Below are 60,948 nucleotides of genomic sequence, written 5' to 3'. Positions count from 1 at the left end.
CTGTATGCGGAGACATGACAGGTCAGTGGTGTCCAGTCCTGTTCCTGGAGGTCCACTATCCTGAGTTTAGCTCCAACACACCACATTATATACAAGTTTCTAATATATACACTCACCTAAAGGATTATTAGGAACACCTGTTCAATTTCTCATTAATGGAATTATCTAATCAACCAATCACATGGCAGTTGCTTCAATGCATTTAGGGGTGTGGTCCTGGTCAAGACAATCTCCTGAACTCCAAACTGAATGTCAGAATGGGAAAAAAAGGTGATTTAAGCAATTTTGAGCGTGGCATGGTTGTTGGTGCCAGACGGGCCGGTCTGAGTATTTCACAATCTGCTCAGTTACTGGGATTTTCACGCACAACCATTTCTAGGGTTTACAAAGAATGGTGTGAAAAGGGAAAAACATCCAGTATGCGGCAGTCCTGTGGGCGAAAGTGCCTTGTTGATGCTAGAGGTCAGAGGAGAATGGGCCGACTGATTCAAGCTGATAGAAGAGCAACTTTGACTGAAATAACCACTCGTTACAACCGAGGTATGCAGCAAAGCATTTGTGAAGCCACAACACGCACAACCTTGAGGCGGATGGGCTACAACAGCAGAAGACCCCACCGGGTACCACTCATCTCCACTACAAATAGGAAAAAGAGGCTACAATTTGCACGAGCTCACCAAAATTGGACGGTTGAAGACTGGAAAAATGTTGCCTGGTCTAATGAGTCTCGATTTCTGTTGAGATATTCAGATGGTAGAGTCAGAATTTGGCGTAAACAGAATGAGAACATGGATCCATCATGCCTTGTTACCACTGTGCAGGCTGGTGGTGGTGGTGTAATGGTGTGGGGGATGTTTTCTTGGCTCACTTTAGGCCCCTTAGTGCCAATTGGGCATCGTTTAAATGCCACGGCCTACCTGAGCATTGTTTCTGACCATGTCCATCCCTTTATGACCACCATGTACCCATCCTCTGATGGCTACTTCCAGCAGGATAATGCACCATGTCACAAAGCTCGAATCATTTCAAATTGGTTTCTTGAACATGACAATGAGTTCACTGTACTAAAATGGCCCCCACAGTCACCAGATCTCAACCCAATAGAGCATCTTTGGGATGTGGTGGAACGGGAGCTTCGTGCCCTGGATGTGCATCCCACAAATCTCCATCAACTGCAAGATGCTATCCTATCAATATGGGCCAACATTTCTAAAGAATGCTTTCAGCACCTTGTTGAATCAATGCCACGTAGAATTAAAGCAGTTCTGAAGGCGAAAGGGGGTCAAACACAGTATTAGTATGGTGTTCCTAATAATCCTTTAGGTGAGTGTATACAGTGCCTTGCGAATGTATTCATACCCCTTTATTTTTTTTTCTACATCAGTCTGCACTCGATACACCATACTGACAGAGCAAAAACAGAATTGTCACAACTTCGTAAATTAATTAAAAATAACAAAACTGAAATATGTACATTGCATAAGTATTCATATCCTTAACTAAATATTTAGCTGAAGCACCTTTACAGCCTCAAGTTTTTTAGGTTTGATACGACAAGCTTTGCTCATCAGCATTCGGCAATTATCTGCCATTCGTCTCCTCACCTCTTCACCTCTCAAGCTCTGTCAGGTTGGATGGGGGCAGATGCACATTTTCAGGTTTCTCCAGAAATATTTAACCAGGTTTAATCCCAGGCTGTAGCTGAGCCACTCATTCACAGAGTTGTGTATAAGCCACTCTTGCTGTGTGCTTAGGGTCATTGTCCTGTTGGAAGGGGAACCTTCTGCCCAGTCTGAGGTTCTGAATGCTCTGGACTGGGTTTTCATTAAGGCTATCTCAATATTTTGGTGCATTGAGCTTTTCTTCTACTCTGACGAGTCCCTCAGTCCCTGCCACTGAAAAACAGCCCCACAGCATGAGGCTGCTACCAGCACACTTTACTTTTGGGATGGTACTCTGCAGGTCATGAGCAGAGCTGGTTCCCTTCAAACATGATTTAGAATTGAGGTTCATCAGACCAGAGAGTCTTGTTTCTCAGAGTCTGAGGATCCTTTAGGTGTTTATTTTGTAAATTCCAAGTGTGTTTTCTTTTGTCTTCACTGAGGAGAGGATTGAGTTTGGCCACACCGTCATAAAGCCCAGATCAGTGGAGTGTTGCAGTGATGTTTGTCCTTCTGTAGGTTTCTCCTATCTCCACATATGATCATGGAGCTCAACTAGAGTGACCATCAGGTTCTTGGTCACCAGTCTAGTCAAAGCCCTTCTCCATCAATTGCTCAGTTTGGCCAGGAGGCCAGCTCTAAGAAGAATCCTGGTTGTTTCAGACTTCTTCCATTAAGGATAACAGAGACTAAATGCTTCTGTGAACCTTCAATGAAGCAGAATTTTTATGTGTGTGGCTTGACGCAAACCTGTTTCTGAGCTCTACAGACAGTTCTTTTGACCCCAGGGCTTGGTTTTTTTCTCTAATATGCATTATCAGCTGTTGGACCTTTTATTAAGACGTGTGTGCCTTTCCAAATCATACCCATTCAATTGAATTTGCCACAGGTTACCGTCACTCAAAGCCTAGTAACACCTACAAGCAATATGAATGCTCCTGAGCTAAATTCCAACTGTCCCAGATAAGGGTATGAGTAATTATGCAATTGAAATAATTTACGTTATTTTTTAATAAATTTGCAAAGATGTCAAAAACTTTTTTTTTTTTTTTTGCTTTACCATTATAGTGTATGGAGTGTAGATTGATGTGGAAAAAAGTAATTTAAAGCAGTTTAACATAAGGCAGCAATATAAAACGTGAAAAAAATGAAGGGGTATGAATACTTTCGCAAGGCATTATATATAGTACCCTTGAAAGGTTACAGTGTTTCCTTGGAGCAAGGAAGTATATGTTTATTGGACAGTTTGCTTCTTTTTTTTTTGGTGTGTGTTGCAGATGGGGTGGGCTGAGGCCAAAGTGCTGCCCCAAGACACCACAATTAATATTGTGTCCATCGATGGAGAGGAACATGAACTGTCAGAGTCTTACAGCCAGTTCTATCTCCAGCGTATCTTTCTATGTGCTAAAGAGTTTGGCAGTAACTCGTACACGCTTTGTGAGACAGGATGCATAATAATGTGTTGTTACTTTTCAAGACATTAAACTTTTGATTTTCACCTAGAGGACCCTTTTTGATGTGAATGAAGAAAAATAAGATGTTCCAGGTGACTGTTGTAGCTAGGATGTTCTGATTCAATCAGACGTGGTACTTGGTTTTTAAAAGTTTGAGAACAAACAATGTCAAAGACAATGATGCACTTAATGGATTCAACAGCCAAAATTGGGGGGACTGACTACAGGGGCACAGAGGCATTGGGGGCCCAACGTATTAAACTGTACAGGGGACCAAGAAAACTTAGGGATGTCACTGTTTGGTGGTGTGCATTCTATTGGCAAAAAGGCCTTCCAAGCTTTGTGGTGACGTATATTATGTTGTCTTTTGGGTGTTAAATCCAAAAACGAAAATTCTGTCATCATTTACTCTCACGTCACCTTCATGTCATGACAAAACCGTATGAATTTATTTGATTTATTTTTCTGTGGAACATAAAAGAAGACATTTTGAAGACTTCTTCAAGAGTCTTATGTTGTTTAAACTCCAAAGTTCTTCAAAAGGTCTTTTGTTTCACAAAACAAAGAAAAGGGGGTGAGGCAGTAGTGGCCATGAATTCCTAGCAATCAATAGACGCATTCTTACATTGACATATCTACACACATATGACAAGCGTAAATGTAATAACACTGTTATGTTAGCTGGAAATAAGAAGAATTAAAAAAAAAATTCAAAGTTTTTTATTTGCTTCAAAAGTGAAGTTAAAATCAGCACAAAAGAGTTAGAAGGAAAACACTGATCATGCAAACATTTACCACAGATTTCCAACTTATTACATGATTGTCACATTACATAGCCCTGTATATGCATATATAAATATATAAACCAAGCGTTTTTCCCCCCAATGACCTAGCACTGACTAAAAAAATAAATAATCACTGAAATGACCGTATTAAGTCATTAGATGTGTATTTATGTTTTTCAATTTTATTAGAAACTTGCAGTGCCATCAATTTCAACAGTTGCCAATGGCAATTTTCCAAAATTTAAAAAGGTCCTGGAGGTTTGTGTGAAATAAATAGACAAAAGTGCACAATTGTGATATATTCTCTGTGCTTCTGGATAGCGAAACATAGTGCAGTTTATTTATTATCTCAGGAAAGTACCTCTGAGGAAATTTATAAACAATTTCAGAGGCGGTTTATTCATTCGTCATCCCAAATATGTGGGAACACAGTACAATTTGATTAGTTATTGTGTTTCTTCATAGCTGTAATTCAGAATATAAGTAAATATAACTAGCTTTGATTAAAAAAAAGGTATATTATCTGACAATATACCTTATAATGATACATGAAAAATATATAAAACATACACACACAGACTCATGTGTTTAGTTTCAGTGTCTTTTTCTGAAAGGAGAAGGGATTTGGTCTGAAAAAGGTTCTCAGGCAGGTCAAGACATGTTTCTGTAAACAAATATCAAAAATAAAACAAGCTTCCTGTATAAAGATGTCGTAACAGCGCTCAAATATCAAATTTGTGGATCTTCAACAGTTAATTTATAGTCACTTGTACAACTGAAATTTCACAGATGAATAAAAAAGGTAAAACACGTATTTACATGTGATATGAATTATCACAAAGACTTGAATCGATGCCATTAAATATTTGGTTATGTCTCAAACGTAAGCAGGGTCTGGATGGCTATCGTCTTCAGCCTGGCTTCTTTCTGTGCTCGGAGATAGCGCTCCAGAGTTTACACAGGACTCCACCTCTGGAAACACAAGACAAGAAAAAAACAACAGAATAAACTGTTTTATTGACTGTGCATAGCAGAGAAATGCAATAATCCTGGAGCAAATGTAAATAATGCTAGCTTCACAAAACCACAGCAGCACTACAACATTGAATAGTTCCTTTCAAATTTCCATTTAATTATAAAAATATTTATTAAGAGTGTGCCACTGAGAATATTTCCCGAGAACTTTATCATCATGAAATATAAAAACTACACAATTTATTTACAAAGAAATGGAATCCAATACACAAATGACAGAATATAACACTCTTAGTAGTTTGGGTTCGTTTAGATTTATTCAATAGAAAAGGTTTGTGTGTCTGTCAAATGTATTAAAACAGTTATTGTAACTACTTGTATTTCACAATATTAGTTTTTTTAAATAAATTAGTGCTGTCAAACATCCAAAATAAACGTTTTTGTTTACATAATATATGTGTGTGTTCTGTGTATATTTTTTAAGTATACACTTAAAGTATATAAAGTATAAATATTTACATGTATTTAAGTGTGTGTGTGTGTGTATATATAAATATATATATGTAAACATAAAATGTTTCTTAAATATTTACATACATTTGTGTGTGTATATATATATATAATATACACAGTAAACACACATTTATTATGTAAACAATGGATGCGATTAATCATTTGACAGAACTCAAATAAATGCATCCTAGTTAAATCATATTTTAAAAACAAAGACAATTTTACTCATCCTAACTTTCTGAACAGTAGTGTACTGAATATTAGAAATAGAACCTATAAATGTTCTTGGCAGTTTTTGAGAAGTTGTAGTAAACATAAGCTTAAAAAAAATTATAATGTTCACGCACCTTAATCTCAAATTCTTCAAGTCATCTCTTGTGACATAATGAAGGATGTCATCAAGACTATAATCTTCAGCTATAATCTGTGATACGGACAAAAAATATTCCTTTATACATACAGAACAACTTTTATGTACAATGTTTGGTGACCAAATTGAGTTATTACCCTCTCTATGGAATCTGCACCCGCCCCGTGGTGTTTCAGCCATTCCAGAAGCTCCTGGTCTCCCTCTCGTTCAAATGAACTACTTGTGCTCATAAACTGTGCAGGAACATCTGCCATAAACACAGTGAAACACAGGCTTGGACTGTGGTGTTCATTTTGAAAGTGTAATACTGAAAATACATAGCAAGAGGTGAAATACAAAATACAGAAATGAAAAACAACCCTCTAATTCTAGATATTTTCTCTGCAAATGCAAAGTCACATCACAAAGATGATTGTTATTTATGATGATCATTTACAATGTTTTTTTCTGATTAACTTGAAATTAGTTAAGACAATGGAGGCAGGCAGTCTGTGTTTGTCGAATAATTTCTCACGAAAGCTGCTCATGTATATGATTTCTACAGCACAGTACCACAGAGCAGTATCACATATTTGTGAGCACCACCTAACAGTTTTTTATGTTGATGCTCACAGGTCATTGATATTCAAGACGGTTTGTCTTTTCTCTCTTCGATCTTTTTGGTTGCAGTCTGGAGCTTGAAAAGCATGTGTGTGTGTGTGTGTGCATATTAGACTCACCGGCAGGCCTGGATCGACACTTCAATAGTTTGATCTCTTGTTCTCTCTCCTCCAGCACTTGCTGTAAGATGGCCTGATACTCTCTCTCCTTCTCTATTAATTCATCCAACAGCCTAGAGCACACAAACCAACAGTTATGAGTAAGTCTAAAACTTTAGATCATGACGTAATTTGGCTAGAGTGGTTAAATGTATGACTTAAAGCTAATAAACACACAAGTGTTCTGAGTGCTCTGTGCATACTAATCTATACAGGGGGGCGATGTCGACATAAATGGCTTATATTTGTTTGTATGTTTATATAGCACTCGTTGAGCAATTTCTGCAAATAGTAATTGTTTTGTCAATGTTTTAACCACGGGTGTTGTAACTGACTGCAAACTCAGAATAGCGTTTAGAGTGAACGCAAACCAGAATGCCGGAGAATTCGCTCCAAGGCTCAGGACATTCCCAGAAATGTGTGTTTGAACGCGAGCCAGAGTGACAACATTTGTTTCTGCCACTATTTGACCGATAACATAAACAATGCAGTTGTTTACGAGAGAACAACATAAAAATGAATGAGCAGGGCTACTCAATAAATACATTAGATTTCACATAGTCTTTATGGGAACAATGCCACTTTCATCTTTATGGGATTATTCGGGATCTGTGTGAATGAGCAAAATCCCCAGATTACCAGAACAATTTTCTCAGCACTTTTCCAGAATCTCTGTATGAAAGGGGCGCATGTTCAGAGTGAATTTGTGTACTCCAGAAGAATATTTAACTGCTCTACCATTGCTCGGGGGCCAAAATTAAACCAAATATTTAAAAAAAAAAAAATTGTAGGCTTTTGGTTTTATTCTTAAGAAATAAATCAACAGATTATCTGTGTTTAATATCGTGGAAGCGAGAGCTAGGTTTGAGAGCTACAGTGGAATAAGGACTGGGGTCTGGGTCTGTTCTTCACACATAGCTATCGAATTACTTCAAAATACCCGGAATAACGCAGGAGTTATATGGACAATCTATGTGACACTTTATGGTGTTTTTATGACATTCTTGGGGTGTGACAGACCCATTAACCATTCACTTTAATTATATATTGTGGCGGGAGGAGCATACGACAGACACAGTGGGTGTGGCGTCAGGCCTCGGAGAGGTTTTTATTAAACAATAATAATCAAAATAGTGTCCAAAGCGAAAAAGTGTCCAAAATAAACAGGGGATCTGGTGCCCTCGTCGTGCTGCGGGGTACGTGAAGGAGGGCAGTGTTCAGGAGGGAAGGGTCCAGGGAAGGGGCGGAGTCTGGTGGCCGCACACGCTCCCCTCTCGGGTCCGGGAGCGAGTGGCGGCGGCTTCTCTCGAGCGGCTTCGTCCTACTCCTTGGGGTAGCTTCTGGGGGATTAAACGGCCCGGCATCCTGGCCCGTCAGCCGTAACGGGTGCGGCAGTCTTCCTACTTGACGCGCCCTTCCTGGGCCCACGAGGACACCAGCGTGCATGCACGGGGAAGAGACCGGTCTCCCGAGGAGAGGCGCGCTCGGCATTTAAACGGCGGCGGTGATGAGGCTCTATTCACATCAGGTGCGCCTCATCACACGCCGTCAGCCCTGGCTGTTTCAGCGCCCCTCCTCTCTCACACACCCACTCCCGTCGGGAGCCTGGTGAAGGGCGGCGAATACGGGACGGGGTGGTGATGATGATAAGGGGGGAGGCAGCCGACTCGTCACACTACAAAAAGTAAAACTAACCCCTACACAACATCGCGGTCAGGAGTCTTATTTGCTGACTGACATTATTCATTACAGATCATCAGAGTCTATCACTATCATCCGCATGCGTACAAATACACCCAATACTGTACATAAGAGCTGCAGATAAAACACCACAACACCACTTACCTCTTGGTTTCTAGCTTCATGCGACCCAGCTGCATGCTGATTGATCGCTGAGCGCTCTGAGACTCATGGGAAACTGTTGAACTGAGCGTGCTCACTCCAGATGTGGCCACAGTGTCGTCATGATGAGCGACAGGTGGCACTATATCCTTAAGGGCAGCGTTCCCCTGAGGAACCGTGTCATCATCAATGTCCTCTTGATCAGCGTGGTCGCTCTCAGATGCCAGCGTGAAGTGTGGCCGCAATTCTGAGAGTGAACAAACAAACACATCACATGAACGGTTCCTGGAGCCTCCCCAGGGTTGCACATTTTGGATATGTCATTTACTGAACACAACCAGGTCAGATCATGGAGCACATCACCAGTAAGCCGAAGAGTCAATTCAGTTGTGTTAAATAAGGGGACATCCAAATTGCGCAGCACTGGGGGCCTTCAAATTCCTTGCCATAAATGAACAGCAGCCAAGAAAATGGACTGTTTTAAGTAGAAACTGTTGCTGTTTACCAGGTACTAATATGATGATGGAAGTCTGTACAGCCTTTCGAATGATGTTATCCAGGGCAAACATCCAGTGCGGCTTTATGTTGTGGTTATGCAGGACTTTATTTACCTGGAGAAACACAAAATGTTGGGCCATAACTATTCCTGTTTTCTATAATAAACTTTAGGAGTTTTATTGAAGAGTCACATTTAAATTCGAACTTCAGGGAAAAGCGTCATTATTGAGTTTTTCAAGTCTACATAAAATGGCATTCGCAACACATTTTAATTCCATAATGTGATAATTTCAGATGCAGCAAGCAGTAAAATAAAAACTATGGCAGGATTTTTATCAATTGACCCTTCACAGGGAGCTTGATTGACAGGTGATCTGACCAATCATAACACTGAATCCGCCATTTTTGTCCGACAAACAAACCAGGAGAGAAGATTAACATGGGTGGACTTAAACTTGAGAAATGGTGTGTACTGATATCTTTCCACCGTTTTAATAAAATACCTTCTGAAGTTTATTCATGTTTATTTCATGCTTTCAGTAAATATGAAAAGATGATGGGTTCACGTGCCACTTGAACTGAGCTGCTGAGTTGCTACAACGTTCTCTCACAACACATTAAAGAGCCACAAAACAGTATTTATTGTTTAAATGTCTTACAAAATTATGGGGGGGGGGGGGGTGTCTTAGCGAAGGGTCAATTAAGGTGCGATCACATTTACTGTTCCTCTGTGAAATTTCAAATCTGTGCGATTGGGAGTTTTGCACAAGGGCGAAAATGCTCCCCATGCAGATTTCATTCAGATTTTGTGAATTTGCTGCACTAACCGACAGAAAGCTGCATGGTTTGAAAGTGACGTCTGTGTGAACAGTGCTTTATACATCGCTACACTACTGACGGACTGTTTTTTTGACTATGAAATTTAGGCAATATTTGTGACCGCAATTCAACAGATGGCTTTGGCTAGACACTCACTGCATCCTGGAAGCCGAAGAGCGCCACCTGGAGTTGGCTGATCGCTGTGCTGTCAAAGTCAAGCTCTAGTTTGAGCTGAGAGAGGGTGCTGGCAATTATCTTTCTGTCCGCCATCCTCACAAAATCTCCCAGACTTGTAACTAGTGTGGAGATATGCTGATATTTCAGTCTGGTCTCCTCAGACCCCTGTATTGAGACAGAAAAGGGACACAAAGCACTTAAAAAAAATAACTGCAAAATGGCAAGATTTCGTAGGACTGCACGCTCACAATCGTATTAAAAATAATTATTTATCTGCTGTTACACTAAATAAGTAATTCCAGTTCAAATAATCATTATGTGCAGCAGAGTGACAACATTTACAATGCATCTCATTGCTTTTATACATTTTTTTTACCATATAATGAAAATGTTAAAGAAATTTTCAGCAAAACGTTTTTACAAATTTATTATGACATTTAACCATATAAAGCAGTGGCATAGCCACTTGCTTAAAAAAACAACAACTTTTAAGCCTTTATCATACTTCGCATTCGAAAAGCTGAAGACACAAATAGTAGCGTGGGGCCGGTCACATGTCGCGCCTAAAAACACGAGGAAAACGCTAAGCGCATCGCTTCTCCTTCAGCTCTATAGCTTGCGCTCCAGTGGCGTCTGCCGTTGCTAAGCAACATAGACCCGCGAAAAAGTTGAAATGTTTTATATCGATGAGGGCGGACGCGCCTGGAAAAAATGAGCGCGCCTGCCCATAGACGATAATTAAAAATGATGAGTTTGATCATCTTAATCGAGTTATATTCTCTGTGATTGCGTGCAACGATTGAATGTGATTATACTGTGAACAAGAACGGGAGGTTAATCACAATAAATATACTGAAAAAATAAACAAAATAATATTAAAAATTTAATTAAATCAGTCCGAGTTTTCCTCTGGGCCAGATTTCCCAATAAAGATTGATCTTATACGATGCTTTTGGGAAACAGACCGTAATATTAAGATCAGTCGTAAGATCGTTTTTACGAACTTCTTAGGCTGGAGGATTTTAAGCCCGATTTTAAGGCCGATTTGCACCCCCCGAACGATCAGGGGGTGTGGCCCGATTTGCAGCTTGTCGCAAGCGATTTTTTGTCCAAAAATCTTCTATTGTGTCGTGTCATTACGATTATTTATCTGCTCCCGATCGAGACGGAGTTTGATATTTACGACTCTAGATCGGGCTGCCTCTGACGTGATACCCGTGATAGCCCATGAGAGCGAGCAAGCGTCACTCACCGGATGTTGCGTGCTTCTATAGCTGAAACCTGGCAGCCACAAACATGCCGTGAAAGCAGAGAACATCACCCATATTCTTTTGTATACTTTGTTTTTCACTGTGAAACAGAGAGCCAGCTGACAATATCGATTGTCCTCTATTTGTGTTTCTTCTCTAGTCACGTTTGATCTCGCGAGTCTCTATGAAATCATACCTACAATCTTCAAGTGTGTGGTCTCGCGGTCTGGTCTAATCATCTAGTGTGCGCGTTCAGAGGATTATAAGACTAAAAATCAGTTGAACTGTCTTCATGTCTGTGGTCTCCCATGGTTTTAAAATCGGTTAAGATGTGTGCGGCCAGCTTTAGGCTTACGATGCTTTTGGGAAATGCAGCCCTGGCAGTAACTTGAGCCGCGTGCTCGTGCGGACGCGAGTATAAACCAGGCTTTACTGCCATGCAGTATAAGCGCGCTGATATTCAGCTTCCACACGCCGCACAAACACTTGAAAATGTGTACATTTAATATTGACATTATAGCCTTACTGTAATATAAAGCGGTCCCCCCCAAATTAAAATTCTGGCTACGCCACTGGTATAAAGTGTCAAACTTCTATTAGAACATCCCTGACATGCTAAATAAAGTTAATAGTGCCGTTCAGTGATTTGGAAAATGTGTTTAGAATCATCTTTACTGACTTGAACTGTCCCTGTCACCAGGCTTGTGTTAAAAGAACACTTATGGCTCATTTTGCAGTCATTCACACAAGTGTTGATGTTGTTTTCGGGTTCACCTGTGTAAGCGTTTCTAGCAGGTGAAGCACTATTTTCTCTCTGTCCTCAGTCAGGATTCGGTGTAAAGTCGCTCTCCTTTCACTGTCTTTCCTCAGCATGAAGAAACCAGAGTCCTTCTCTTCTGGGGAAGGTGGTGCGCTGTGGTCTTCAAAGTTCTCCACAGGAATACTGCAGCAATGTGTGGAGGAGTATATTTACAGATTTACTACAAGTAGATGCACTCAATGCTAAACAAATGGTACATAGCAACATAATAGAGCATTATCTACACTAGAATGGATCTTCATACTCTCTGCTGACCTCAGGAAGAGGGAGCGATGACCTTTGACCTCTCTCTCACTATAGCACTTGGTGCTGGGTCTGAAGTTGAAGGGGTTTGTGCAGAGCTCATTGTCAGGTGAGACAGATCCATATTCACTGCTGCTGCTGGTGTCCTCGACCACAACGGGAACGGGAAGAGATATGCTACGCAGATACTCTACGAGACATGACCAGCATAATGTCCCTTCATATCAGTCATTTATGCATTACACACTCTCCTAAAGCATAGTTCTGGGCATAGAAAAGCTCAACTAAATGACCGATGATAATTTTCAGTTAACCTTGCATCTTTTGCACATTGACTAAACTTAAATATAAAAAAAACAGTAAAATTGCTGAACATGACTAAATGTGAATATAAATATTGACTAAATTTACAGGAAATTTATCAAAGACAAAAAAAAAATAGGTATAATATATTAACACTGCTTATATGCAAAACAGACAAGACTCACCAGGTCCTGGTGTAAGAGCTGCAAAAAAGATGAGAGGAAAATTCACAAAATAAGCAGCAGAGAGGAAAAATATATATTTCCTGCACTTTCCATAATAAAACAAGGGGGGCAGCATGGTGATGGAAACAATATTCTTTCTTTCTTTTTCAGCAAAGAACAAAAGTTCAAAACTCTGCTGTGTTTTCAGTTCAACAATAAATATTAAATAGGCTTTTAAAACTAAAATATTAAATTGATCAAATTAAATAAATACAATAAAAATACACCAAAATTGGTAACAGAGTTGAAAGTAACGAAACTAAAGTTAAATTAGTAGCCTAAATGAACTAGCCCCTCATTCTGGCCTATTAAATTGGGACCAGATATTGTGTCATTTACTCAGCCTCAAGTATCTCCAAACCTGTATGAATGTCTTTGTCCTGCTGAACACAAAGGAAGATATTCTGAAGAATGTGGGATTTTCTTTCCTACTATGGAGGTCAATGGTGCCCCAAAACAGCCTGGTGACAAACTTTCTTCAGAATATCTTCCTTTGTGTTCGGCAGAACAAAGACATTCATACAGGTTTGGAGCTACTTGAGGGTGAGTAAATGATGACACGATTTTCACTTTTGGGTGAACTATACCTTTAATGGTTTTACCATAAATAAAATGTAATTTGATCTCAATAAGTTTGGTAATTAATTTTTTTTTTTTTACAAATTCTGTAATTAAATACTAAATTCTGTAATCAAATTAATATTTATTTGTTCCCCCATCATGTTGTCTAAATGATTTTGGGTGTCACTTTTTGGATGTAACAATTTAAAGTAATGTAACATTTTCTAATGGGAGAAAATTAAGCATGTGAAATCTCTGACATGTAAATATGTTTTGCAATTGCTTATTAAATGATCTGAAAATTCAGCCGTTTATGTCAAAATCTGAAACAGTCAAGAGAGATATGTTCAAAATAAAAAAATAAAAGCAGCTGAAAAGTGAGATGGCATTTCTTTTTGCTGAGTTTAATCTAATAGATTCCTTTTTATTCCTTAACTTGATCCCTATCCATGGAATTTACCAACTGAAATTATTGCTTGGTATGAGGAGTAATGCCTATATGACACACACACACACACACACACACCTGTGAAACTGCTGTTCTTTGATCGTTTTTTGCGTGATGTAACAGTGAGGAATTCATGGGTGAGAAGATCGTTGGACGTGGCTCGGCTGTCTGGATCAGGCTCGAAACAGCGCAGGATAAATGCTTTAGCTTCAGTGGACATAGAGTCAGGAATCTCCGGATGGATTTTAAACATCCCAACCTAGACAAAATACACCAGCACAATCCTTAAAATGCATTTTCAAAACTCTGGACCAAACTGAACCCAACACAATTTACTAATGCAGGATAAGTGTATTTTCCGTGTGCCCTGGTGGGTTTAGAAAACATTTAAAATCTACTAAATAACAAATTACATTCAAATGACATTTATGTTTAACAAAGCACAAATTCAGTACACAGTACAAAAACTAAAAGTGCATGGCGAATGAGGCAACGTGTTTTGCACATTTTGTGCAAAAATATTTGTGGTAAATTGACTGCATATTCGGCATACTGAACACAAATGATTACTTCAGGACAGGTGACAAAGTAATCATGACTGACCTTGAACATTGCTGCTTGTGGTTCCCCCAGCTCATAGAAGGGTGGTTTCCCAGTAGCCATTTCTATAATGGTGCAGCCCAGAGACCAGATGTCTGCTGGCTTGCCGTACCCACGGGGCCCTTTATCTATGATTTCAGGGGCCATGTACTGTAACGTACCTGACATACACAAACAGCATGGAAGAAATAAATAACTGCTAATAATAGTAACTACTGAATATTTTTAAGATTCTAAAGATATTAATCAAAATCAATCGACCAAATCTGCAGCACATATGTAACCCTGGAGCACAAAACCAGTCATACAGGTATATTTGTAGCAATAGTAGCAAGGTGATTTTCTCAATATTTTGATGTTTTTGCACCCTCAGATTACAGATTTTTAATAGTTGTATCTTGGCCAAATATTGTCCAATCCCAAACCATACATCAATGAAAATCTTATTTATTCAGCTTTCAGATAAAAAAAGATTGACCCTTATGACTGGTTTTGTGGTCCATGGTCACATCTAATAGTTGTGTCCTTCGGTGTTATAGAAGCAACATCAACTTGCTACTGACAAAAGGACCAGTAAAAATACATGGCAAAACAAATAATACATTCAGTACCAGTGAAGGTTTCAGTGGAGGGGTTTATTCCGGCCAGACGTTTGGATGTACCAAAATCAGAGATTTTCAAAACTCCACTGTAGGTGTTTATCAAGACATTATCCCCCTGTAGGTCATGAAAGTAGCAATTGCATCAATCATATCTGCTAATCAGTCACTCAATTTCAGAATCTCAAAGAAATCTGAAGGAGATCAAAATAATGCAGTAATGTAAAGGCCGAATAATGCTAATGGCATGTGTACAGCCGAGGCTCTCAAAACATTTACGTGTATGCCTCATTTTATGATGAATGGGTTATTACCTTAATGTCTCTGTGAACTATCTGGTTGTCATGCAGGTATTTGAGACCCTCCAGAATCTGTTTGGTGTAGAACCCGATAGTTGGTTCATTGTTTTTTAGAGGTCCCCACTTTGACCTGAGCAATGCTGACAGGCTGCCTGTGATTCACAGAAATATACAAATATTTTTTACATTTTGAATAAAACAGATGAATTTTGGCCTAAAGATGTGTACCTATAAAGGTCTGACGAGTCTGTCTCACCTCCAGGCACCTGCTCCATGAAGATCTTGATGAAGCCGTTTTCGCTGATGGAGCCGAGGTACTGCACGATGTTCTTGTGCTTGAGGTGTTTATGCAGGGCGATTTCTTCATGCAGAGGCTGTGAATATCTATCAACACAGAGCAGTTACATGTGCTGTTAGATTAACTATTGCTGTGCGATTGCATGCATTTTTCCTCTTTCTATTTTCATCTGCTTAATCATATCCTCCTAAGCACACACATGAATATTGTATATTCATTTCTATCATATATAAACTGTATAAACCCTCAGATGAATAGTCTGATGCTTTACCAACTGAGCCATTCGGGCTCTTACGGATAACAGCATAATGGCTAAACAAATTTGGCCGACTACACACACACACACACACACACACACACATACAACTCCAGCATCAACACTAGAAATTATGCTTGACAACAGTAAAATGTAATCAGACTTTTTACATCGGATGTATGCCATAATGAAGATTCTCTGCCCAGTGATTTTGTGCTCCTCTGCTATTTCTTGTGAAATTGACTTTCATTCACTATTATGTCATTCTCATTGTAACATTGTGCATTTATAGAACAAATCGCATTCTGCATTGATTCGACATAGGATACTTACTGTTTTATATATTTTTTGGAATATAGTGGAGTGGCATCCCTGAATGCTTAAAATATTGAGGTTTGCTAATCAAAATACAATTTAAAATAACTTTTTTTAATGTTTTAAATCAACCTAGCGTCCACCCGCACAGCACAGGTATAATAATTATGACATTGTGGCAAGTCTTCATGATAGTTTACCAGGCTATGCAATGAGAAAAGTACCTTTTGTTATAGTATTCAATGAAGGGCAAAATGGTAAGAAATCCCTATCCAAAAGAATTTGATTTCAAAGTGAAATTAAATTTAATTTAAGAAAAATGGAATAAAGGAAAAGTTGCTCACCTACTGTCCCGTTCAGGAATCTCTTTGATGGCTAAGCGCACTTGGTTACTGAGGTCACGACCGGCATAGACTACCCCAAATGTACCCTTACCCAGAACCACCCTCTCTCCATGCTCATCGTATTCATAATCATACTGCAAGCACACAAGAACACACAAATCACTCACTGTCTTACCTCCCTGTTGCTCAGTACTATATATAACAAATGTATGCAACAATCATTATTTTACCTCTAAAGCCTCGGATTCACACTCATTCTCTTCTGAGCCTTTCCAGGCCTCCTCAGTGAGAGCGTTTACCAGATCACAGAACCTATGCAATGAGATCATCATCAGACACGTGACACATACACTGACATGATCACGATTTACAACAAATAAAGTCTAATTAATTAAATGACGGTGCTCATGCTTTAAACACACTAAGATGCACACTGTGATTAACTTTTAGACCTCATTATAGTATTCCCTGCACATAGTATAAGATATTTGTTTTTTTCATTGCATGAGTTTGTAACTGTCTCTTTCTCTTGCCCACTCATGACTGAAAGGAAATAATTCACTAATAATTCATAATTTGCTAATGTCTAATGCTTTTAGTAGCAGACAGGATTATTCTGCATTACTAGTTTTTAGAATAAGTCTGGCAGACAATCAAATCTGCAATTTCTGTCCTTAAAGGGTCTATGGCACTGTGAGCAAGAATAAATGAAATGTGGGGAAAAAGGCATTTGCAAAAACACACATATGACATACCTTTTGCAGTGCATCTCTGTGCAAAAATAGATTTGGAAGTCTTCTGAGTTGTTCACCACATACAGAAAACAGCTGCGCTCATCAAATTTGGAGATGCTGAATGCCAAAAAAAAAGAAGCTTAAAAAATGCTTTTCTAAATGAAAATTTCTACTATATACAGTTGAAGTCAAAACTTTACATACACCTTTCAGAATCTGCAAAATGTTAATTATTTGACCAAAATAAGAGGGATCATAGAAAATGCATGCTATTGTTTATTTAGTACTGACCTGAATAAGATATTTCACATAAAAGATGTTTACATATAGTCCACAAGAGCAAATAATAGTTGAATTTAGGGCTGCCACTAACGACTATTTTTTATTTCGATTAATCTATCGACTAATTTATCGACTAATCTAAACAAATTTTACTTAAGAATATTTTATTAAACCAAATGAAATCCAAATGTCTATGAAATCCTTTTTTAAAGCATAAGTGAAGTGCAACAGAGTGCAAGAAGCAAGTGTCCATCTCAGTCCAAATCACTGAAATCAAAGTTCAGTATTATAGTGTAAGAATGACAACATAGCCATGTGTTCTAGTCTAATAATAAAATTATCATCAAAAAACACTTTTTAAAGGAGTATTTACCAGAATTTATTTAGGTGAAAAATGTAAATGTGCAGAATTTCTGAAAAAAAAAACAAAAAAAAAAACTTTTTAAAATATAAAATGTATTAATTGGAGATGCTTTTTATTATTAAAATTTATTGGAACCATTGAAATGGAATCCACAAAATAATGGAAAACAGAATTTGGTACAGATAAAACTGAAAAACTCAATGAATTAGACAGAGTTTTTGATTAATCAAATTTTATTTAACCATTAAAACAGTATAGAAAATTGAAAATGGAAAAAAATGAATTTGGAAATAAGACAGATTTCATAGGGCCCTATAATTATAATACATTTATTTGTGGTAATAAAAATAGATGTAAGTGAACAATAGCTTTTAAAATGACTTAAAATACATATATAATAGCAATGAGGCAATAATAATTAGTTAAAATAAAGTATCAAAAGCAAGAAATCAAATGGTTTTATTGAACAAAGCTGTTAAAATACATACTGTATTATAAACAATAGAGCTGGGGGGCTGGGGGACTGGGGGACTGGGGGAAGTTGTGGCCTAATGGTTAGAGAGTCGGACTCGTAATCGGAAGGTTGCGGGTTCGAGTCTCGGGCCGGCAGGGATTGTAGGTGGGGGGAGTGAATGTCCAGCGCTCTCTCCACCCTCAATACCACGACTGAGGTGCCCTTGAGCAAGACACCGAACCCCCAACTGCTCCCCGGGCGCCACAGCATAAATGGCTGCCCACTGCTCCGTGTGTGTGTTCATGGTGTGTGTGTTCACTGCTGTGTGTGTGCACGTTGGATGGGTTAAATGCAGAGCACAAATTCTGAGTATGGGAGTATTCCGAGTACTTGGCATTATGTCACTTCACTAATATAGATTACGCATAACAACAAAGGCCTGCAGGGGCGCCGACGGCCTGATGATTATTTTTACACATTACTGCGCGATCTAATCCATGTTTAATATTGACCAAGCACCCTTTAATTCAAAAGTACACCTAATCTTTAATATTTGGCCATTTCTTTAGGACAGAGATGCTACAGACACTGTAATTAAATGAATATGTGGACATCAAATCATGTAAACTCAGAGTGAGGGTTTGAGCTTTTATTTTGAAATCGTGATGTATTCTCCTGTGTTTGTGTAGATTTATAAATGATTTACTTTACAAATCTGATGAAATGGTGCACGTTGTGTTCCCAGATGAAGGTTATAATAAACACAAACTCACAACAACATGCAGAGATGAGTTTGAGACGCTCCACATGTAAATGATAACAGTTTCTGTGGAGCCGCACGTGCTTAACCTACACGCATGGAAATAATTAAAGAGCATATACTGTGTTAGAACTGCATCGCATATAATCATTTAATTAAATCATAGCATTTGTGAATTCACAATTATGCTTAATTATGATTTTTAAATGGGTTTAATATATCATGCAGCCTTGGAAAATAGTCTAATAATGTGTTTTATGGATTCTCGTCCGTGAAATGCGCCACTTCCGGTATTCCGGTACTGAAAGGTGTATGTAAAGTTTTGACTTCAACTGCATTTACATACTATACATATAAATATATCTTTTACCTCACCTTCTTCAGGTAGAAGGAAGTCCGTTCATGAATTTTCTTAAAAAATAAAGTTAAATTAAGCCAGCATTTACCTCACACCTCGTACTGATGCTGCACTGAAATTCCACTCGTGGATCCCATTACTCTAAAACAGAGAGAGAGAGAGAAATTGCATTCATCCGGATATGCTAATGACATAAATTAGCAAAGTTCAACAGGACCGATAGCATTGAAAACATCATAACATTTGCAGTCTGCAATCTATAAACACAGCTGGTGAAATAAAGCAAATATTTCATCATTTCAATACTAATTTCTCACTAGAAATATAATTAAATGTTAAAAGGTTGTTCAAAACATATTTACATGAATTACAATCATTCAGACAAATCTTGTTGCCTTCCTACCTCTTCAACTTTTTCAACCATTTTCCAACTTTTCTTAGTATAACTTTACAAATTTAATAGTAACATTTAGGGATTGTGTTTATAGTTTAACCTTGGGACAATGGGTTAAGTTTACAGTTATAACTGTAACAAGTTTTGGACTATGTTTGAAGTTTATTGTTTAATTTGCAATGAAAGTCTAAAACTATGCTTTAGGTTTATGGTTATATTTCAAATGTAAACCTGGGACCTAAAGGTTTTAGGTTTACAGCTAGACTGGAGGGGGATGGCAATAAACGTAGAAAAATCAGCCAAAACTTCACTGTTGCTGAGTGCTAATTCTGTACTGGCCCATCATTTAGCAGCCCCACTTGAGTATATTTTTTGTTAATATTTTTAAAAACATTAATACACTAAAAAAGGCGAGATACAGAGTATCTGCCAAGTTAAGAACATTTTAAGAGCTTTTTTTAAGACCAGTTCAATCAAAATGAATATACAGTAGTCAACACTTGAAGTGGATCAAAGTTGTCCTAAGACAAGAATGCATTTAGGTTTTAGGACATCTCTGATGAAAGGTTTTGATTCACTTCATATGTTGACTACTGTAGTATGTCCATACTGAAGAAACTTAAAATAAATAAAACCTATGGAACAGTGTCATGTTTTTAAACGTGCAGAACTTAATGTAATGTTGGGATTTGTAAGGATTTAGAGGTTTAATAAGTCAACAAATCCAAAAAAGAACATCTGAATTTAAGAACCAATGGATAAATAGTAAGTTATTTATTACTTTATCATCAGGGGTCACATGCCAGATGGATAGTGTGTTCTCTTCCACATCTTTGTTGATTGAGAGGTAAGATGGCTGGTACACTTTAGTGGGCTCCAATATCAATACCTGCACACATCAAAAACAAGCTAAATTAATTCTGATAATAGACAATGCTTTACATGACATTAATGCCCAATAATATTATGCAGTGTCTCAGCACAAAAAATAATAATTGACTATGTTTACATGCACATCCGAAAAGGGTTTATTCCAGGGTTTTCTATGCACTGAAACAACACAGTGCATGTAAATGTGAACATCACTTTTGTGTCTTAAACGGCTTTCTCACAGTAAGAGTTGAGATGTGGCAATGTAATGTGGCAACTTAGTCATTGTGTGAGGAGGGCTCATACAGGAAAACGGACAGATGTCACATCCTTTTTGGTGGCTTCCACCATAAAGTCCATCCAGAAGTCCACAAGCTCTTGTTTAGGGGCCTGTGGATCAGTGGTTGGTTTTGTAAAGTGCTTATAGATGAGGATGGTCTCAACCAGTGAGCGTAGATACCTGAAATACAACATAAAACACAAACACCTTAATGAATGAATTACTGGAAAAGACTACAAGTATGACTCACTTTTAACAGACAACTACATTTTCTGAAGCGCTTGTCTCTTTAAAATTCATTACTACAATGCCAGGATGCTGTTAGGGGTTTGCTAACCAGCCCAAGCCAAAGAAGTCCACCCCAAAGTTTGTATATTATCTCTAGATATGGCTTAGAATTTCTAATGGGCCTAAGAGCGCACTGGTGCAAAAGGCTCAATTGAATTTATTCTCCTCTTAACCGTTAGATGGCACAAAAAATTACAGCAGAACTTTTCTGAACATCCACGCTTCTCTATGCACATGGAAATTTGGCTGCTCCTTGATGCACGTGATTCTGTGCTATTTGATCTACTATTTAAATGTTTGCTTTAAATGTTATAGATTTATAGGGAATGAGAATCAATAAAATTAACAAATATATTTTGAGATCTTCTTAATGATTTTCAGTTTTGTTTCAAATTAAAACTGTTTTCAATAACTAACGAATATGTAAAAGGGTGGTATAAATGCACCCCTGCTGGTATGGATAAAGGCATAATAGTTTTTTTTGGCAGATTTGTCCAATGGTTGACGTGACAGGGTTAAATTTAGTTGGTTAATATCATTTATTAAGTAGGGTGTGCACATTAAAGATAATATTTAACCATATTTAAAAATATGATATTAATCATATAACTGATTTTTTTTTTTTTTCAACTGTAAAACCATTTTAAATTATTATGGGATTTCCTTCAAAGATTTCAGAATTTTTACATTTATTTATTAAATTTTTTTCTGTATTTTTATAATTTACATATTTTAATGACAGGATCTTTATTAAACAAAAATTAAATATTTTATTCATCCAAACAGAAAACAGTACAAACTTTGCTAAAGTGGATGTTTTGAACAAGTATTAACTTGGACATTATGCAAACCATATTACTAAACATTACACACTTTAAATAGTGTATTTTGTATCAATACTTTTGTCCCTTGCTAGTTTAGTGAACCTTTTACCCCACTCCCCTCATACATGTATAACATTTTCAAACAAACCTCTTCTGTGTTTTATAAAAACATATATTTTTTCATACACTAGTGAAAAGCACCTTTTCCTTGAGGTGTGTGACTTTAGCCCCACTGTAACCTAGTGTAGGTAATTATGGGTAATATTAGAGTATTTACTACAGATCATTTATTTAGTTACTTATATATTTTATAACTAAAATATAAAAGATTTCAGTATTATCCATGACTTTCCCAGGCCTGGAAATCAGTTTTAAAATGTCCTAAACACTGTCAATATGAGCAATAGTAATAGCGATAGTAATGTCTTAGCAAACACTAATAATTAATAATACAGTTTTTACAACTATAAATAATACATAACGCATTATATAATAAGATATGCATATTATTTTGAACAATGATGCATGTGAAATGCGAATATGTGCACATACCAAATGGGAGCTTTAATTTTGAAGAGTTTCTCAGAGGCCTGGATGACTCGGGTGCTGTCACAGGCCAGAATACTGGCCCCAAGAAAGAAACCCACATCCCAGTAACTCTGTAATCGATCCAAACTGCCCTTCTTCCCCAAGAGGCTGCTCAACTTCACACCTACAAGACACAGATTAAGTGCATATGTTATATTAAGAGGCATATTAATATATGGGAGACTTAATAATATTGATACATATGATATTTCGGTTACTCTCACTAATATATGAGACAGACAAGAGTATGCATGCTCTCTATTTGAGAAAGGAGGATGCTCTTTATTAGCAAATATCAATAGTAGTATTTTGGAAAATGACAACATTATTAAGCCATTTAATATTTTTATATTGTCATATTGTGTGTGCACAATTAAGAAAACCAATGTAGACAGATTTTTTTAATTACAATAAACAATAAAGTCTTAAATAAACAACTACTAAAACATCTCTCAGATGTAATGCACAGCTCAATTTATTTAATATATATTAATAACAAAAGTCTTTTTCATATGTGTGTGGGTAACACAATTATCCAGCTGTTTATTCGAGAACCACTGCAAACTGATTAGTCTGATTCTGCAAACGTTCTAGGATTGATGGGAAATAACTGAACCAAGTACACTGTTCACTTCTGACTATTGACAAACTAAATTTTATTTTGCACCATTCTCCTTCCAAACAATGAACTAAAATAATGTTGTTGCGCTGAATATTTTGTTTAAATAGATCACATTTCTGATGTAAAGCAGGTTGTGAAAGTCTGTCATGTTAAGGAAAGTACTTTCTGACACCAGAAAATAAATGTTGATTTTGCATCATGTCACATTTCAATTTAAAATCTATCAGGCGAATATTTCTTATGACACCAGACAGTAAAAAAAAGTACTTATATAAATACATAACGTTTACCCCACCACTTTTAAGGAAGTGGTTGAATAGATGAGTGCCAACCAAATATTATCCAAACTGTCAATCAAACGCACCTACTTTACGCAGTTCCAAGGAGGAGTCAAACTGATGTCCGGCGGCCAGTAGCAGCACTGCATAGTTTATACCAGAGTGCAGCGTGGGCTCCGATTCAAAACCTTTTCTAAACCTGTACATGAAAAAAAAAGTACAGTACAATACCACTGCTCCTGCTACTATGGCCACTTTACTGGTGAATCTCACAAAAGCTGTCAAAACTGCAATGGTACTACAAATAGACTTAATTTTGTTTACACAATATAATTTAGAATTTTTTTGTGAAATTCACCCTCCAGTCCTCACCAGTGTATTCCTTGATCTCTGCTATCCGTGTCGGTGAAATGAGAGTCCAGGAACATATCTTTATAGATTCGGCCTACCAAACAATAAATATCAGATGCCACCTGCTCATCTGAATTCACCAAGGGCAACATAATATCCAAAGCCTTCTGTCTGTCCCCTGGTAGGTTCCTCCTGAAGAGACAGACCAAAAAGAGACTGTCAAATTCAGAAATTAACCACAAAAATATTCTGGAATTAAATGTTAGACATGGTCAACTATATGCAAGCCTTTTATAGGCTACTTTCATTAAAACACTTTGACCCTGTGCTACTTTCAGAATACTGCACTGTTTGTTGGATGAGCCCGATAAAGCAACACTAACTCAACCAACACCATGTTTTCATAAGATCTCTCATCAATGGTCTTTAGGATTTAAATCATATCCATTTTTATTCATATACTACTCCATGTCCTAGCCAGGTGCTGCATGTTATTTCTACTTAACTCAGTTTGTAGTAAAATCTAACTGTTGCACTTCACATTACTGCATACACTACGTTCAAAAATACTGTTTAGGACACATTCAGTTGATCAAAAGTGACATTTGTAACAAACATTCCATTTCTAATAATTGTTGTTCCTTTGAACTATCAGAAAAAATTATAATTCAACAAAAATACTAAACAGCACAACTCTTTTCAACATAAGAAACATTGTTTCTTGAGCACCAAATCAGCATATTAGAATGATTTCTCTAGGATCATGTGAAACTGAAGACTGGGGTACATTTTGCTATTTCACAATATTTCTGGTCTTACTGTATTTTTGATCAAATAACTGCAGCCTTGGTGAGCTTAGTGAGGCCTAATTAAAAAAGATTAAAAAAATCCTATCAACTTTTGAACGTGGTATATTAAACATCCTGATTAGCTGTGATTGTGATTATGTGGTGTCACACAGCATTTTAACATTCAGTGTAACGAGACAAATTACTTGATGTTGTAAACCTAGGACAATTGTGCTTAGTTAAGACACAGTAAGATGTTCAGTGTCACCTGTTGAGGGCGAAGGCGTAGTGGAACTTTATGTGAGGATGAGCCTCTGGGTCAAAGGTCGGCAGCTTTTCCAGTGTTTCAACTAACTTCACAATGGATTCATAATCCTACAAACAGACAGGCACAAAACAAAAAAAGAAACCATTCATTGAAAATTAATATTTATTATACAATATTATAAAATTACACATTTACAACACATGAAAAAAATTATAGGAAGGAAAATAATAATTCTGTCGTACAAGTACATTCAGTTTTTTGTATACTGTATTTCTTTAGTTTAAACCTTTGGTAAATAATTAAAAACAATATTCAGACAATGATTCCTGCATGTGAAATTGATTTGCTTCCTACTTCATTCAAACAAAAGCACTAAAATATGAATGACATCCGCTTAAATAAGAGTTATAGTTTGAACTGACTGCACATTATCAGTAACCACAAAAACGTAATTAATTAATTAGATACATTTTCTTTCACTTTGAAAAAAAAACTTCAATGTATTAGGTACTGCACCACACTATCATTTTCAACTTAAAAGTAATAATGTCTAATTCATGAACAAACTGTTCTTTTGATCTGTTTATGTTAGCAAATTAGACTGAATATTGCATGTCCAATTATTAAAACCTGTGTCAAGTATGTGATGTCTGGTGAAGTACAAGAACCAATGAATCAAGTTAAAACAAGAATGACTCATTTAAACAAACTGAATCGCCCAAATGAATCAACCTTCTAAATGCTAAAACAGAACTGCAAAAATGAGCCAAAATCTTTATGATTATGACATTACAATTATTAACATATGACCAGCCACATTTTTCCATCAACACCTACTAAGTTCTGCAACATGGCCCACCCACGATGAACAATGCAGAGCCTAATTCACATACACAAAGACAAACTTAAAAGTCCTGTAACAAAAAACACCCATTTAATTTTGAGGTTTTGAGAAAGGGTGGAAAATTGTGATGAAATTAAATGAGTGTTTTTGGTGCAAGCGGACTTCAGGAATAAATACTATGAAAGTGTATGAATTTGGCTTGATAAGAGAGAAATGTATGAGGAAATGAAGGTAACAGAAGGTAAGGAAACTACGTAACTGTAGTTAAAAGTCATTTATCATAACTTACTGCCAAGGTGTGTCTGAGTTATAGCAGAGCATTTATGACTTTCTTTTTTATTCTTTTTTAACAGGACAGGCACTAACAGTCCTAACAATATTAGTATACTTTCTTTGAGCACATCTGTACTGAAATGATCGGTACACAACTTCGACATCCAAAACAAACTGTCCTTTTATCGTTCTACATTTTGCTAGGTTAGCTGATTTTACAAATTGTCTGCCTACATTCAGTAGCAGCTCCACCAGACATAAAGAGAAGGCAGTGAGCGTAAACCAGAGCCAGGCTTAAGGACACACCGAGCTCTACACCTCACCTTGACATCTTCAGGGGAAATCTATGGTAGAGGAGCTTATTCTTTCCTTGGGGACAATTTTTCTTGGTTGTCACAAACTGAAAATGCCAAAACTAACATTATTTGCTATATATATAATATTTCAAGGGCTACTTTAATCAGAGCAAATCATGCTAACATTTTAGGAAATGGACCTTAACCATTACGATCATGGATTAATAGAACATTCCAGGTTCAATACAAATTAAGCTTAATGGATAAAGTCTGTAGCATGCTGTTTATTACTACAGAAAAGGATTTCTACTCATCCTTCAGTTTGAAAAACCAAACACTCAAAGTGGAAGCATTTGGGGGCAAGACATTCTGGAAGTGAAAAAGCAGAAATGAGCATCTTGCATTTTGGTTAAAGCATCAGCTTTTCAGAACAAAAATGTGTTCAAGATGTACTACTGGGAGCACTGCGTTTGACGGCGATACACCTCAGGTTGTGTGTAACTAACGCAATTCCTGAGGGTGGAGTGTACTCCAAGTAAACAGTGTTTTTATGGACATATCTTTGCACATAACATGCATCATTTACAAGGTGTACCCTGTTTACATAGTCATGACAGGAGCTGAAATATTGGATGCACATTGGCACAAAGTAAACAATTTTTATCACAGCAGTCTCATGTTAACAAAGACCCTGCTGGTAAGGGAATGCTTGCTAATGAGAACTAACAGGTGCTATCACTTTTGCAGTGAGGTGAGAGAGTATAAAACCCCACTGCTGCTGGGAGATGGGATGAGAGAGATCCAGATAGAAGAGCATGCTGGCAGTGTGTGTACGTGGATCCTGCCTACCCAGTGGGTCACCACATTTGAAACCCCTTGTCCTGGTTTTCGTATATGTTCTGGTTTTTGTTAAGGAAGCACATGTTTACCAGCTGCTCTGCAACCCAGATCTTTTTTCCCCTCGCCAATGTAGCATGTGTTTTACTGTGTTTTAAGTTATGGGTGGCACTTCTGGTTTATGGAGCTTCCGCACAAAATGCCTGAAACAAATCATACTCAAATAAGAACTCTGCCAATAAACCAATAAAACTCTGACAATAAACCTTATCTGTCTGTGAGCTGTACATTTTCAGTCATGCTCTATTTTTAAACATCAGGACAATAAAAAAAAAACGCTTAGTATTTTAATGTGACACTGAATGCAATGACAAAATCTTTGACAGCATCTCTTTTCAGTAAGATCAGCTGTGTTCTGTTCCTTCTGAGTCTTTTCTTTTTTCTTTGCATTTCGATGTATTTCTAAGAAAAAGTCAACAGACACTGTGCAGTTGTGGACTACAGTCCTGTTTCTATTCCCAAATCCTCACTATAAAGCTTAACCCCCCCCCCCCCCCTTTTTTTTTTTTACTTCTAAGCCCTATCAGAAGCATTTACTGGAATATTTCTAAAGCTAGCAAACATATTGAAATATTCATCAGTGTTGCAGTTAATTATAAAATTTGGATTAACACAACATGCATGTTACATAAACGTGCATAGAATATTTAACATCCATTATATGGCAACTGAAAGATTCGTTCATTTGAGCTTTTGGGGTTATTCATAGCCTTCTGACAATATTTTTTTAGACTTTTAAGTTTGCTTTTGATGTTCAACGGTTAAGGAGTGAAAAGATTGACCCTGCACTCAAAAAAATGCTGGGTAATTTTTTAACCTAAATGCTGGATTCAGCCTGTTGGGTCATTTTATTGGGTTCATTTTAAAAGGGTGGTTGATTGCGATTTCACTTTTTTAACATTAGTTGGCATGTAATGATGCTGTTTGAGCATAAACAATATCTGCAAAGTTACGGAGCTGAAAGTTCAATGCAAACGGAGATGTTCTATATTTTAAAATTATGGCAGTTTAATGCCTACAAAAACGGCTTATAGGGACTACAACGAGTTACTTCCCGGGTTCGTGACGTAACGAACCCAGATAAACCCCGCCCCCGGGAACATGCAACAAAGGGGGCGAGGCCATGCTGTGCTGCTTTAAAGAGAAGAGAAAGAGAAAACTAGGGCTGCACGTAAAAATCTATTCATATATAATCGTGATTCTGTCTTCTAACAATTCTAATGGATTCACACATTTAAAAATCAGTGTTCTAAAGCAGCGGTTCTCCATAGGCGGAAATCCCCCATCTGAGGGTTGTCCCCCCTAAAAATATGATTTAAAAAACCAAGCTGTGTATTGTAAATAATGTTTTATGCTTAAAATAATTGTGTAAGTAGTAAAACAACACAAACGCAAACGGGGCAAAAACATGTTTTAAGTTTAGAAACATTTTGAGTCTCCCCCTCCCTTGCCTCACAGTGCTTTGGTCCAAATGCTTTCCTCTTTTATATCACACACACACACAAGTCAAGAGATAATAAGTCTCAATAGTTGTGGAACTCCAGTAAGTAAGGCTGTCAAATGGCTATTTTATTCACTTAAACATCGGATGAAGTGATTATGCGAGAGCGCGCGGCCGGTTTTGTGTGAGAGCAAAGAAAATCTGCGTGCTAGAGAAGAGATTCCCGCTCACGCATTATTTTAAATTGCTTTCACGCTATAATGCGCTCTCGACATTTGTCATTAAAATAACGCCTTAGTCTCCCTGCTACACTAATAGTAGTAGCTTTCCTCTGTGTATACATCCTTACAAGAACAATTTTAGCTGTATTATTTGTGTCCCCTTCAAAAACTGCTCTTAGGAAATTTTATGTATATTGTCCCCCCCTACTGTTAGACGAAATTTACACCCGTGTTTGTCAATCCTGTTCCTCGCGTCGCCCTACTCTGCACACACTCTGCTCTGCATCTCTCTCTCTCTCTCATTCAGATCATCAGCTCAGCTCCAACAATGAACTGTTCCAATTATACTCTTATTTTCACATAACCATGAGAAGCGTTATACGAGACAACAACAAACAAACACCATTAAGAGCCGTACTTGAACACGTTCTGCGTGATCCTCTTCAATAATATCCTCTGCATCTCAATCAGGCTCAAATTGATAAGCAATATAGACGACGCCATTGTTTACAATACAACCGGAGTACATGCCTGAGGTGAGGGGCGGGACATTTAGACCCGCTCTAGAGGCGGTTTAGCCAATCACAACACACTGGACCAGCTAACCAATCTGAGCCCATCACGTATTTCTGAGGGAGGGGCTTCATAAAACCAGGAAATAATCTGAGCATTTATCAGAGAAGGGACAGAGCAGTGTGGAATAAAGGTAAATTATTTGAAAAATAAAGCATGTTTAAAAAACGAAGCATGAACACATGTTTGACTGCACCCCATAAACACAATCAATCCAAGATGGCGCCGTTGTGTGTGGCCTGCCGTCTGATGCCGTCTGTGTTCTTTAGTTTGTTTATGTCTACGTGTTTCTGGCTTCTTTTTTTACAAGTCGTATCGCCCCTCTTTGTCTACAACCGGCAAACGCTCTTAGACCTTCGAATCTCATCTGAAGTGCTACTCAACCAAATTCAGAAAGGACCAAATTCACTCACCTCCTCCTTTCTTAGGATCCCTGTCGGCTTATCTACAACGGTCACCATATCATCTTCCTGTGAATAAACGCCGGAAAAGACGGGGTAACCGGAGCGGTGCGGTCGTCAAGCTCAAACTTCTGCTTCGGACAAGCCGCGAGTGTAACATTCTTCAGGATCTGCCTACGAGGGAAGGTGATGGCAACCGCTCCATCAGCTGGCGTTCATTAGTGGGGGTTTACTCCTGGAACGTACCCATTCTACCGAGCTCGCGGGATCAACGGCCTCTATACCGCTCACCACGCATTCACCGTCGTGGCGTTTCTATGCATCATCTTCGCCCGCTACGCAGAACAACGCAGCTACCTGAAGACTTTGTGCAGATAAAGATGGCGCTGGTCAACGGGAGGTCTGCGGTAAATAAGACTTTTATTCTTAAAGACTTCTTCATGTCACGAGCCCTGGACTTTCTATTTATCACGGAAACGTGGTTTCCCAATGGAGATCTAACTCCTCTCTCTGAGCTATTACCGCCCAAGTGTACATTTTTTCATTCCCCCTGCTCTGGGAGAAGGGGTGGCGGTCTGGTCTCAATTTTTAAAGATTGTTTTCAATGTCGGATCTTGCATAGAACTACATATAACAGTTTTGAAATGCAGTTGCTAGTGCTGGACTTGGACACTCCATTAGCTGTTGCTGTGGTCTACAGGCCTCCCAAGCCACATAAAGACTTCTTAATAGATTTTTCAGATTTCTTGGGGGGAATCATCCCCAATTTTGATAGGTTTTTAATTATTGGGGATTTTAACATCCATATATGTTTCCCCCAAAACTCATTTGCAAAAGACTTTATTAGCCTAATAGAAGCCTGTTAAAGGACCTACACATATTCACGGACACACTCTCGATCTTATTATGTCTCATGGGTGCTCTATGTGTGATATTGAGCTATGCGATCTCAGCTTTTCTGATCACAATCCTATTTTATTCAACACATTATTGTCATTGAACGCTATGAAATCTCAGGTATCAGTCCATCGGACACGGAGGATTACTGCTGCTACCTCGGCCTCTTTTTCTTCACTGTTTGAGGAGATTTCCCATTCTACTGCTCTCGCTTCATCTGAGCTTAGTCCTGATGAATTGCTTTTTAGTTTTAATTCTGTCTGTACTACTATCTTGGATTCCGTGGCTCCACTGAGGACTAAACATCACAAGTTAACTCCCGAGCCATGGTTGAATAATACTACTCGGATTATGAGACAGGCCTGTAGAAGGGCCGAGAGGAAATGGAAAAAGGACAAATTACAGATTTCATATGAAATGTTAAAGGATTCACTTATTCACTTATATCAGAAGGCGGTGGGAGTGGCTAAATCAGCCTATTTTTCAACTCTCATAGATAAAAAAATCACAATAATCCTAGAACCCTTTTTAATATCATTAATGCTGTATTAAACCCTGTTGTCTGTGTGTATCCTACAGAGTCAGTAGCTATGTGCGAGCAGTTCTGCCAGTATTTTATTAATAAGGTATCTGAGATCAGACATACCATTAAACGTGTTGCTGGTGATCCTGCAGGTCATTCAAGATATGTAGGTGTCTTTAGTCAGTTTACACCTATTTCGCTCTCCATGTTAAATGATATTGTTAATCAACTCAAACCAACTGGTTCACCCTTAGATATAGTTCCCCCGAGGTTATTTAAACAATTGGTCAGTGTTATGGGTCCAAACACTTTTAAACCTGATCAATAAATGCCTCGAGTTAGGAGTTGTTCCGGACTATTTAAAACATGCCTCGGTACAACCCAGACTTAAGAGGCCTAATTTAGATACCTCTGATGCATCTAATTTTAGACCCATTTCTAACCTTCCATTTTTAGCAAAAATTATAGAAAAAGTGTTTTTTCATCAATTACAACGTTTCTTGATAGATTACAATTTTTGATGCATTCCAATCAGGCTTTAGGAAATTTAATTCCACTGAGACGGCTCTTTTAAAAGTGTTCAATGATATTCTTTTAGCTACTGACTCTGGAGATTCCATAGCCCTGGTACTGTTAGACTTGAGTGCCGCTTTTGACACTGTAGACCACAATGTTCTCCTGTCCCGCTTAGAACAGGTAATGGGCATTAGAGGCTCAGCCTTAAATTGGTTTCAGTCTTATCTTACGAACAGAAGTTTCTCAGTAAATATTGGCAAATTTCACTCGTCCTCTGTACCTCTCACCTGTGGGGTCCCTCAAGGCTCTACTCTAGCTCCCATGTTATTTTCCTTGTATATGCTTCCTCTCGGATCTATCTTTGAGAAGTATGGTATAAGCTATCAGTGTTACGCAGATGACACTCAAATTTATATCCCTTTGAAACAAAAGGAAGGATTAGACCTGGTGACCGCCTGCCTCATGGATGTCAAAGCATGGATGTCTCTAAATTTTTTAAGTCTTAATGAGAGCAAAACAGAGATGGTGGTAACATTGCGAAATATTATTACAATTAAAAATTAAAAAGTTTTCTATTTGAATATACTTTAATATCAGAAATCATTCTAATATGCCAATTTATAATGTTGGAAAAAGTTGTGCTGCTTAATATTTTTTGGGACCTGTGATATACAGAATTTTCAGGATTCTTTGAGAAATAAAAAGTTAAAAAGAACAGTGTTTATTCAAAATAGAAATTTTGTGTTACAATATACACTATTCATATATATACAAAGCATTCTTTTTCTATTTTTTCCCCTTTTTTATTACTCAAATAATTATTTTTGTATTTTTTAGTGCTCAAATAAATCTGTCGATTATTTTATAATTGAAAAACTATGCAGGAACATGTATAATGACTAAAATAGCTTGTATAATTCTGCAATCCATTTGGTGGTTATTTTTCCTCAAACAGGGGGGTGGGAGGGACTATAAATAGTTTCAGAAAAAATATTGCAGGAATCTCATTTTTCATGGTATCTTCTTCAAATTTGAAATATGAACTCATGAGACATGTGGCTTTCAACCCATTACTTTTCTGGATTGCTCCAGGACTTATTTTATGTATTTGTATATGAAATAAAAAAAACATTCAGTGTGAAAAAATATTTTTCAAGGCACGTCAGTGTGTATAACTTTTTATCTTTTCGAGCATTATCAACTCTGGATGATGGATAGTAAAGCCGAGAGTGTCTTCTTTCCAAAGATACCTAATTTGTTTGTGTAAGCACACTTTGTCACAAACTGTTACCATTTTAATTTAGGTAGGTTATTTTCACCTATGAGGCCCACAATGAAGGTTAACAGGTTAAAGAAATAAGAAAACGTGTATTAGTAAAACAAAAGGCAACATTATATTATTTAGATCCCCGAAACAGCTGTAAATTGCTTCGACATAACGTTACTTCCAGGTTTCCCCGATACGGGGAATCACAAGAGGTGCCGTATATGATAGGGCGTGGTGTCTGATGTAACGTTTTGACGTGGGCGTGACTGTATTGGTATGGGCGTGGCTTGTGACGTCACACTTGAATGTGGGCGGGGTTGGATGTCCACCGCAGGCTGCAGCGAGCTCCACTTGGATACAAATGCACACTTCACAAGATCTCACAATTGGATCCGACTAAGTTGGCAAGGTTTGTGAAATTAAATATTCATTAGTTATTCAAAGATTTGTTTAAATGATATAAATGCGTATTTGCTGAATGCTAGGTGGACACACTGAACCCGTTAGACACTTGCATAATATTTACAAAATTGTTAATTTAGGTGTTTGTCACAGCACAATGTCTTGCCCCATAGACTTCCATTGTAAGAGCATTACTGTACACATGTTTTTGGTTTGTTTTACAAACTGAGACACAAGAAAATACTTTTTGGAGCACCCAGGCAAAGTGAGAAAACAGAATCGCAAAAATAATTGATTCTGCTTTTCAGCAGGATCAACCTATGAATGGCTTATGGCAGTGTCTACATAATGAGCAGTACTGCAAGATTTGAAAAATACACACATCACCTTTAACTTGTCTTGAACCTGGCACATCCTGTTAACGTGATCTAAATCAACCAATAACACTCTCCCTTCACTAATTTCACCAGTGCATACATGTTTTGCTAAAAGAAAATCTTAAACAGAATTGTGATGAATAATATTACAAATATTTTGCAGTCACTGTGAATTAGAACCAAAAGTTTATGTGATGTAGTCACCTGAATATCTCTGTATGACAGAAGGAGGTTGATGACGACATCAGCTGAAAGACACTCTACGTTATCAAGCCGCTGCTGGATCCGTCTGAGTTCAGCCGCTAGCTCTGCTCCAGTGTAAAGCTCACGCGCTTTACGAATCTCATTCAGAACCGTCTCACGAAAGTACTGGCTAAACAAGCACACAAAAGAGACAAAAAGAAATGTTACTGAACTATGCAAGAATGGAAATACACATTGCAGATTCACAGAAGTTATTATCATACATGGTATGATTAGTATGGGCAGTATATGCTGTAATTACACCATCTGAAACATCTATATCCACTGATGGCTACCAGTATATTCAGTATATAATGACCCTAAGTTTCAATACATAGGGGCAAAAATGCCCCTGTATAAGTTTGTCTTATATTTCTAGATGACATAGTTAAGCACACAAAAGCACAATACTTTTAATAATTTCTCTTTTCGCTTTATTTCGCCAACAAAAAATAGTTCCAAACAAAGCAATCACAGAATAGTTGTGCGACCCCAACAAGAACAGAGCGCTGTTGCGTTCCTGAATGCATCCGTGTTTTTGAACAAATCAGTTCAATGAGATATTCATTAATAAAGCCATTACAACATTACTTGCTCCTGAATAAATCAGCCGATTGAATGAATTGGTTAAATGAATGCCTCAAAGACCATCTTAATAAGACAGTGGGTCTCATTCACTAATAATTGCGTACACTTTTCGTATTTATACGCACATTTGAATTTCTCACGAAAACTTTCCGCCTAATTCACAACACGTGCGTATGTACGCACATGAGCTTGTTCTTAAACTCGTTCTTCTGTTAGTGAATCTGGAGTCTTCTAAAAGAGCGCCTGTGTGCACGAGGTTAGTGATTCGCATAATACACGCCCACACAAGCTCCATATAAGGGCTTTTCGCAAAGCGGCACTCGTCCAGAGAACGACAATTATGGCACCGAAACAAAAGACAAAGAAAATGAACTTTAACGATAATGAACATGAGGTTTTGCTTTCGGAGGTGGAAGCCAGAAAAAATGTGCTATTTAAAAGCGACTGAACAGCCATTCGTCACTCTCAGCAAATATATCTGTGCGCTCTCTCCTTAGAGCACGCGCCGCAATGTCTTCAAGCAGTACCAAGTGTGCCATGCCTCCAAACACAAGGTGAGACACAATAATCACCGTTTATATAAGGATAGATCAGGTGATTTGTTGTTTGGACCTCTAATTATATATAAAATCTATTTATATAATTGGACCTCTAATTATACTTTATTATCAATTTTAATGTCTAGTTACATTTCACCCACCCTGTAAATAACATTATAATATGTAGGGTTCTTTATACATGCTTATAAGGCCCCGGGCGTACATGATTATTGTGTACGTGTGGTATAAGTTGTTCTTTAATTTTTTCTTACATTTAGAATAAATTTTAGTATGTGGTGTGAATAAAATAAATGTATCATACAGACAAATATCATACTAAAGCTCACACTTTCCAATTGCACTGCTTTTTAAAACGCCAAACATTAATTGATGCCACTTTGATCATTTATTTTTAAATTATTGCCTGTATGGTAATTAGATTCACTGTTGAGGACTGGTGTCCTGAACTTGAGGACACGAGTACAGAAAGACACGCTCGATGTCCGATATGAAATTTTTGAGTCCTGCATTGTGGTGCTTCTTGTCCAGTGAGTGACTGGGTTTGTCATGTTGGCAATGCTGAATAGTTGTTAGATACCTAAACGTTATTGTAAAGTCTGGTATTAAACACTGTACATGTCTGTCTTGTCTCTCGCATTAGCCTTGTCTAAATTATTATGGCATTATGGCATGACATTCAAACTTATTTATGAAACTATTTAAGGGTGTGACCAAAATCTTAAACCATATCATGCGTCATTCTGTTAATAACAGAGATGCACCTCACCTAACTGTAATTGTGGCTGAAAATCTAAATGTTCTAAATTAAAACCGGAACCCTATATTGCAGGCTTTTATCCAAAGCCACTTACACAGCATTTAAGCTATACATCTTCTCAGTTTATGCAACCCATGGGAATCAAACCCATGAAATTGGCATTGTTAGTGCCATGTGCTATATACTTTAGAGCTGCAGAAATAATTTACTAACTTCACTTGAAAACTATTATGCAACTTTTACCTGATAATAATACTTACATGAACTAATATTTACAATGTAGCAAATTTCAACTGGTTGATTATATTGATATCATCACCAAAATGTATGCTATTTTATTGCTGACCTCTCAACAGTTCAGTGTGGACTATAAGTCATTATAGGTATTAGAAACATAAACAGTGTGTGTGTGTGTGTGTGTGTATATATATATTTATATATATATATATATATATATATATATACACACACACACACACACACTCACTGGCCACTTTATTAGGTACACCTTGCTAGTACCGGGTTGGACCCCCTTTTGCCTTCTGAACTGCCTTAATTCTTTGTGGCATAGATTCAACAAGGTGTTGGAAACATTCCTCAGAGATTTTGGTCCATATTGACATGATAGCATCACGCAGTTGTTGCAGATTTGTCAGCTGCACATCCCCGTTCCACCACATCCCAAAGGTGCTCACCTTACTTTCACTCTCTGTTGTTTAAAGTGATAATATATAACTTAATTCCCACTATATTTCTGGTATTATCTATCAAACTAATCTAACTAATTTGATCGTTCGCTTTTTAAAACCAACAACAATAGCAGGAGAAGAAGCCATTACTCACCTTGACTGATGAATGATACCAACTTAACTTACCACTTACCACTGTTGTTTGATGAACTCGTGAAAAACAGAGCGAGAGAGAAATGAAAACAGAGCGAGAAAAAAGAAAGCAATAATAGGCGCGATTGGAACCGCGAGTAACAAGCTAACCAGTTCTTCAGCCCGCTACACTGGTGGAGAATGCAGGCAGATCGCTGAAGTGTCACCGGCAATATCCACAAACTTTTTTTTCCCCCCTCCCGAACCGACCAACTTCTTTCATTGATTTCTCCCCTCACTCTGTTCTCTTTCAGACGGCGACTCCTCCCCAGCCATGGAAGAGCTCTTGAAACACCTAACCGAAGTAAGCATCAGGCAGCAGCAGATCGTGGAGCACATGGCCGCGCGTCAAGGCGAAACCGAGCGCGAAGTCGCCGCGCTCCGCTTCGCCGCTGCCCAGCGGGTTCCGCTGCCAGATCCCCGTGTTCAGGCCACCCAGCTCCTGCCGAAAATGACGGTGCATGATGACCTGGAGCACTACCTGCGGATGTTTGAGGCCATCGCGGTGCGGGAGGACTGGCCAAGAGAAGGTTGGGCGCGGATACAGGCACCGCTCCTAACCGGTGAGCCTCAACAGGCTTATTTTTCGCTGCCCTCCAGCTCAAATGACCACTATGACGAATTAAAGAGAGAAATCCTGGCCCGTGTCGGTCTGTCTCCCATCTCAGTGGCCCAATTATTTCACGCATGGGAATATAACAGTCGGTTGCCAGCCCGCGCCCAAGCCGCCGAACTCACGCGCCTCTCCCAACATTGGCTGCTCGCCGGGAATCCCAGCGCCGCCCAAGTAGCGGAACGCGTGGTGGTAGACAGACTCCTTCGTGCCCTTCCTCGCGCCCTTCGGCAGGCAGCAGGCATGCGGAACCCGCAAACCACCGGGGAGTTGGTAGAAGCCATTGAGCTGGCGGAGGCGACGCAGCGACGAGAGGCTGGGGAGCGAGCGCCGTTTCTACCCCGGAGGGTGTACCAGGAGCGACGCACGCCGGAGGGCACCCAATGCACCGGCAGCAGGCCCGCGGTTCCCGGCACACAGGACGAACCGATGCCTAGGGAACCACCACCTTCGCCCAACCGGGCCTGGGTGGCAGGCCGTGCGGTTCACCAAGAGACGCAGAAGTAAAGGTGAACGGACGGCCTGTTCAGGTGCTTCTGGACTCAGGCAGTGCGGTGAGCCTCGTTCAGCCCTCAGTGCTTCCCCCGCGAGTGAAGGCCAAGGCCCGACTACTGATTACCTGTGTCCATGGCGACACCCAGCACGTCCCTACTCGGCAAGTCACCATCTCCGCGGCTCCAGGGTCCTGGCCGGTCGACGTGGGGATCGTGAAGGATCTGCCCGTACCTGTGCTCTTGCGGAGGGATTGGCCGGGGTTTGATCAGCTGCTCGCCGCGACAACACAGCCTGCCAGCTCTGCCGAGAACTGCCGGAAAAAGAGGTTGAGCCGAGGTCCCCGATAACGCCGCGTCTTGCTAACATCAGGCAGCGCCAGAGACGGCGAGTCATCTCCACTCCCGTGGTTGTTGACACCAGCCCCCACCTGTCGGCCGCCCAGAAGAACTTCGGAACTTCAACATCTGGTCGGTCAATTCTCGGATGTGTTCTCCCCACTCCCCGGGCGGACCCACGTCCTCCAACATGACGTCCGCACGCCACCTGGGACCATCGTCCGGCAGTGACCCTACCGCATCCCCGAGGCTCGGCGACACGCCATCGAGGGGGAGGTACAGGAGATGCTGAAGTTGGGGATAATCGAGCCCTCCCGCAGCCCCTGGTCCAGCCCCATCGTGATGGTCCCGAAACCAGACGGCACCCTCCGTTTTTGTAACGACTTCCACCGCCTTAACGAGGTCTCCAAGTTTGATGGTTACCCCATGCCCCGTATTGATGAGTTGCTGGACCACCTGGGGAGAGCCCGGTTCATCTCCACCTTAGACCTGACCAAGGGCTACTGGCAGGTGCCCCTTTCCGACCAGGCCAAACCGAAGACCACCTTCTCCCCCCTAGTGGCCACCCGCAACCTTCCAGAGGATGATGGACATCCTACTCCGGCCCCACCAGGAGTATGCAGCGGCCTATCTGGACGATGTGGTGATTCACTCGGAGACCTGGGAAGACCATCTGGAGCGGCTACGGAGGGTGCTACTGGAGCTGCGTCGGGCTGGGCTGACCGCCAACCCTAAGAAATGTCACCTAGCTCTCCCAGAAGCCAAGTACTTGGTCTTCCAGGTGGGCCGTGGTCTCATTCGACCCCAAGAGAAGAAGGTGGCAGCGATTCTCTCGGCCCCACGGCCCACCACCAAAACCCAGGTACGAGCCTTTTTAGGGTTGGCGGGTTATTACCGATGTTTCATTCCCAACTTCTCCTCCTTAGCAACGCCCCTGAATGACCTGACCAAGAAGGGACAGCCGGAAAGGGTACGCTGGGGACCCCCCGAGGAAGATGCCTTCCGTCGTGTAAAGGAAGCGCTCACCTCGGAACCGGTGTTGCGCGTGCCTGACTTTAACGCTCCCTTCTTGTTACAGACGGACGCCTCTGACACCGGGTTGGGAGCCGTTCTCTCCCAGGTACAGAACGGTGAGGAACACCCGGTGGTATACATCAGCCGAAAGCTGTCCCCGACAGAACAACGATACGCCGCAGTCGAGAAGGAAGCGTTGGCCGTCAAGTGGGCGGTCCTGGAGCTAAGGTATTATCTCCTCGGCAGAAAATTCACGCTAATCACTGATCATTCCGCTTTGCAGTGGATGGTGCGGGCTAAAGACACCAACGCCCGGGTGACTCGCTGGTTCCTGGCGCTCCAGGACTTCCACTTCGACGTACGCCATCGGGCCGGGGCGTTCAAGCCCTACTATATATATATAGTAGGGGTTGAACGACTTCTGTTTTTTTAAAGTCGACTTTTATGTGATGAAAGTCGAGTTGAAGTCGACTAGTCGCTGATGACGTCATTAATGAACAAATAAGTGCACAGCTATGGCATATGACACAGCACTGCCCACATGGCTATTGCTCCTATAACCACTTATTTTTATCAGTTCTTTCGTCTTTGGGTCGTTATATTTCTCACAGATTTCTGCTCGTTCTAAATCAGACACAGATAAGTTGCACAGTAAAGATTACATTCATGTGAATGAATGCATTAGTGAGAGCGATTGCATGTGTGAATTAATTCTACCTGCTAGCATCTCTCTACTAGTAGTGAAGCTGTGGGATTTAGTTATTAAGAAATATATGTTTGGACTTTTAGTTTCTAAGCTATTTTATTGAGAAATCACAGAACAGTGTTGACAATACATTTCCACGCTGAATGTATTGTACGTGCTACTGTGTGTGTGCGTTACAGTGCAGCAGCACATTTGATTAGAACGCAATTAATTTACCTGTACAATAAGCTGTTTAAAACGTGCATTCTCCCATTCAATTTCGAGCATCCAGTAATAAAATCACACGTCTTGTTAATTTCAGAGTATGAATTAATTTGTAATTTTAACTGTTTGGAAACGGAGCGTAAATGTGGATTTCTTATCCTGTTGCGCCCTCTATAGGACCAGCGACTAGTCGACGTCAAGCTTAAAGCGTCATGGCAGAGCACTGAAGTCGGGCCTGTTTTGCTGCATCTTGGCCAGGACAGTCTGCCATCATTAATGGAACAATGAATTCTGAATTATACCAGCAAATTCTGAAGGAAAACGTCGGACATCTGTTTAAGAACAGAGTCTCAAGAGGGGTCATGTAGCAAGACAACAACCCCAAGCACACAAGTCATTCTACCAAAGAATGGTTAAAGAAGAACAAAGTTAATGTTTTGGAATGGCTGAGTCAAAGTCCAGACCTTAATTCAATTAAAATGTTGTGGAAGGACCTAAGCAAGCCGTTCATAGGAGGAAACCCACCAACATCACAGAGTTTAAGTGCAATGGGCTAAAACTCCTACATGTTATTGTGCAGGACTGATCAGCATTTACAAGAAACCTTACCTTCAGTTACTGCAGCTAAAGGGGGTCACTCCAGATACTGAAAGCAAAGATTCACATACTTTTGCAACGCACAGATATGTAACACTGGAGCATTTTTCTCAATAAATAAATGACAAAGAAAATATTTTTCTCTCACTTGTTTGATTCAGTTCTCTTTGTCTACTTTCAGGATTTATATGAAAAGCTGATGACGTTTTTGTCATATTTATGCAGAAATATAGACAATTCTAAAGGGTTCACAAACTTTCAAGCAGCACTGTATAATATATATATATATATATATATATATATATATATATGAAACAATGTGAAAAACAATATACAAATAATACTTAATTGACCACAATTTTAGACCTGATCATGTGTCATTCTGTTTTTGGCTGTTGTACTGTGTTACTGCTATAAATGACTTTCAATTAGCTGTGAGATGAAAATAAGAAGTGAGGAAATAAAGGAGGTAGTGAGTTCCCACCAGGTGTTGGTCTTGCAGCTGGTGAGCAGTTGAGTGAGTCTGTCCAGCAGTGGCATACAGATGGGCCCCAGCAGGGCCTCAAAGCTGGGCTGCATCAGTTCACTCAAACCCTTCATTAGACTGCTCTCACAGCAATACACCTTATTCTGAGGCGTTACCATGTATGGAATGAACGTGTAGTTAGCGGCACATGTCTGGAAAAAGAACAAATAGGAAACATGTCTGGAAAAAGAGCAAATATCCACAGTGAAAATGAACACTGATGAATAAATCAATAGTAAGCAGGTATATCATGCCCCAAAATTGGGTCAAAAGTATTTTCTGGGTTGTGGACAGCAGGAGAAAAAATAAATAAATCTATACATTTTATTTAAAGTCATTTGGCAGTTTGCTATGTTTTCTCATAAAGTTGTGGGTGGTGATGGCGCAGTGGATAAGACAGATGCCTTTGGTGTGAGAGACCCGGGTTCGAATCCACTGTGAGACACCAATGTGTCCCTGAGCAAGACACTTAACCCCTAGTTGCTCCAGAGGCGTGCGACCTCTGACATATATATAGCAATTGTAAGTCGCTTTGGATAACAGCGTCAGCTAAATGAATAAATGTAAATAAAGTTAACTCATAAACCTCTAAGAGTTATCCTGCCCCTAATTACAGTCATGGCCAAATCTATCTGCACCCTTGGTAAATATGATCAAAGAAGGCTGTGAAAATTAATCTGCATTGTTAATCCTTTTTAATCTTTAAAAAAAATTATAAAAAAAAAAAAATCACAAAAATGTAACCTTTCATTGGATAATAAGAATTTAAAATGGGAGGAAATATCATTATGAAATAAATGTTTTTCACAAATACACGTTGGACACAATTATTGCCACCCCTAGAAATTCAGAGTAAAATATATCTGAAGTATATTCATTCATATTCACAATTTTGAGCACTCCAGGGTGATTATGAACATGAAATTATCCAGCCATGGCTTCCTGTTTCACAGAAATATAAATAGGAGAAAAAACAAAGCCCAAATTCCCTTAATCATCCATCACAATGAGAAAAACCAAAGAATATATTTCTGATGTGCAGCAAAAGATAATTGAGCTTCACAAATTAGTGAAGTGGCTTTAAGAAAAGATCTAGAGCAGTAAAAATTCCCATTTCCACCACCAGGGCAATAATTAAGAATTTCCAATCAACAGAATATGTTACAAAACTGCCTGGAAGAGGACGTGTGTCTATATCGTCCTAATGCACGGTGAGAAGGAGAGTTTGAGTGGCTAAAGACTCTTCAAGGACCACAGCTGGAGAATTGTAGAGAAAGGTTGAGTTTTGGGGTCAGAAAAAAAATGGCAAACAGCACCTACATCACCACATGTTGTTTGGGAGGGTTTCAAGAAAAATTCTCCTAGCTCATCCAAAAACAAACTCCAGCATATTCAGTTATCAGACATGACTGGAACTTCAAATGGGACTGGCTTCTATGGTCAGAGGAAACTACTAAATTAGCTTTTTAGCAGCAACCACTCAAGATGGGTTTAGTGAACACAAGGATAAAAAGTACCCCATGTGTACACTCTGCTGTACTGAATATTGCCATTTATGTTTCATGGAAAAAGAAAGTCATACAATACTGCCGTATTTTTGATGTTGTGGGCCTATATTTCTGCTGGAGGTCCTGGACATCTTGTTTAGACACATGGCATCATGGATTCTATCAAATACCAAAAGATAAAAAATCAATAAGTGACTGACTCTGTTAGAAATCTTATAATGGGCCATGTTTGGATCTTCCAACCAGACAATAATCCAAACACAAACCTCAAAAACAACACAAAAATGGGTCACTGAGCACAAAACCAAGCTTCTGCTATGGCCATTCCAGTCCTCTGACCTGAACCCTGTAGAAAAGGAGTGAGGTGAACTGAAGAGAAGAAGCACCATCATGGAGCTGGGAATCTAAAGGGTCTGGAGTGATTCTGGATGAAGGAACAATCTCTGATCTCTTGTCAGGTGTTCTCTAACCTCATCAGGCATTATAGGAGAACATTTAGAGCTGTTAAACTGGCAAATGAAGGTTTCAAAAAGTATTGAATAAAAGGGTGCCTTTTATTGTGGCCAATGTGTATTAAAGAAAAACATTTATTTCATAATGATATTTCCCCCCATTTTAAATTCTTATTATCCAATGAAAGGTTAGATTTTTGTGAATTTTTTTAAATAAAAGATCAAAAGGATTAACAATGCAGATTAATTTTGACAGCCTTCTTTGATCACATTTACCAAGGGTGCCGATATTTTTGGCCTTGACTATTTTGTTGGCTAAAACAATTTTTGTACCTAATTTTTAGTACCTAATTATTAAATCCTACAACATAGCTTGTTGCAAAAGTCTTAAACACCAAAATACACCAATAATGTGTCAAATAGCTTATCTCCTATAACATTATATAACCAAACATAAAAATTAAGTTTTCTTTTTCCACGTTTTCAGGTTTGCAATCAAACTGATTAACCTACATGAATAACAGCACAAACTTAAGAAATGAGCCAAACATAGACTTTCTTCTTTCTGTTTGAAAATGACAGCAAATTAACATGCGACAGAGAGGAAGTAAAGATTAAGACTTACTATATTCTTCTGACATATCACCTCCTGTATGAGACAAACGGCAGACACAAATGAATTCAGGTGGTATAAACGACCAGTTCTTTTTTTATTACAAACATCCTAAAGAATATACTGTGTCTGAAGATTTTGAATAACCGTGTATGTGACCATGTTCAGAGCACAATACTGGTTTTACTAGTTCTGAAGTATATTCTATTTCTGTTGAGTATGCAAGGTGCAATTTGCTCAACTCGGCCATCCATTTCCATTTACAACAATAAATCAAAAGTCATCACTATTACTTTCAATACCTTTTCTTGTCGGATTATTTCATTGAACTTTTAAAAGCACTGTTATTTTTTATTTAAAATTAAATTCTCCTATATACCAGTTTAATTTGCAGAGATAAATGAAAAACCCTTGTTTGGCTGACATCCTTAAGAGTGTAAACTCTCTGATGTTTTCAAATTAATGGCTGTTCTGCAATTCTGTTTGTAGCTGCTTTTTATTTAATATAAACTGGACATGGTGAATTAAACATTCACTGTAATAACATCATACTACTACAACAACGTAGCATGCTACTGGTAAAAACATTATCGATGCATATTGTAGAGTGTTTCCTGAAACTGCAATTCCTATGCAATGCATTTCATTCTAAACATCTGTGTGTGTGTGTATGTTTGCCAAGCACCGTCCTCCACTAAATTCTGCCTAGTAATAAAATCACTACCTTAAAGAGCTCATCTAAATATATCTCATATTATGCAATTTACTCCCCACTCACCTGGCATAATTCCATTTAATAATGTAAAGTAATAATAGAGGCGTGTATGACCTTGCCAGGAGGATCTCATGACAATAATGCCTGCCTACAATCCACTGTGGTAATAAAGGCCTACAGATTATCGTTGTGATGAAACTGTTGGAAGTGATGCACTGCAAATAATGTGGGTTGTATTAATAATTTTAATCCATCCAATAAATTTGTGAGCACCCTTTTGCTTACAACACTGAGCGTTTCTCCTTCTAGCCCAATGTAAATGTATATTACAATAAACGTATGTGCAACACACCATGATGCACTTGCTTACATTGATTTTAGATGCAAGACATGGATCTTCACCAACATCCTATCAAAGTTTTGTTTGTTTGTTTTTGGACTTGCCAACATTTATCAGCCTGGATGCATGAAGTTTGTCTATAAAGGCTGCCAACTCTAAGCTATTTGTTCATCTTCTATCTTTTTTTTTCTCATATTACACATATCCACATAATGGACATTCTTCGATCAATATCAACAATTTTTGGTAAATGAATACAGTGATAAATTTTGATATTGTATGATGAAGGAAAAAATATTGTGGTGATATTTTTGGCTAATATTTTTTATCTCTAAACTTCAGACTGGAAGATTATGAAAAGTAAGATGCTAAAAAAATGACCCTTTCAGTTTAAATGACTAATTTGATTCTTGGGACTCTGGTGACACTGAGACAAAAGACTTTCTGACCTGAAGAGAGTGCAGCGAGTCTGAGTTGAGATCACAATAAAGAATGATGTTGTTGACCATGCTGAAACTCTCTCTCACACCCAAGTGATAGAAGAGAGAGGGCTGCCGAAATGCATCTGTCATTTCAACCACTGCAATATCTGTGAACAAAGACAGAGAAGTGTTCACATATTTTGAAACACTTTTACCCAGACCAAACAGACAGACAGACAGACAGACAGACGGTTTTCTATCGGGCCTGTCCCTACAGCTGAGTTCAACACCCTACACGCCGCATTTAAATATCAGCAGGAAGTCAGCTCCTCTGTTTGCGTGCATCTGTGCTAGAGCTGTTGTTTCAGTTAACCCAAAGGAAACAGACATGATAGAGAAACGAACAAAGCAACATATATTCCTTAGCAGAAGGACATGTAGAATGTATGAGCATCCAGAGTCTTAGTGTCTTCTATATAAATAAAAATAAATCAAATAAATCTTAAAAGTGAAAGGATTTGTTGGAACTTCTTCATTCTGCATGCTTTATAGTTATTTCACAAATACATGAGAAAAATCGATTTGCATACACAAATCAAAACAAAGGATATGAAGACAATGTGGGTCTACTGGGGAAACAAAATTATCATTAGAAGATATCTTAACCTGCTCTTTGGTCATAACAGCTTCTAGACATTAAACGGTCCGCAAGACAGGTATTACGTTGAGACGGCTAAACTAGCAAAACTTGAGGAATTATTTTGTAAATATTTAAATATTATTATCTTGTCTTCGTCCTCCTTATCACCTGTGCACAAATTCGCTGTATTCCACACCACATCATCTTATAAATGAACACAAACACTAACTTCAATGACCTCTATGTTTACCTTCATATGACAGTGCCGTCTTTTGTTTTTGCGTATGTGAGTCAGTTCAGGACCGTGATTAGTTCACACTTGAATCTGATACTGGCCAAATTAAAAAAATAATAATGTTATCAGTGTAGGGGGAAAAACTGATCCGAGCAATAAATCAGTTTAGAGAAGTATAATAGCCTTGGTAGCAAGTGTCTAGTTACAGTAGTCAACATTTGAAATGGATCAAAACAGTTCAAAGTTGTCCTAAGACAAGAACGTATTTTGGTGTTAGGTTTTAGGACAATTTTGATTAAAAGTTTTGATCCACTTCAAATGTTGACAAGTGTAGATATCCACAAGCTGCCCAGATAGCACACGTACGTCTGCAAGATGTCTATTAAAGATCTCTTGATCTGGAAAGCATCTGGTGTCTACAAACGTCTGGCAGAAGTCTTTCAGATGTCAGTTTTACATACAGTCTAAATCATAAACATCTTAAAGACATATAATAGACGTCTATTTGACATCTAAAAGGAAACGTCCTATAGACGTATTGCAAATGAGCAAACACCCTAAATAATACGTCTTGCAGATGTAAATGCAGACATCAAATAGACGTCTCCAAGATGTCCGTGTGCTATCAGGGTGATCTGTATATCGCCTCTGAAATAATGCATAACACTTTTGGACAGCCAACAATTCTCAAAAAGACCTTACCAGAGTGGTACCACTGGAAGTGGTGGTTGACCAATATGGGTTTTTCAGTGGCCAATGCGAATGTTGACACTTAGAGAGCAGGGTGGCCTAAGGCTGATATAATGTCAATATATTACAACAATGTTTACAAACCATTGACAAAGCTGGCAAAAGACTTTCAAATGAACAAAGTGAAAATGATGCTTCTGTTAATCGATGTGTTGGTTCATCTCAAGATGGATATCAGCAGATCATCATGAAATTTTTTATCTAAAGTTATACAGTTTTTCAATGCTGCATTTCATAATAAGGTGATGTGTAAAACAGAGCTTATAGTCAACTAATGTAATGCTAATGATTCATATTTCCTTAAGGCAAATTAGTTAATTTGTTAAATACGACATTCAAATAATCATACAGGTTGTGTAAAAGTGATGCAAATGTATTGAATTATATGCAGCCACTGGTATAACAAAAACAACTGACAAGATTTTGTCAGGTCATTGGTTGTACATTTGTTTGGTTTTGGCTTCTTCCATATTTTGTATCCAATGAGATTTTGAGAAATGAATCCATCTAAAAAGAACAATTCTGTCATCATTTACTCACCCACATGTTATTCAAAACCTGTATGACTTTCTTCCATGCCACACAAAACAGGTAAGACAACATTTGCAATTTATGGAAAACAGATGCAATTAAAGTGAAAGGCTTTCAAGGTTGTCTTTCACTAACACTCTGCTGTACTGAACATTGCCATTTATGTTCCATGGAAAAAGAAAGTCATACAGGTTTGGAACCTGTTAATGTGACAACGATGATCATTTCCAGCTGTGAATACAAGATCTAACATTCCAATTCAGAAAAAGAAATCTGTTCCAGATTTCACACATGCAAATCGAATTCTCCCACATAAATCGGTCACAATTTTGCACGTGCACAGCTGCTGCAATGATAGTACTTTGATCAATATCACAAAGTGCACAAATCACATCAATGGGAAATGTCATGCGAGGCTGGGATGAGCTAGTAGTCATCCAACAAATGATAAGGGAGTTCAGTATTTTAATGGTAAGCTTACAATTCTCAAACAACTAAGATACACAACTTTAGTGAGCATGTGGTTTTGTGGTGTCTTGGACCCTTTCTTATAAGCATAGACAGTTTTGTGCAGTCTGTTTATAATTTGAATATCTGCTAGTTACCCTCTTGAAGGTCTTCAAAAGAAATGCCTCTGATTGGGGTCAAGTGAACATGCTACAGCATATTATACAGGGGTTTCTAAAGACTGACTTGTCAATTATGAACATTTGTAGCTTTGTAAATTCTTATAATGACAGGAAGCTGAAAAAATGCTTGATTTGAATGCAAACAAGATTTAGGTGGTTAACAGACAGAGAGATTGTTGCTACGTAACTGATTACCATAAGGCCAAAATACAAAGACAACAAGCAATGGGTATTTATTAGCAAGATTGCAAAACTTTTATTTAACTGAAATCAAGCCATGATTTCCGTTAATTAAACTGAAACTTAAAAGTACACAAAACCTTCGAATGAGGCTTAGCTGAGTCCGAGTGTTGGGATTTCTGAGTGTTATTAGGAGTTTGTTTAAACAAAGAGGATCGATGTTGCTTGCAGACAGGCAGAAATCCATCATGCTGACATGCCAGATTATATTGGCTGGACTGGCTGCACAATATAATTACTGAATGCAATAGGGTATCCAAAGTTACAGAGTTTGGAGTAGAAATGACGCTGTGAGGGAAGCAAGTGTGGACCATATTCAATATGTTGAACTGTACTGAAAGCTGGAATAGGGCTAAACGATTCATCAGAATAAAATGGAAATCGTGATTTGGATTAAAGCGCTTACTAAAATGGCAAAGGTTGTGATTTTTAGTTAATTAAATATATGCACAGAGTCAGTAATAAATGCTGCTCGATCTCTGCAAGCGCTGTAAGTTTGAGTTGCTTATAACAACTCAACAGAAGCAACGCAATGCACTGAAGCTGGCACGTTCCCTGAGTTTTTCCAGCAAGATGGTGCACCACCACATTATGGGTGCCAGGTCCGAGCATTCCTAGATGAACAGTTTCCTGGAAAGTGGATTGGTCGTCGTGGGCCAGTTGAATGGCCCCCAAGGTCTCCCGATCTGACCCCCTTAGAAGAGTGGGAGAAGAGGGTTGCATTGACAATCCAACACAATGGGCAGCACATTGAACACATTTTATAAGTGGTCAGAAACTTCAAAAAGTTACGTTGAAACCAAGCACACCATTGTTTTTCTTGTGACATTACCAATAAGTTTGATGTGTCACATGGCCCTCTTCCTATTGAAAAAACAAAAGTTGTATCCAAGATGGCCGACTTCTAAATGGCCACCATGGTCACCACCCATCTTGAAGAGTTTGTCCCCTCACATATACTAATGTGCCACAAACAGGACTTTAATATCACCAACCATTCCCATGTTATTACGGTGTATCCATATAAATGGCCCACCCTGTACAACACATGTCGAAAAAAAAAACCTTCCTTTTGTGATGTGATTTTGAGAAAATATATTCTATAATGTTATAAAGGATATTTAGATTAGCAATGCATTATAAATATACTCCATTATTATGAAAATACCCAAGATGGCTTGAAGAACATAAACCATATATTGTCTAAATGTTTATATCTTCCTTTTATTAGGAACAGCGATAGCTGGATGCCTTTATCCATATTAGGAATTTCCTGGAAGTTCTATTACTTCAGTGATCCGTATGTGGAGTTGTCTTCCTGCTATGAGTATAAATGTGTTTAACGCTCAGTAATGCTCATTCCATCCTAATTTGGGTAAAAATAAGCAAAATAACATTTCAAGTAAACATTTGATAATCCATGTTCTTCTCCCGTTTACAGGAGGGTTTTTTTCCACAATGAATGCAAAAAAGGCTCATATTTCATATTACAGTTTTTTTCTAGATTGCTAACACACTATAAAAGATTCATTTTGCCCAATTTCCCAAAGCATTCATTTAGTTCTCGAAACAAAGACACATTTTCTTGTGCATGGAACGACCGTGAAGGACGTTGACCTACAGGGTTATCTACAAGGTTTTTATACTACTCACACATACAATACAATTCCAGTAGTAGCTATACTTTAGATGAGAACATTTCTATTCTATGCACTGTAGCATGCTGTACACCCTCAAACTCGTAAATGTCAAATTGATTTGTAGCCAAGTACTTCTTACATGTACTGTGTTTTCTGACACAAGTATGGCAAATAAGGTCATTTACAATATTGTACTGCAATTTATTTTTTTTATGTAACTGACAATATCCTGTATTGTGTTGCATATCAAGCTGACCTTCAGTTCTTTGGTATTTGAACTTTTCTTATCTTTTCATATACTGTAAGTGTATAGCGTAATGAAAATTTCACTGTATCGGCACCCCTCAGTTTATGTTACTGAAAGAGAATATGTTTTTGACTAAAATATTTGATTTTGACCTGGAAGCTTGAAGTTTGAAAAAGTTGGTTTGTGGTTTTGAGATTGTGTTTATAGTTCTGGGAAAATGAACTGTGATAGCAATAGAGAAAAACTGTAAAGGCATGGATACCATTTTTGATTTTGCATACCTCCTGACAAAAATTAAGAAATTACTGTCTAAGGCCACACGAAGACGGGTTTCTCTGTATACGCATACATTTTTTACCGTATAGGCGTTTCGTCCACACGAAACCGGCGTTTTCGAAGAGTGAACCCGATCCTTTTTGAAACCGGGTCCCAGGGTGGATAAATTTGAAAACGCCGGTTTCATGTTTTCGTGTGGACGGCGAATCCGTATATTTTCTGAAACGATGACGTCATCAGCCCACGTCTCGCCCCTAATCAGACACCGCAACGTCACATAACAGCGACAACAACAACGATGTCAGACTACGTGCCTGTGTTCGTGCTGCAGAACCTACTGAGCTCATTAGTTTTATTAAAGCAAACGAAGGACGAAGATATTTCCTGAGACGACTCCGTGTTTACGGAATTTGAGGCAAAAAAAAAGATTGGATACGGAGAAACCCGTCTTCGTGTGGACCTAGCCTCCGATTTATATCATAATGGTACAATATTTCAGAATAAACCTTAGACCTTTCTAAGTATGTAGAGCTATAGGCTGCCTGCATGTTAACAGGTAATCATAAAAACTAACTAGAAAAATCACAATTAGATTTTCTTCTCAAATCATGCAGCCCTAAACAAGAGTGTGTCATTTCACTAAAATAATGGCACTTTTTAAATGGTTTCCCCTTCGACTGTGTGGATGAAGTTCCCGTTATACCTTTTATAGTTCCTATACCACTACAATTCATCCAGCAAATTGCTAAAGCTTACATATAGTTGATTTTACACATTAAGCAATAGTGAATACAAAAACCTCATAAAATTTGATTGTAGTCATTTATGTGGTTAAAACTGTGTGCTATATCATGCACCAGTGTTGGGGGTAAGTTATTGCCATACCCACATTACTTATTGCTAATGCTAGAGCAGATTTAGTTTTTCAACATTAACTGTAAAGTGTCTACTATCATGTTTCAAATTTCTTTTGTTAAACTAAAATGTCAAAATATTGTTCAAGTAACTTTCCAAACTGTAAACCTGTCATTTATTATAATGGCCCAGACTTTGATATTACCATCACATTTTTAAATAAACATGAATGTCTCCCTGAAGTGCTAGAGCAAAGTGAGTTTATTATTCTTAAATATTTGATAATTTCACCTGTTCAAGGTGTAGCAACCTAAGATAGAAAACCACGTCATGTTTTTTTTAAGCATCATATTTAGCATTTTTATTTCAGATTACTGAAGAATGTTCAGCAATGACAAATGTTTTAACAAAAATGTTTTATTAAAATATTAACGTTTTAATGCAGTTTTCTGTATTGTTTCATTTGTGACATGATTTATTTTAGATGTCCATGAACAAAGTTGCTAGGCACTGCCAAAAAGTAAAGGCATACCTAATAGCTTGGACAGCACTATTAGCAAGGAAACAAAAAAGATAATAAGGATCACCAGAATAATACAGTAGCTCAACAATATTTCTGAACAAAATGTTTCCCCAAGTTCAGGAGAGGCTATTAAGGTGATTCTCCAGCCAAAATAGCTACCCATCCTGACGATGTCATTTGGCAAACAGAAAGTATTCATAAATAAAGCAGGAAGAAGTTTGGGGCCATGCACGTCAGAAACAAAGTGACAAGCTAAGCAAGCATGGCAGAAAGCATCAGAACAGTAGAATGAAATGCTTATTTTTCAACATCTGCTTCCACTGTCATTGATCAGGAATATTAAAACCTTTTCTTTTTTTTTAAGTTAATGATACAGAATAAAAGCATTGATAAAGTTCATTAATGATGAATATAAATATATGTATAATTATATTCATATAAGTAAATAAAAAATTAACGATGGTAAGAAACTATCGAAACTATTGTTATAGTTAAAAACAGTAAGATTTGCTTTTAGAAATTGACCAAGTACCAAACAATTTAAAAAACTACTTTTTAATTTTCGATAATTACTCTTCCTATAAAATGCCAATAGTGGAATATGGTTCAAAACAAAATTTGTGGCGAACATCTGTAACTTATTGTTGATTACCACAGTCAATCATTTTGACTCATCCCTCATGTTGAAAAAAACAAAGGATGTCTGTGAAGTAATGCACTTGCAGGCCGAGAGATGTGATCAGCATTTAGTAAAAGAATTCCACTAGAATTGAGTCTACAGGAAATAATTAAAAACTTGTAACTTGTCCAAAACTGTCATGCATCTCTATGCTGACTGCTATGCTGCTGGAAACCACATCCCAATGAACCATTACTATCTGCTGTTGTTCTTGTAATATCTTTTCCAAATATGCATCATGGGAAATTCACACGCATTTGGCTCTCGGTGGGTGTTATTTTCCAACCAGTGCTCACATACCATTGGTCATTTAATCCACTGTATTGGTTTTGAATATTTCTGATATTTTTATTACAACAGTAAATGTGGAAAAACTACTATGCAATTATAGTCAGTCTGGAGTGAGTCATTAAAGCTCTCGGATGTTTTTAGACTGCTGAACAAGGATTTGAACTGAAAACCATTCAGCATGAGTTCGCAGGGCCTCATCTAATGTAAAAGGAATGTGCTACTTACTGAGTTCATCAGAGTACAAGAAATGAGAAGGACACCTGAAACCAAATCTCTCTACAGCTACTAAGCATCTCGATACCACATTTCTAATAACTAGTTTACAGATATACTCCCCTTTGACTGTTTGGATGAACAGGTCGTTCCTGTTATGCTACCTTTTATATAGTTCCTATACTAGTGTAATTAATCCAGCAAATTGTTAAAGCCTACCTATAGCTGACTTTCCACATTAAGCGATGATGAATGTAAAAACAACACAGATCACCTTTGCAGAAAAAGATTTCAACGTTTCTTTGGCTGAATGTTCGATTCCCAAGTAAACAGCATACTGTACGTTGAGTAGGTACTTCTGAATAACTGTTAAAATGTATGTCCTAAACAGTATAAATATAACCTGGATGAACTACATTCATCATGCTGTTATTGTGATAAATAAGCCAATCAGACTTGCAAATTGCAAACTGGCTTGGACTTGCAAACAGGCCAGTGTTTCATCTAATGTTTGACATTATTTTGAGATTATCATATGAGCTGATTATCCATTTATCAAAAGAGGTTATTCCGTTCTTTTTTCAAAACAGGTTTACTGAAAATGCACTAAAATGCATACAGTACAGAACAGGTGCGTGATTCACAACTCCTCTCCTGTGGCCTCTTGGGTTAGTAAGATATCCACTGGATGTGCACTTTGAAATCTGACCAGAAGTAGTAGGTCATGCTCGTTCTTTTCAACGGTGGTTTTATGAATATTATGAATTTGGACATGGTACAAATTCACAATGTTTTTTTATACCACTATTCGTATGCAGCCTGTGTCCTCAAGTACTCTGTTGATGGTATTACACAACACAAATTGTTCAACTAGCACAAAATCAGACTTACTCCATCACTGCACAACTTTCCACAAAAAAAGAAAAAATGGCGACTGCTATCTGATGACCAGCCCTTCCAGAGATAACCATAATATGCAAGAGAATAATCTGAATTAATCTGATGCAAAACAAAAAACTTTGATAAGATTGTGCTCCACTACAAACCATTATTACTTCAAAAACTCCCACAGTTCAGAAGTACAATTACCCTCCTACCCATCCACAGTTAAAACATGTTTAAGCCTTTTAAAAATGCAAGTATGTAAAACATGCTACCTTTGATCTATAAATAAAATATGCAGGCTCAAAGTATGTACTTTATGCACTCATCAAAATTGTAAAATTATAATAAAGATGTATCTATAGACCAAAAAGCATCTTAAAATATGCAAATTCATGTTTACAGCCTGTTTTTCAGCATGTCTGTTTTAACTTCAGGATTTCATACAAACAATTCTATATGTCAGTCCTGTACGGATAAAAAATAAAATAACATTTTTAAATGACTAATTCATTCATTTTAACACTTATGTTAGGTTTTAACAATGTCTAACAGTAGAATCTAAACAGCAGGGTGGTTGATGGCCAAAATAAGGCTGATATAATGTAGCATGTAAATACAAATTAATGACAATTAAGACATAAACAAAAAAGATTAGCTCATCCGATAATCTTAAAATAACGTGAAACACTGTATAAAACATTAATCTGCCACTACATAAGAATGCAATTTGCTAGCCTAGTTGGTTTATTATCTGGATTTCACCCTTGTGAACCACTGAATCTCACACAATCCCTGTTGCATGACTACAGAAGACTTGGGTGTAGTAGAGTTGTATGGATTTCTTTTATGGTGCACTTCTGTCCTTTCAGAACTTTACAGCCCCTGGTCACAGCATGTTGTCTTTGTATAGAAAAAAAGATTTGTCAACATATTTTATCATGCATTTCACAGAAGGAAGAAGGTCATACAGGTTTTAAATGACATGGTGGTGATGACAGAATTTTGAAAAAATTATTTTATTATATTTTTTCATTAAACTGAAGAAATTATGCTGTTAGAAGTTGCATTCATTTCAAATGCAGGTCTGACAAGCTTAAAAAGCTTGCTGAAGTGCACAAAACCGGATAAGGATACACCAGGATATATAAAGCAATCATTAATCCACAACTATAGACATAGTCTATATTTATGAAAACTGAACAAGCTACAAAACCCTGAAACAAATAAAGGATCTGCAGGTCTCCAGCTATATACTGACGACATGATAACATCTCAGCATCCAAAATAACATAGGGACTTAGCAAGAGCTGTGCGATGTTTCCACACAGGAAACAACTGTTTTTGTTGCAACCCATCTCAAGTTTTTTAAACCTAAAGTCCACATGGATGAAACAGCATTCTAGGATGAATAAAACTATGACGAAACATAGAATTCTGTGCAGAGAAATCAAACCACACATCAAAACCAATCACAAATGATGAAGGGAGAACAGTGCTGTGGGCCAAACTCCAGGCAGTAACAAAAAACTCTGAGAGAAAATCTGAGAGTCTGTCTGTGATATAAGGTCCAAAAGAAACTAGGTCACACAAAATGACAATCACACAAAGCACAAGAATAAATCCTTAAGAGAAAAGGCTTAGAGAAAAGAAATTCTGCTTTTTAGAAATGGAAAATTAAAACTCCAAATCTTCAAATGAATAATAAATAAACCTACATATGCATAAAAGCACAAGCTGAAGTAAAAGTCCACTAGGGAAAATATAGACAGACAGTGTATTTGTAGGCACAGTAGTGCCTATATGGCAAAAATTGTCAGCATGTACAAATACTGATATGACAAGACATTGAGTGACTGCATACTCATTAAAAGTAACTACTGATTAATCATCATCATCATCGTCATCAAAACTTTATTAAGGACACACTCGGTCCAAACAAAGACAACAATAACAACATACAAACACGCACACAAGGACAGTATCCACAATATCACATATGTACTAAAACGCCAATGATTCCACATATTTGAAAAAAGCCTGACTGAACTTAGTGTCAAGTTCGTCAGTATTAAAATTATACTATTTACAGATTCTGATAATCTACACATACATCTGTACATGAGATTACGCATCACAGCAGCGCTGGTTGGCACACCAGCACTGACAAACATTTGGCTTGCACTGCTCCATCATGGCACCGTAACCAGCAATCGCATACCATCATTATAAGCTACATTAAGTCTCTGCATGCTCTGCTTTCTATAGTGCCGCCACAAATGGGCAGTATACAAAGGGGTAAAGTATGCTTTAAAAAGTGTTGTCTTCACAGAATTTGCAAATCAGCATATTGGTCTGGCCATACAGTGTACAACACTGTCTATACATATCCCTATCATCTGACAGGTCATCAGTTATATAATGCCCTAAATATTTAGCCTCATTACAAACTTTAAGGACATTCCCAGATTCCCCTCCCTACTCCTAACAATCATAATATTACTCTTTTTGGCATTATATTTGATATCAAAATCTGAACCATATCAAGAGCAAATCCTCAGTAACTGAAAAAGATAACCAAATCATCTGCATACATCAAATGGCTTATCATAGTATTATCAACCATACAACCGTTTCTACAACCATTTAACTGATGTGATAAATCATCCATATAAACATTAAATAAAAATGGAGACAAAATACACATATCAGTGCCATGTTTAAGTTTAAAACCAAACTGGTGATCAGAAGTCAGGACTAAATGTTCCATCTTATTTAATAAAATCCTTTCAATAACCTTGGATAAAGTACTAGCCAAGGCTATAGGCCGGTAATTATCCATGCTATTTATTTTACCAGCTCTGTCTTTAATAATAGGCACTAACATGACAGATAAAATAGAATCTGGTAAAATACCATGAACTAAAAACCCAGTAAAACAAATAGTGAGCAAAGGATATAATTTTCTACTTCCAAATTTTAAATGTTCAGCAGATATCTTATCCATACCACATGCCTTATTATTTTTTTGCATCATGACTGCATCATAAACTTCTTGTGGAGAGACATTCACAACTCGATTAATCGGTTTCATCAATGTTTAATCTCTATCATTCCACTTATTCTACAGTTATTGGTGTTATTTGGTTATTTTTAGGGTTTCTAACAAGTTGCAAATACCTGCAACATTTTCAAAATGATTAAATCAAACTTCAAATACTTTCAATTCAGCGTTTTGTCACTGAATGCAGTGATCTCATAGATGAGGAGAGTTTTGCAATGCATAATAACAAACAGAGGTACAGGTAAGGGAATTGTGTTGTTATTAGTGCTTTGGGATGAAGTAAAACCAAAAGGTTCAGCCCTTTTGGTTTTACTTTCATTAGCTCCGCTTGATTTAGGCAAGGGATTACACTTTCTAAGGAAATGCATGACAGCTCTGATTATGGTGATAGTGACATATTTAAACATTTGATCAAGACTGTGCCTCTATGCAGTTTATTTTCAAGCTACTGCACAAAACTTCATATCCATTCAAGTTTATATGCCTTTAAATGCCAGTCATTTGGTTAAATGAGGTTAAAGACACTGCACTCCTCCCTGGGTTGTGTGCATGTGGGAGAGTGATACCATCACTTCATTCTGAGAACTTTCCTGGAAAAAGGAAAACAGACCAAACAGAAAGAAACCAGGCAGACCAAACACACCTAAAAGACAGTAAAGACCATGTCTACCAAGCATGTGGGTTGTCAACAAACTGTTCACAGCAATATTTATGCCCATTCAGCAAAAGACGTTCACATTCATTTGCAGAACAATCCCCAAAACTGTCAGTAGACTTACCTGCATTGTAAAAGTGATCAAGAACTGATGTTTCACCAAAGTCCAGCTTCCCAAAGGGGATTATATCTAGTTTAAATCCCACTATGTCACAAGCGTCCTTCACACACTGTAGAGCCATGTTCTCCGGGCTGTGAGGTTGGCTCGTCTCAGAGTTCCTCACGTAGGCCACTTGCACGGCTCGGTTCTTACATTTACCCGTGGTCAACAAGGTCCCACTGTCCGAGGGCAAACTGATCACCCCAGGGTTGGCGCTTTTACAGACGGAGGGGTCCTGCCAGAAGGTCCCAGCACCAGGATTCATGCTGCCCCTGGATTCCCCATTACTCGCTCCCATCATGTCTAAGGGGTGGTCAAGAGAGGGTACTGAAAGAGAAATGGTCTCCAGATCTGAATTCATTTTTTCATCAGTTTGTTAAAAGACCCCAACAGTGCAGCTTCTCAACCAGCACACTTCATAGCTGGCATTCCTGGTAGCTATACTAGTGGCACCAAATGAACAAATAAATGACGTGATACAACCTAATGACAAGAATTGAATAACTGCATTGATCACAGACACGCTCGTCACGACTCGAAGAAACGATATCACACTCGAAAATTCATCGATGTCCTGAAACACAAGCGATTCCGAAGAACTTGCGCTCCTTTATATGAGCGCATGTACAGTTTCTGAAGTAACGCAGTTCTGTCGATCGCTAAACTGCGCGAGCATCGTGTCAGTTTAACTGCGAGACATCAACGCGTTTCCTCTGTGCTGCTCGTTCCTGTTCATGCCATTGTGTTTATGTCATTAAATTACGAAATCGCACTCGACTGAAGCGCGTTTGTCTGTTGGACCCTGCCCTGTTTCTATTATTATCTTCAGCACAACTCAAGCTCAGGGGGTGGAGAAACACTCCGAACTTACAGGAAGTGAATGTCTAAACCTACTATGGAAAAGGCTTAGGCAATGAATATTAAATACGTAACGCTCACTCAGTTGGCCACTGTAAAAAAGAACATGGGCCTCTCATAATACACACTTGAGGTATTCATTTTTTTTATTATTATTATTTATTTAGTTTGACAGGGACATTGTACATTAATAAAAACATTCCTGTAAATGTACCAGAATTAGCCAAAGGCTATTTTTCATAATTTTTGCTTAAATTATTTATTTAATGACAACTCACACAATAATACAATTACAACAGTAACCTGTAAAACATTTAAAATAATAATAATATAATAATAATAATAAAACATTAAAATAAATAAACAGATAATGCAGAAATATATACATTTTCTTTTTTGCCTTGATGTTCCTTACACCCTTTGAAGCTTCAAGATACTGAAAAAGCTTGAACTCAAAGTGTAGAAAAGTTGCTACACTTGTGGTCTGTGCACTTGACAACTTGTCTACTTGATGTGATGTATTTCCTGTATTTGGAAATGTGTTCAAGTGGGCATGAAGACCACAAGTGTGAGTAGAACTTCTGATTAGTCAATAGGACAAATCTGTTCTGTTATTTGCAGAGCTTTATTTACACATGTTAATTTTCAGTATTATCATTGCACTATTATATAAATGTCTGTAGTAGTTTGTTTCTGTGTAACAGAAGACATCATTTATTGTGGTGCTTCTAATTAAGTGATTAAAACCAGTTGCTAATGTTTCACAAAATAAACATACTCATCTCTACACTGAGCAACACACATTTACTACTATATTATATGTAATATCTAATTAATTTAACTGATACTGGGAATTTCGTAATATCTTGTGCTTTCGGGCCACATGAGTACCAGAACATGATGAATGATTGAATACACTTCTCGCCTCAAATACTCAAATGCTTTGCTGTCGATGACGGGTCAGAGAGCTCTCAGATTTAATTAAAAATATCTTAATTTGTTTTCTGAAGATGAACGAAGGTCTTACGGGTTTGGAACAACATGACGGTGAGTAATTAATGACGGAATATTAATTTTTGGGTGAACTAACCCTTTAATAGATAATAGAAAATCATATCTACAAAATATCTGTATGGCTCAAATTCAGATCTGGGGCAACAGAGATATCGGCCACAGGAGATGTGTCTGTTTAGCAGTACATGGCATAAAATTTAACTAATCAATATCCTCTAAATCTAATCCGAAAATGCCAAGTATTATATTAGTATTTTAACAAGCCACTGCGGAAGTCCGGACTATAGGTGCTGTATAAAGCAAACCAGTGTCTCGCTAGCAAAGTTTTGATGGATGACAATTGCAATTGTAGCTCGCCCACTGTCCAGTTGGCAGTACTGCAGTGAAATGGCCTTCATTCATGATTTTAGGGCTCCACACGAAGCCAGAGCTTTCCTTATCCTATCTTTATTTTGCCTTGTTCTTCTGTAGACACGGCGTCATCTCAAGAAGTATCTCGCTACACACGAAACCACTAAAAAAAACAATGTAGTATACATGCCAGACCAGTATGTGGCGCTGTAATTCTGCCACAGAGATACACTAAAAATGAATAAGAATACTTGGAGCATGCGCATAAACCTTGCGCACTGTATACAAACCCAACACAACAACAAGAAAAGCTAGTAAAGTTAGTAAAGCTAATAGACTCAGGTTCTGTAACACAAACACAAGCATGTAGTCCACCATTGTTGTTGCTGTGTCTGACTAGAGTCGAGATGTGGGGTGATGACATCATCGTTTCACAAAATATATGGATTGGCTGTCCACATGAAAACGCAAAGGGGTCATGTTCAGATTGATCCACTCTGGGAAACTGTTTAAAAAAAATAGCGATTTCAGGCTCCCAATACAATTCCGGATCCGATACAAAATTTTTACGTATACAGCTAAACGTGTCTCCGTGTGTACAGGGCCTCAGAAAGTCTATTTAAAAGTGGATGAGAAACACCAGTTGGAGTTTGAAAATGTGCACTTATTGGTAAACGCCCATTTAAAAAAAAATAAATAATAATTTTTATTGATTGATTGTTGAAGCCGCAAAACTTCTCGGTTGGATTTTATTTATTACACTGATGGGTGATGATGGTTCAGTGGATAAGACACATGCCTTT

General features: G+C 38.1%; 1 protein-coding gene across 1 annotated transcript; it reads right to left on the bottom strand.

The window, feature by feature from the left end:
- Window positions 1-3,815: 3,815 nt before the first annotated feature.
- On the bottom strand, window positions 3,816-58,765 carry map3k5 (mitogen-activated protein kinase kinase kinase 5). The gene is made up of 30 exons (XM_079434018.1): window positions 57,887-58,765; window positions 45,440-45,579; window positions 43,948-43,971; window positions 41,321-41,514; window positions 34,048-34,216; window positions 24,916-25,022; window positions 23,881-24,051; window positions 23,595-23,707; window positions 22,573-22,732; window positions 20,935-21,088; window positions 20,540-20,647; window positions 19,453-19,505; window positions 17,168-17,263; window positions 16,643-16,724; window positions 16,413-16,546; window positions 15,456-15,583; window positions 15,215-15,351; window positions 14,913-15,018; window positions 14,305-14,462; window positions 13,780-13,960; window positions 12,654-12,671; window positions 12,178-12,355; window positions 11,877-12,045; window positions 9,832-10,017; window positions 8,864-8,969; window positions 8,362-8,605; window positions 6,478-6,590; window positions 5,896-6,005; window positions 5,736-5,812; window positions 3,816-4,872 (listed from the first exon to the last, which is right to left on the bottom strand). The coding sequence occupies exons 1-30, from the start codon at window positions 58,281-58,283 to the stop codon at window positions 4,812-4,814; spliced, it is 4,074 nt and encodes a 1,357-aa protein (XP_079290144.1). The 5' UTR covers window positions 58,284-58,765; the 3' UTR covers window positions 3,816-4,811.
- Between the last annotated feature and the right edge of the window lie 2,183 nt (window positions 58,766-60,948).

The sequence above is a fragment of the Barbus barbus genome (genome assembly GCF_936440315.1).
Source record: "Barbus barbus genome assembly, chromosome: 14".
Classification (NCBI taxonomy): domain Eukaryota; kingdom Metazoa; phylum Chordata; class Actinopteri; order Cypriniformes; family Cyprinidae; genus Barbus; species Barbus barbus.
The sequence above is the reverse complement of the archived record's forward strand: the minus strand, read 5'-3'. Positions and strand labels throughout refer to the sequence as shown.

Coding starts and splice junctions, on each gene's coding strand:
- map3k5 (XM_079434018.1), bottom strand. CDS start 58,283: ATGAATTCAGATCTGGAGACCATTTCTCTTTCAGTACCCTCTCTTGAC. Junction 20,648..20,934: donor TGACATCTGTCCGTTTTCCT/GTATGAGCCCTC, acceptor TGATGTGTGCAG/GTATTGATATTGGAGCCCAC. Junction 6,006..6,477: donor GTGTCGATCCAGGCCTGCCG/GTGAGTCTAATA, acceptor TGTTTATGGCAG/ATGTTCCTGCACAGTTTATG.